The sequence below is a fragment of the Scyliorhinus torazame genome, chromosome 12, assembly GCF_047496885.1.
Source record: "Scyliorhinus torazame isolate Kashiwa2021f chromosome 12, sScyTor2.1, whole genome shotgun sequence".
NCBI lineage: Eukaryota > Metazoa > Chordata > Chondrichthyes > Carcharhiniformes > Scyliorhinidae > Scyliorhinus > Scyliorhinus torazame.
The window spans coordinates 118,789,055-118,861,143 of record NC_092718.1 but is presented as its reverse complement, the minus strand read 5'-3'; positions in this window follow the sequence as shown (position 1 = coordinate 118,861,143).

The window sequence follows — 72,089 nt, the reverse complement described above, 5'->3', positions numbered from 1 at the left end:
GGGGAGATTCATCTACGGCAGAAAAGATTATTTGAAAGATCTTCACAAAGGCATGGTAATGCAAATCTACAGATATAAAAGCTGCCTTCTTGCAGGGACATCAGCTTCAGAGCGACATTTTTCTCCGCCCTCCTGAAGCCCAAAGAGGCAGCTAACACAGAAGGTGTACTCTGAAAGTTGAACAAATGTGTAAATGGATTAACTGATGCGTCTAGATTCTGTTATTTTTTGGTATGGTCAGTTTTGTAAAAGTTAGGCTGTTGACATTGAACGCAAATCCGACAATCTTTTTGAACATAAAACATGGAACGTAGAACAGTACAGCACAGTGCAGGCCCTTCAGCCCACGATGTTGCGCCCACCATTTATCTTTATCTAAGTTCAACCTAACCTACACCCCTTCAATTTACTCCTGTCCACGTGCCTATCTAAGAGTCGCTTAAATGTCCCAAATGACTCTAACTCCACTACCTCTGCTGGCAGTGCATTCCACACACACACCACTTTCAGTGCAAGAACCTACCCCTGACATCTCCCCTATACATTCCTCGAATCACATCATTCCTATAAAGAGGCTGCCAGAACTGGACACTATATTCCAAGAATGGTCTACCTCGGGTATTATAAAGCTGCAGCAGAACCTTGCGGTTCTTGAACTGAATTCCCCTGTTAATGAAAGCCAACACAACATACGCCTTCTTAACAAACCTATCAACCTGGCTGGCAACATTGAGCGATCTAAGTCCGTGGACACAAAGTTCCCGCTGTTCCTCCACACTTCCAAGAATCCTACCTTTTATCCTGTATTCAGCACTCAAATTCGACCCTCCAGACTGAATCACTTCACATTTATCAAGGTTGAACTCCATCTGCCACGTCTCAGCCCAGCTCTGCATCCTGTCAATGTCCAGTTGTAACCTGCAACAACCCGCAACACTATCTACAACGCCCCCTACCTTTGTATCATCGACAAATTTGCTAATCCACTTCCTCATCCAAGTCATTTACAAAAACCATAAAGAGCAGAGGTCCCAGAACAGATCCTTGCGGGACACCTTGGTCACCAACCGCCAGGCGGAATGCTTTCCATTCACTGCCACTCGCTGTCTTCTTTTGACCAGCCAATTCTGTATCCAGACAGCCAAATTTCCCTCTAAACCATGCCCCCTAAATTTCTGAATGAACCTACCATGGGGAACCTGATCAAGTGCCTTACTGAAATCCATATAGACCACATCCACTGCCCGACCGATACCAATGTGTCTAGTTACATCTTTAACGAATTCAATGAGGCGTGTGAGGAATGACCTGTCCCTCACTGAGCCATGCTGACTATCTTTAATCAAACTATGTTTTTCGAAATAATCATAAATACTATCTCTCAGAATCCTTTCCAAAATTTTGTTCACCACGGACGTAAGAGTGATTTCCTTTCTTGAACACGGTAACACCATTCGCCTCCCTCCAATCATCCGGTACTAGTCCAGTGGAGAGTGAGGACGGAAAGATCATCGCCAACGGCGAAGAAATCTCCTCTCTCGCTTCCCGTAGTAACCTTGGGTATATCCCGTCAGGCCCAGGGGACTTGTCTATCATGATGCTTTTCAAAATGTCCAGCACGTCCTCCTTCTTAATATCAACCTGTTCGAGTCTGTTTACCTGGTGAACACTATTCTCATGAGCAATACGGTCCCCCTCTCTGGTGAATACTGAAGCAAAATATTCATTTGGGGCCTCCCCATCTCCTCAGACTCTCGGCACAAGTTGCCTCCACTATCCCTGATCGGCCCGACTCTCACTCTGATCACCCTCTTATTTCTCAGATAAGTGCAGAACGCCTTGGAGTTGTTCCTGATCCTTCCCGCCAGGTTGACCCCTTCTAACTTTCCTCAGTCCATTTTTGTGTTCCTTCCTGGCTACCTTGTCACCCTCCAGAGCCGAGTCAGATCCTTGCTTCCTCAACCTTACGTAAGCTCCACTTCTCTTGTCATCCAAGGCACCTTCACCTTACCATTCCTCCCTCGTCTCCGTGGGACAAAACTATCCAGCACTCGAAGTAAGTGTTCCTAAAACAACCCCCACATTACTGTTGTGCATTACTCCAAGAACAGTTGCTCCCACATTAAGCTCCTCAGCTCCTGCCTAATAGCAGTATACTTTCCCCTCCCAAAATTAAATACCTTCCCATTCTGTTTGTTCCTCTCCCTCTCCATGACTATGGTAAAGATCAAGGAGTGTTGGACACTGTTTGGTCACAGAAATGCTCTTCCACAGGGACATCTGACACCTGGTCTGGTTCGTTGGCGAGCACGAAGTCCAATATAGCCTCCCCCCTCGTCGGAGGATCTGCATATTGAGTCAGGGATCCTTCCTGTACACAGTTGAGAACATCTATCCATCCTAACCATTTGCACTGAAGAGGTTACAGTCGATCCTTGGGAAGATGAAGTCACCCATGACAGCAGCTATGTTACTTCTGCACGTTGCCAAGGTTTGCCGGCCAATTTGTTCCTCTATCTCTCTGCTGCTATTAGGTGGTATGTAGAAAACTCCCAATAAAGTGACCACCCATACTGACACAGGAGACAAACCCTCCGCAACTACCTCCTTTTCTGCAGCGGTGGTGCACCCCCTAATTATCAGTGCACTTCCATCCTCTTTTACCTCCCTCTCTATTCTTCTGAAAACAGCTAATCCCCGGTCATCTAACAATCATTCCTGCACCTGTGAAATAGATGTCTCCGTAATGGCCATAACATCGTAGTTCTCAATACTGATCTATACTCTAAGTTCATCTCCCTCATTCCTGACACTCCTTGCATTGAAACAGACACACTTTAACCCATTCCACTTGAGTGCAACTTTGCCCTATCAACTGTCTATCCTTCCTCACAGACTTGCTGAAAGCTATTTCTGCTTGTCCAATAGCTACATTATCCTCTGGTCCATAGCTCCGGTTCCCCCCCCCCCTCCAACCCCCACCCCCTGCCAAATTGGTTTAACCCCCCCCCACCCCCTCCCGAAGAGCTCCAGCAAACCTCCCACCCAGGATATCGGTGCCCCTCCAGGTTTGGTGCACTCCGTCCTGCATGTGCGGTTCCCAGCTTCCCCTAGAAGATATCCCAATGATCCACATATCTAAAGCCTTCAATCCTGCACCATCCCTGTAGCAACTTGTTCAGCAGCACTCTCTCTCTGTTCCTTGCCTCACTTGCACGTGGTACTGGTCTCAATCCTGAGATCACTGCTCTGCTTGCCCTGCTCTTCAGCTTCAATCCTAACTCACTAAAATTACCTTTCAGACCCTGATCCCTTTTCTTCGCAATGTCGTTGGTGCCTATGTGCACCACGACTTCTGGTTTCTCCCCCTCCCCCTTAAGAGTCCTGTAGACTCGATCAGAGACATCCCTGGCCCTGGAACCCGGGAGGCAACATACCTTCCCGGAGTCTAGCTCGCGAGCACAGAATCTCCTATCCATTCTCCGAACCATTGAGTCTCCTAACAATATTGCTTTTCTAATCTCCCCCTATCCCTTCTGAGCCACAGACGCAGGCTCAGTGACAAAGATCTGGCCGCTAGGGCCTTCCCACAGTAGGTCATACCCCACCCCCCCAACAGTATCCAAAACGGTATACTTGTTTGAAGGGGAACGGCCACGAGGGATCCCTGCACTGTCTGCCCGTTCGTTCGCCTTCCCCTGACTGTAACCCAGCTTCTCTTGTCCTGTGCCTTGGGCGAGGCTACATCCGTGTAACCCCTCTCTATCACCGCCTCTGTCTCCCTCACGCGGTCTGTGAGCAGCTGGAGATGGGTACACTTCCCGCAGGTTTAGCTAGCGGGCACACCGGTGGAATCCTTCACCACGCACATCCTGCAGGAGGAGCATGCAAAAGCCCTACGCTCCATACCCTCTGATCTGAATTCACAAAGACATTTAAAGGGACAGAAAGAAAAGGTTAAACACCCGTTAGGCCCTTTAAAAAAATATATATATACACTGTTGCAACTCTCCCAAATGAACCCCCTGAAATTGGTGATTATGCCCTCAAAAAACAAAAACAAACACAAAATTTTTTTTTTAAAGATTAAAAATTCAAAAACCCCAAAACGAATAAGTCTTACCTGACAGAATGTAGCTGCTCTGTGAACCAGCTGGAGTACCGCCCCCGACTCTCCTCCCCCTAAGCTCCACTCTCTGTGAGCTCCATTCACGTTCTTTGAGGAAGTGTAGGAAATGCAATGAAAGGAGCATCTTGCTCCCTCCTCACCTAAGTCCCTCAGTCACCAAAATCTCACGATAGCACTCAAATGCACCCAAATTCATCAATCAGTGCAAACAAGTTCAGCACTGTATGCTGGCTCACCTCTATACTTTATGACTCTAGCCTCTGAAAACTGACCTAATTCAATGAAAGAAGTAACAAGCTCCACTGCAAGTAGCTGCAAGTAGAACCTCTGTTCAAAGCTGATTAAAAATTCACCTTTTTCTAAACCTACAACTTTGAAGTGAATTAACCAAAATAAGAGCTTCAGCTTGGACTCAGTGATCAAAGATACTTTGCTTCCTGTTGTTTGTGCCTCCTCCCAAATCCCCAACACTTAACTGCCCCACGTTCTGTCCTCTCAGCCCTGTGCCTGAGGTGGGAGTGGGACCACCAGGGGCCTATTGCTGTCTCTCCCTGCCGGGGTGAAACCCCTGCTGCCTTTCCCTGTCCTCCCACCCATCTGCCTGAGGTGGGAATGGAACCATCCAGGGCTGCAGGTCCTGACTTCTGTCCCCCCACCCCTCTGCCTGATGTGGGAGTGGGACCAACTGGGGTCTATTGCTGCAGGCCTCCTCCTGGGATGACGGTCCTGCTACCTGAATTCTGTCCTCCCTCCCCTCTGCCTGAGGTGGGAGTGGGGCCACCTGGGGCCTGGTGCTGTGCTCCCTCAAGGAGTGAAGACCCTGTTGCCTGCGATCGGTCCTCCCACCCCTCTACCTGAGGTGGCAGTGGGACCTCTTGTGGCCTGGTGATGTGCCCCGTCCTGGGGTGACGATTCTAGAATATAAGAACATAAGAACTAGGAGCAGGAGTAGGCCATCTGGCCCCTCGAGCCTGCTCCGCCATTCAATGAGATCATGGCTAATCTTTTCTGGACTCAGCTCCACTTTGCGGCCTGAACACCATAACCCTTAATCCCTTTATTCTTCAAAAAACTATATATCTTTATCTTAAAAACATTTCATGAAGGAGCCTCAAGTCCTTCACTGGGCAAGGAATTCCATAGATTCACAACCCTTTCGGTGAAAAAGTTCCTCCTCAGCTCAGTCCTAAATCTACTGACCTATATTTTGAGGCTATGCCCCCGAGTTCTGCGTTCAGTGGCAGTGGAAACAACCTGCCCGCATCTATCCTGTCTATTCCCTTCACAATTTTATACGTTTCTATAAGATCCCTCCGCGTCTTTCTAAATGCCAAAGAGCACAGTCCCAGTCTACTCCACCACGCCTCGTAATCCAACCCCCTCAGCTCTGGGATTAACATAGTGAATCTCCTCTGCACACCATCCAGCGCTAATACGTCCTTTCTCAGGTAAGGAGACCAAAACTGAACACAATACTCCAGGTGTGGCCTCTCTTTCACCTTATACAATTGCAGCATTACCTCCCCAGTCTTAAACTCCTCCAGAAATGAAGGACAGAACTCCATTTGCTTTCTTAATCACCTGTTGCACCTGTAAACCAACCTTTTGCGACTCACGCACGAGCACAGCCAGGTATCTCTGCACAGCGGATTGGTTTAATTTTCTATTATTTAAATAATAATTCTTTTTTCTATTATTCCAACAAAATGGATAACCTCACGTTTGTCAAAATAGTATTCCATCTGCCGGAACCTTGCCCATACACTTAACCTATCCAATTCCCTCTGCAGAGTTCCGGTATCCTCCGCATGTTTTGCTTCACCCCTCATGTTAGTGTCGTCTGCAAACCTGAACACATTGCACTTGGTCCAACTCCAAGTCATCTATGTACATGGTGAACAATTGTAGGCCCAACAGTGAACCCTGAGGGACACCACTAGCGACTGATTGCCAACTAGAGAAACACTCATTAATCCCCTCTATTTGCTTTCTATTAATTAACCAATCCTCTATCCATGCTATTACTTTACCCTTAATGCCAAGCATCTTTATCTTATGCAACAATCTTTTGTGTGGCATCTTGCCAAAAGTTTTCTGGAAATCCATATATACCACATCCATTGGATCCCTATTATCTGCCGCACTGGTAATGCCCTCAAACAATTCCACTAAATTAGTTAGTCACGACCTGCCCTTTATGAACCCATGCTGCGTCTGCCCAATGGGACAATTTGCATCCAGATGCCTTGCTATTTCTTCCTTGATAATAGATTCCAGCATCTCCCCTATTACCGAAGTTAAGCTAACTGGCCTTCCAGCTTTCTGCCTACCTCCTTTTTTAAACAGTGGTGTCACGTTTGCTAATTTCCATTCCGGCGGGACCATCCCAGAGTCCAGTGAATTTTGATAAATTATCACGAGTGCATTTGCAATTTCCCTAGCCATCTCTTTTAGCATTCTGGGATGCATTCCGTCAGGGCCCGGAGACTGTTCTACCTTTAGTCCCATTAGCCTGCCCATCACTGCTTCCTTAGTGATAACAATCATCTCAACCTGTCATAGCATCATTCCCATCAGTCACTGGCATGTTATTTGTGTCTTTCACTGTGAAGACCGACCCAAAAAAACCTGTTCAGTTCCTCAGCAATTTCCTCATCTCCCATTATTAAATCTCCCTTCTCATCCTCTAAAGGTCCAATATTTACCTTAGCCCCTCTTTTTTTGTTTTATATATTTGTCGAAACTTTTGCTGTCTGTTTTTATATTCTGATCAAGTTTACTCTCAGAATCTATCTTACTGTCCTTTATCGCTTTTTCGTAGCTTTCTGTTGCACCCTAAAGATGTTCCAGTACTCTAGTCTCCCACTGATCTTTGCCACTTTGTATGCATTTTCCTTCAATTCGATACTCTCCCTTTTTTCCTTCGATATCCACGGTCGGTCCTCCCTCTTTCTACCATCCTTCCTTTTTGTTGATACAAACATTTGCTGACCACTGTGAAAAATCGCTTGGAAGGTTTTCCACTGTTCCTCAAATGTTTCACCATGAAGACGTTGCTCGCAGTCTACCATAGGTATCTCTTCTCTCACCCCATTTGATCCTCCTTTGTTTAAGCACAAAACATTAGTGCTTAATTTTACCTTCTCACCCTCCATCTGCATTTTAAATTCCACCAGATGATGATAGCTCCTTCCGAGAGGATCCCTAACTATGAGATCATTAATCAATCCTGTCTCACTTCACAGGAGCAGATCTAGGACCGTTTGTTCCCTCGAAGGTTCCATTACATACTGTGCTAGGAAACTATCGCCGACGCATTCTATAAACTCCTCCTCAAGGCGGACTTGACAGACCTCGTTAAACCAATCGACATGTAGATTAAAATCCCCCATGATAACTGCTGTACCATTTCTACATGCATCAGTTATTTCTTTGTTTTTTGCCTGCCCCACCATAATGTTATTATTTGGTTTGCTATAGAATACTCCTACCAATGACATCATCGCCTTACTATTCCTGAATTCCACCCAAATGGATTCAACTTTATCCTCCATTGCACCGATGTCATACCTTACAATTGCCCAGATGTCATCCTGAAATAACAGTGCTATACCACCTCCTTTACCATCCACTCTGTCCATCCGAATAGTTTGATACCCTTGCATCTTTAACTCCCAGTCGTGACCATCCTTTAACCATGTTTCAGTATTGGCCGCTAAATCATATTCATTCACGATGATTTGCACCATCAACTCGTTTATATTATTCCGAACACTACGAGCGTTCGGTAAACCACGCTTATGTTGTCTTTTATACCTCTGTTTTGAATCTAAACACCTTGATCAGTAACCTCTCCTAAATTGTTTTTCCTCTTAAAGTTTCTCCTAATTTTCCTTGTCGTTGAACCCATATCTTCATGTAACAACCTGCCCCGTCGCTTTCCATTTATGTTTTTAGTTCCCGTTTTATTCCTTTTAGTATTACAAGGCCTATTCACTGAGCTCCCCTCAGTCACTGTACCTTGTACTGTCGCACTTTTTGATTTTTGACTCTGGATTCTCTGCCTCATACGTGCCCCCTTACTGTCTTTTGTTTCTTCCCTTGTTTTACTACCGTCCTTTTTGCTGCATCGATTCCCCTCCCCCTGCCACATCATTTTAAACACTCCCCAACCGCTCTCGCAAATAGCCCCCCCTAGGATATCAGTTCCAGTCCTGCCCAGGTGAAACCCGGCCAGTTTGTACAGGTCCCACCTTCTCCAGAAGCGCCCCAATGCCCCAGGAATGTGAAACCCTCCCCCTGACACCATCCCTTCAGCCAAGTATTCATCCTATATATCCTGTCATTTCGACTCTGTCTAGCACATCCTCTAACCTGTCCTCTAACCACCGAAAAATCTGCCTGAGGTGTGAATGGGACCACCTGGGGCTGCTATGAAGACAAAGGACTTTGTTTCGGGCCCCCACAGTGCTGAAGAGCGTCGTCTGTATTCCTTTTCGCCACCTGTGGCGAGTGTCGGGCAGTTTGGGACATTGCTTTATGCCCCTCCAGAGCTGAAGAACGCTGCCCCGCTCTGCCTTTCCCTTGTGGCACCTAATTTTGTGGTGACACATCCACACACCCCCATCCCCCACTCCTACTAACAAGTGTGGGCATGGCCAGTAACCCAGGGGCATCCTCCCCTCTGCCGGGGGCAGGGCTGACAAGAACCTATGCGGAGGCAGCAACCTCTCGACCTTCCGCTGCCTCCGCGCCCCTCTCGCCCTCCACCTACTAACGCTGCAGCTGGGTTGACATGTTATGCCCACCCTACCATGAGTATCGAGGATGCAGTCGTGCGATGGTCTGGGTCGTCATCCCCTCGGCCATCGTATCTGCCCCAAAGATGTACGACAAGGCCGTGTTTTCCTGCGGTCCGAGCAGGCGGTCCACCGTGTCTTAGAAAGGTTGTTCACGGTGGGCGGGACACACATGGAGGTGGACCCGCTGCATGCGTCCCGCCCAAACTCCGCACACTGCTCCTCCTCCCGCATCTCAACCTACGGTTGGAGGACAGGTCCGGGGTGGCGCCGCTGACACTCGGAGTTCGGGACCCATGCCTCCGCGAAGTATCCTCCTTCCGGCGACAGGTTTTTTAACATAGAACATAGAACAATACAGCGCAGTACAGGCCCTTCGGCCCACGATGTTGCACCGAAACAAAAGCCATCTAACCTACACTATGCCATTATCATCCATATGTTTATCCAATAAACTTTTAAATGCCCTCAATATTGGCGAGTTCACTACTGTAGCATGTAGGGCATTCCACGGCCTCACTACTCTTTGCGTAAAGAACCTACCTCTGACCTCTGTCCTATACCTATTACCCCTCAGTTTAAAGTTATGTCCCCTCGTGCCAGCCATATCCATCCGTGGGAGAAGGCTCTCACTGTCCACCCTATCCAACCCCCTGATCATTTTGTATGCCTCGATTAAGTCTCCTCTTAACCTTCTTCTCTCCAACGAAAACAACCTCAAGTCCATCAGCCTTTCCTCATAAGATTTTCCCTCCATACCAGGCAACATCCTGGTAAATCTCCTCTGCACCCGCTCCAAAGCCTCCACGTCCTTCCTATAATGCGGTGACCAGAACTGTACGCAATACTCCAAATGCGGCCGTACAAGAGTTCTGTACAGCTGCAACATGACCTCCCGACTCCGGAACTCAATCCCTCTACCAATAAAGGCCAACACTCCATAGGCCTTCTTCACAATACTATCAACCTGGGTGGCAACTTTCAGGGATCTATGTACATGGACACCTAGATCCCTCTGCTCATCCACACTTCCAAGAACTTTACCAATCGCCAAATATTCCGCATTCCTGTTATTCCTTCCAAAATGAATCACCTCACACTTCTCTACATTAAACTCCATTTGCCACCTCTCAGCCCAGCTCTGCAGCTTATCTATATCCCTCTGTAACCTGCTACATCCTTCCACAATATCAACAACACCACCGACTTTAGTATCGTCTGCAAATTTACTCACCCGCCCTTCTGCGCCTTCCTCGAGGCCATTGATAAAAATGACAAACAGCAACGGCCCCAGAACAGATCCTTGTGGTACTCCACTTGTGACTGTACTCCATTCTGAACATTTCCCATCAACCACCACCCTCTGTCTTCTTTCAGCTAGCCAATTTCTGATCCACATCTCTAAATCACCCTCAATCCCCAGCCTCCGTATTTTTTGCAATAGCCTACCGTGGGGAACCTTATCAAACGCTTTGCTGAAATCCATATACACCACATCAACTGCTCTACCCTCGTCTACCTGTTCAGTCACCTTCTCAAAGAACTCAATAAGGTTTGTGAGGCATGACCTACCCTTCACAAAGCCATGCTGACTATCTCTGGTCATATTATTCCTATCTAGATGATTATAAATCTTGTCTCTTATAATCCCCTCCAAGACTTTACCCACTACAGACGTGAGGCTCACTGGTCTATAGTTGCCGGGGTTGTCTCTGCTCCCCTTTTTGAACAAAGGGACCACATATGCTGTCCTCCAGTCCTCTGGCACTATTCCTGTAGCCAATGATGACATGTAAATCAAAGCCAAAGGTCCAGCAATCTCTTCCCTGGCCTCCCAGAGAATCCTAGGATAAATCCCATCAGGTCCCGGGGACTTATCTATTTTCAGCCTGTCCAGAATTGCCAACACCTCTTCCCTACTTACCTCAATGCCATCTATTCTATTAGCCTGGGGCTCAGCATTCTCCTCCACAACATTACCTTTTCCCTGAGTGAATACTGACGAAAAATATTCATTTAGTATCTCGCCTATCTCTTCAGACTCCACACACAATTTCCCATCCCTGTCCTTGACTGGTCCTACTCTTTCCCTCGTCATTCGCTTATTCCTGACATACCTATAGAAAGCTTTTGGGTTTTGCTGGATCCTTCCTGCCAAATACTTCTCATGTCCCCTCCTTGCTCGTCTTAGCTCTCTCTTTAGATCCTTCCTCGCTTCCTTGTAACTATCCATCGCCCCAACCGAAACTTCACACTTCATCTTCACATAGGTCTCCTTCTTCCTCTTAACAAGAGATTCCACTTCCTTGGTAAACCACGGTTCCCTCGCTCGACGCCTCCCTCCCTGCCTGACCGGTGCATACTTATCAAGAACACGCAGTAGCTGATCCTTGAACAAGCCCCACTTATCCAGTGTGCCCAACACTTGCAGCCTACTTCTCCACCTTATCCCCCCCCCCCAAGTCACGTCTAATGGCATCATAATTGCCCTTCCCCCAGCTATAACTCTTGCCCTGCGGTGTATACTTATCCCTTCCCATCATTAACGTAAACGTCACCGAATTGTGGTCACTGACCCCAAAGTGCTCTCCTACCTCCAAATCCAACACCTGGCCTGGTTCATTACCCAAAACCAAATCCAACGTGGCCTCGCCTCTTGTTGGCCTGTCAACATATTGTTTCAGGAAAACCTCCTACACACACTGTACAAAAAACGACCCATCTATTGTACTCGAACTATATCTTTTCCAGTCAATATTTGGAAAGTTAAAGTCTCCCATAATAACTACCCTGTTACTTTCGCTCTTATCCAGAATCATCTTCGCCATCCTTTCCTCTACATCCCTAGAACTATTAGGAGGCCTATAAAAAACTCCCAACAGGGTGACCTCTCCTTTCCTGTTTCTAACTTCAGCCCATACTACCTCGGAAGAAGAGTCCCCATCTAGCATCCTCTCCGCCACCGTAATACTGCTCTTGACTAGCAGTGCCACACCTCCCCCTCTTTTGCCTCCTTCTCTGAGCTTACTAAAACACCTAAACCCCGGAACCTGCAACATCCATTCCTGTCCCTGCTCTGTCCATGTCTCCGAAATGGCCACAACATCGAAGTCCCAGGTACCAACCCATGCTGCCAGTTCCCCTACCTTGTTTCGTATACTCCTGGCATTGAAGTAGACACACTTCAAACCACCTACCTGAACACTGGCCCCCTCCTGCGACGTCAAATCTGTGCTCCTGGCCTCTATACTCTCATTCTCCCTTACCCTAAAACTACAATCCAGGTTCCCATGCCCCTGCTGCATTAGTTTAACCACCCCCCCTCCCCCGCAAAGAGCACTAACAAATCTCCCCCCCCCCCAGGATATCTGTGCCCCTCAGGTTCAGATGTAGACCATCCTGTCTGTAGAGGTCCCACCTTCCCCAGAAAGAGCCCCAGTTATCCAGAAATCTGAATCCCTCCCGCCTGCACCATCCCTGTAGCCACGTGTTTAAATACTCTCTCTCCCTATTCCTCATCTCACTATCACGTGGCACGGGCAACAACCTTGAGATAACAACTCTGTTTGTTCTAGTTCTGAGCTTCCATCCTAGCTCTCTGAAAGCCTGCCTGACATCCTTGTCCCCTTTCCTACCTATGTCGTTAGTGCCAATGTGGACCACGACTTGGGGCTGCTCCCCCTCCCCCCTAAGGACCCGGAAAACACGATCCGAGACATCACGTACCCTTGCACCTGGGAGGCAACATACCAAACGTAATTCTCTCACGCTCCCACAAAATCTCCTATCTGTGCCCCTGACTATAGAGTCCCCAATTACTAATGCTCTGCTCCTCGCCCCCCTTCCCTTCTGAGCAACAGGGACAGACTCCGTGCCAGAGGCCCGTACCCCATGGCTTACCCCTGGTAAGTCCGCCCCCCCCACAAGTATCCAAAGCGGTATACTTGTTTCTCAGGGGAACGACCTTCACTGACTGCTTTTTCCCAGTCCCTCTTACAGTTACCCACCTATCTCCAATCTTTGGTGTAACTAATTCCCTGAAGCTGCTATCTATGACCCCTTCTGCCTCCCGAATGATCCGAAGTTCTTCCAACTCCAGCTCCAGTTCCCTAACTCGGTCTTGGAGGAGCTGGAGATGGCAGCACTTCCTGCAGGTAAAATCAGCAGGGACACTAACTGCATCCCTCACCTCAAACATCCTGCAGGAGGAACATTGCACTCCCTTCCCTGCCATTCCTCTTACTTTCTACCAAGATCTGGCTAACAACTAAATTAAATTTTTGTAAAAAATAATAATATAATAAAATATGGTACTTACCTCAGACCAATGGGTTTTATTATTAGGTTAGAGGAGGAGGGCGGGTGGGAGACACTACACGTGTAGTGTCTCGGGTTTCCTCTCCACCAGAATTTATTGGTGAGGGTCTTCCCAGACGTCCGCGGGTCGACTTCCTGTTCCCGCCTGAAAAACTAATTAAAAAAAAAGAAAAATTCTCAGCTCCTGCTGAAATTGACTAACCAGCCAGCTCCACTCCCGCCGAAATCGACTGGCCTGCCCCTGCAAAGACAAGTGCTTTTAAAGGACAGACTTACCTCCCAGCAACCACTTCCGCAATGCTCCCGCTGAAACTGACTCACCAGCTGATTCTCCCGCCGAAATCGACTGGCCTGCCCCTGCAAAGTCAAGTGCTTTTAAAGGACAGACTTACCTCCCAGCAACCACTTCCGCAATGCTCCCGCTGAAACTGACTCACCAGCTGATTCTCCCGCCGAAATCGACTGGCCTGCCCCTGCAAAGTCAAGTGCTTTTAAAGGACAGACTTACCTCCCAGCAACCACTTCCGCAATGATCCCGCTGAAACTGACTCACCAGCTGTTCTCACGCCGAAATTTGTTCCCGCCTGACCTGGGAGGAGGTCACGGAGGGAGGTTTCGTTGACTCCTACGAAGGGGAGGACCATAACGTGTTCTGGTCGGCGTATGACATGCGGTGCCATGTCTGCAGAGAGCTGGGCATATCCGGCGTAACTGTCCGACCCTGATGGCCGCCGCCAATACCACCTCCAGCGCAGCCGCGGCTGGGACTGCCAACTCTCATTCACCACTTCTTCGTCTGCCCAGCAGCCGGCCCATGACAACACCACGGATGCTGTCGCGGGGGGCGGGGGGGGGGGAGGGGGGGATGCGGAGCCTCCTCTTGACCAGCGAAAGTCGAGAAAAGCAAAACGAGCGGCTGCACGGATGTCAGACCGGGCCTTCCAAGACCCAGACCTGGCACCGGCCGAACTCACCCAGTACAGCTCAGAACCGCGATAGGAGCCTGCGAGGGAGCGGCCTGAGGACGATCCTGGCGGTGGGATCGACTTGGGTCCATGGATATCCGGTGGGCCCGTGTTGCCCGCCACACTCCATGTGATGGTGGCCTTAATTCGGGTGGTGACCGCTCGCAGGACTAAGGCAGCTCGGTGACGGGTGAGGAGGTGGATTTAGAAGCTCTCTGCGTAGAAACAGAGGGCGCCCTTACACCCAGCACCGATTCTCTCAGCATCTCATCTGCAGAACCCCGAGTCTATTTTGAAAACGCATCACGGTCGCCAGGACAAGGATCGCCGTGGAATCCAGCGCAGCTCGACGGCGGTGGTGAAGCTGAGGGACCTGGTTAGGGCCTTCGACAACGTGTACATCTGGCGGACTCTCCGTCCTGAATTGCGGCTGTACGCCTTTGTGCGCCCTCCTTTTAGAAAGTCCAGAATCGACTGTCTTTACATTCCCAACACGTACTTGCTCAGCTTTCCGCCGGCCTCTGTGGAGCAGGTGCCGTGCTCGTATCACCACCTGGTGTGGGCGGTACTCGCCCAGTCCCACGATCAGACACTGTCCCCATACTGGCACTTTAACAACCTGCTGTTGGAGGACGAGCGGTTCCTGGACTCGTTTCGTCGTTTCTGGGCGGCTGGAGAAGAAAGAGGGTTGGCTTCCCCTCCTTAAGAATATGGTGGAACGTAGGCATGAATCTCGCTGCGCATTATGCCAGGGGTATACGAAGGGATCTACGGCGGGGCGGAACTCCACGATCGCCACTTTGGCTGAGGAATCTTCGATCTGGAGTCACGTCTTGCTCAGTCCGGTCAGGACCCGGCCCTGCTGCTGGTGCACAGAGAGAAGAAGGGCGCGCTGCGGGACCTGCAAATTGCCGGGTCCTGCTGCGCGTACATAAGGTCCCGGATCCCTCTCCTGATCGTCCTAGACCGTGCCTCCCCATTCTTCTACTCGCTGAGGACGCGGGGCCCATCGGCAGATTTGAACGCTGCTGGCCCACGATGTGATCCCTCGTCTCGGATCCGGAGGGAATCATGTCCCTGATTAGGGACTTTTATTCCGAACTCTTCGCTGGGGATCCGTCCACCGATGACCCTTGCAGAGTTCTGTGGGAGGACCTGATGCAGGTCGGCCCGGAGGGCGCCAGAAAGCTCGATCAAGCCATCAACCTCCAAGAGCTGACCGGCGCCCTGGACAGCTTGTCGTAGAAAATATCACTTCCACAGTGGATCAGGATGAATGAGTTGCGGGTATTGGGTGGAAGTGAGGGCTGAAGTAGGTCGGTGCAGACTCGATGGACCGAATGGCCTCCTTCTGCACTTTATGTTCTATGTTCTAATGTCAGGTCTTAACAGCAACGAACGCAAAGGGTGGTGTGTGCGAAAACATAAAGGGATCAAGCCCCTTAGTTCAGTGTTGGGGCTACAGCTGTTCTCTTTATATATTAACAATCAAGATGACGGGACTGGGGGCATTCTGGCTAAGTTGGCCGATGACACAAAGATAGGTGGAGGGGCAGGTAGTATGGAGGAGGTGGGGAGGCTGCAGAACGATTTAGACAGTTTTGGAGAGTGGTCCAAGAAATAGCTGATGGAATTCAAGGTGGGCAAGTGCGAGGTCTTGCACTTTGGAGAAAAGAATAGAGGCATGGACTATTTTCTAAACGGTGACAAAATTAATAATGCTGAAGTGCAAAGGGACTTGGGAGTCCTAGTTCAGGATTCTCTAAAGGTAAACTTGCAGGTTGAGTCCGTAATTAAGAAAGCAAATGCAATGTTGTCATTTATCTCTAAGAGGCTTGGAATGTAAAAGCAGGGATGTACTTCTGAAGCTTTATAAAGCATTACTTAGGCCCCATTTAGAATACCGTGAGCAATTTTGGGCCCACTCCTCGGGCAGGACATACTGGCACTGGAGCGGGTCCAGCTGAGATTCACATGGATGATCCCAGGAATGGTAGGCCTAACATACGACGAACGTCTGAGGATCCTGGGATTAAATTCATTGGCGTTTAGGAGGTTGAGGGGAGATCTAATAGAAACTTACATGATAATGAATGGCTTCGATAGGGTGGACGTAGGGAAGTTGTTTCCATTAGCAGCGGAGACTGGGACCCGGGGGCACAGCCTTAGAATAAAAGGGAGTCACTTTAGAACAGAGATGAGGAGAAATTTCTTCAACCAGATAGTGGTGGGTCTGTGGAATTCATTGCCGCAGAGGGCGGTGGAGTTTGAGACGTTCAGTGTCTTTAAGACAGAAGTTGATAAATTCTTGATTTCTCAAGGAATTACGGGCTATGGAGAGAGCGGGTAAATGGAGTTGAAATCAGCCATGATTGAATGGTGGAGTGAACTCGATGGGCCGAATGGCCTTACTTCCGCTCCTATGTCTTATGGTATTAAGCCCGGGGCATTAGGCCTTTTAAATAAATTGCCTTGCCAATGAAGGGAAATGATGATTTGAGAGGAATCAGCGATAGAGTATTTCCAGCAAAGTTTACCAAATGGAAATCAAACATCGAGATAAAGGACTACTCTTGGAGGTGAGTAGTTTATTTAAAAGCCTTACCTTTACAGGAGCAGCCCTTTGGATTTCGGCGGCAGCGGTGCGCAGGGGCCTTCTGGGAGGTGAGTACTTACTTTAAAAAGCCTTGCCTTTACAGGAGCAGCCCTTTGGATTTCGGCGGCAGCGGTGCGCAGGGGCCTTCTTGGAGGTGAGTAGTGTATTTAAAAGCCTTGCCTGGTCCCGTGTCTGTTCTTCTTTTCTGTTTTATTTGTTTTTATGTAAGGCGGGAACCGGAAGTTCGACCTCTGGCAAGTCCCCCCTTTCCCCCCCCCCCCCCCCAACCAATAAATTCTGGTGGAGAGGAAACTCGAGACACTACACGTGTAGTGTCTCCCACCCGCCCTCCTCCTCTAACCTAATAATAAGACCCATTGGTATAAGGTAAGTGCCATATTATATTATTATTATATTATTAGCATTGTGCAGGTCAAGGTTCGGAGGTGGAGGAGCAGTCTCTGTCAGCGAGAGAACCTGAGAACTTCTAAGACACTCAGAAGGTAAGTAAGTTATTTTTACTTTTATACCTTTTTTCAAATTGTGTGTGTCGGGGGGAAACTAATGTGACATCACAGAAAAGCTGTGGCCAGAGTGGCTGGTTGGGATTCTAACCTAAATTTTTTAAAAATTTGAGTATTTGGGAACTAATTAAAAATAATAACTTAATTATAATTTAGAGGATATCTAAGCCAGAGATCGGAGAGTATTATAGTTAGCTATCGCATTTCTATTAGAAATCTAGTGCTAGGAAACAGATAGTTGATAGTAACTTTGAAATTTAAAAAAAAAGTATTAAAAAAAAAGACAAATTTTAATTAATTGACGCAATGTCAGTTAGATGGGTGCTGTGCTCTGAATGTGAGATGTGGCAGGTCCGGGAGGCATCCAGCGTCCCGGGTGGCTTCATCTGCAGAAAGTGCACCCACCTGGAGCTCCTCACAGACCGCATGGTTCGGTTGGAGCAGCAATTGGATGCACTTAGGAGCATGCAGGTGGCGGAAAGCGTCATAGATCGCAGTTACGTAAATGTGGTCACACCCAAGGTGCAGGCAGAGAAATGGGTGACCACCAGAACGGGCAGGCAGTCAGTGCAGGAATCCCCTGTGTTTGTCCCCCTCTCGAACAGATATACCCCTTTGGATACTGTCGGGGGGGGATAGCCTATCAGGGGAAAACAGCAGCAGCCAGAGCAGTGGCATCACGGCTGGCTCTGATGTTCAGAAGGGAGGGTCAAAGCGCAGAAGAGTAATAGTAATAGGGGACTCTATAGTCAGGGGCACAGATAGGCGCTTCTGTGGACGTGAAAGAGACTCCAGGATGGTATGTTGCCTCCCTGGTGCCAGGGTCCAGGATGTCTCCGAACGGGTAGAGGGAATCCTGAAGGGGGAGGGCAAACAGGCAGAGGTCGTTGTACATATTGGTACTAACGACATAGGCAGGAAGGGGCATGAGGTCCTGCAGCAGGAGTTCAGGGAGCTAGGCAGAAAGTTAAAAGACAGAACCTCGAGGGTTGTAATCTCGCGATTACTCCCTGTGCCACGTGTCAGTGAGGCTAGAAATAGGAAGATAGAGCAGATAAACACGTGGCTAAACAGCTGGTGTAGGAGGGAGGGTTTCCATTATCTGGACCACTGGGAGCTCTTCCGGGGCAGGTGTGACCTGTATAAGAAGGACGGGTTGCATCTAAACCGGAGAGGCATAAATATCCTGGCCGCGAGGTTTGCTAGTGTCACACGGGAGGGTTTAAACTAGTATGGCAGGGGGGTGGGCACGGGAGCAATAGGTCAGAAGGTGAGAGCATTGAGGGAGAACTAGGGAATAGGGACAGTGTGGCTCTGAGGCAGAGCAGACGGGGAGAAGTTGCTGAACACAGCGGGTCTGGTGGCCTGAAGTGCATATGTTTTATGCAAGAAGTATTACAGGTAAGGCAGATGAGCGTAGAGCTTGGATTAGTACTTGGAACTATGATGTTGTTGCCATTACAGAGACCTGGTTGAGGGAAGGGCAGGATTGGCAGCTAAACGTTCCAGGATTTAGATGTTTCAGGTGGGATAGAGGGGGATGTAAAAGGGGAGGTGGAGTTGCGCTACTTGTTCGGGAGAATATCAAAGCTATACTGCGAGAGAACACCTCAGAGGGCAGTGAGGCTATATGGGTAGAGATCAGGAATAAGAAGGGTGCAGTCACAATGTTAGGGGTATACTACAGGCCGCCCAACAGCCAGCGGGAGATAGAGGAGCAGATAGGTAGACAGATTTTGGAAAAGAGTAAAAACAACAGGGTTGTGGTGATGGGAGACTTCAACTTCCCCAATATTGAATGGGACTCACTTCGTGCCAGGGGCTTAGACGGGGCGCAGTTTGTAAGGAGCATCCAGGAGGGCTTCTTAAAACAATATGTAAACAGTCCAACTAGGGAAGGGGCGGTACTGGACCTGGTATTGGGGAATGAGCCCGGCCAGGTGGTAGATGTTTCAGAGCATTTCGGTAACAGTGACCACAATTCAGTAAGTTTTAAAGTACTGGTGGACAAGGATAAGAGTGGTCCGAGGATGAATGTGCTAAATTGGGGGAAGGCTAATTATAACAATATTAGGCAGGAACTGAAGAACATAGATTGGGGGCGGATGTTTGAGGGCAAATCAACATCTGACATGTGGGAGGCTTTCAAGTGTCAGTTGAAAGGAATACAGGACCGGCATGTTCCTGTGAGGAAGAAAGATAAATACAGCAATTTTCGGGAACCTTGGATGACGAGTGATATTGTAGGCCTCGTCAAAAAGAAAAAGGAGGCATTTGTCAGGGCTAAAAGGCTGGGAACAGACGAAGCCTGTGTGGCATATAAGGAAAGTAGGAAGGAACGTAAGCAAGGAGTCAGGAGGGCTAGAAGGGGTCACGAAAAGTCATTAGCAAATAGGGTTAAGGAAAATCCCAAGGCTTTTTACACGTACATAAAAAGCAAGAGGGTAGCCAGGGAAAGGGTTGGCCCACTGAAGGATAGGCAAGGGAATCTATGTGTGGAGCCAGAGGAAATGGGCGAGGTACTAAATGAATACTTTGCATCAGTATTCACCAAAGAGAAGGAATTGGTAGATGTTGAGTCTGGAGAAGGGGGTGTTGATAGCCTGGGTCACATTGTGATCCAAAAAGACGAGGTGTTGGGTGTCTTAAAAAATATTAAGGTAGATAAGTCCCCAGGGCCTGATGGGATCTACCCCAGAATACTAAAGGAGGCTGGAGAGGAAATTGCTGAGGCCTTGACAGAAATCTTTGGATCCTCGCTGTCTTCAGGGGATGACCCGGAGGACTGGAGAATAGCCAATGGTGTTCCTCTGTTTAAGAAGGGTAGCAAGGATAATCCCGGGTACTACAGGCCGGTGAGCCTTACTTCAGTGGCAGGGAAATTACTGGAGAGAATTCTTAGAGACAGGATCTACTCCCATTTGGAAGCAAATGGACGTATTAGTGAGAGGCAGCACGGTTTTGTGAAGGGGAGGTCGTGTCTCACTAACTTGATAGAGTTTTTCGAGGAGGTCACTAAGATGATTGATGCAGGTAGGGCAGTAGATGTTGTCTATACGGACTTCAGTAAGGCCTTTGACAAGGTCCCTCATGGTAGACTAGTACAAAGGGTGAAGTCACACGGGATCAGGGGTGAGCTGGCAAGATGGATACAGAACTGGCTAGGTCATAGAAGGCAGAGAGTAGCAATGGAAGGATGCTTTTCTAATTGGAGGGCTGTGACCAGTGGTGTTCCACAGCGATCAGTGCTGGGACCTTTGCTCTTTGTAGTATATATAAATGATTTGGAGGAAAATGTAACTGGTCTGATTAGTAAGTTTGCAGACGACACAAAGGTTGGTGGAATTGCGGATAGCGATGAGGACTGTCTGAGGATACAGCAGGATTTAGATTCTCTGGAGACTTGGGCGGAGAGATGGCAGATGGAGTTTAATCCGGACAAATGTGAGTTAATGCATTTTGGGAGGTCTAATGCAGGTAGGGAATATACAGTGAATGGTAGAACCCTCAAGAGTATTGAAAGTCAAAGAGATCTTGGAGTACAGGTCCACAGGTCATTGAAAGGGGCAACACAGGTGGAGAAGGTAGTCAAGAAGGCATACGGCATGCTTGCCTTCATTGGCCGGGGCATTGAGTATAAGAATTGGCAAGTCATGTTGCAGCTGTATAGAACCTTAGTTAGGCCACACTTGGAGTATAGTGTTCAATTCTGGTCGCCACACTACCAGAAGGATGTGGAGGCTTTAGAGAGGGTGCAGAAGAGATTTACCAGAATGTTGCCTGGTATGGAGGGCATAAGCTATGAGGAGCGATTGAATAAACTCGGTTTGTTCTCACTGGAACGATGGAGGTTGAGGGGCGACCGGATAAAGGTATACAAAATTATGAGGGACATAGACAGAGTGGATAGTCAGAGGCTTTTCCCCAGGGTAGAGGGGTCAATTACTAGGGGGCATAGGTTTAAGGTGAGAGGGGCAAGGTTTAGAGTAGATGTACGAGGCAAGTGTTTTACGCAGAGGGTAGTGGGTACCTGGAACTCGCTACCGGAGGAGGTAGTGGAAGCAGGGACGATAGGGACATTTAAGGGGCATCTTGACAAATATATGAATAGGATGGGAATAGAAGGATACGGACCCAGGAAGTGTAGAAGATTGTAGTTTAGTCGGGCAGTATGGTCGGCACGGGCTTGGAGGGCCGAAGGGCCTGTTCCTGTGCTGTACATTTCTTTGTTCTTTGTTCTTTGTTCTTTTTGACAGTCTTGAGGACGGAAGATCGGTGATACAGATCCTAAATGGGAACCAGAATAATGTGCATAATTTGTCCTTTTGAATTGCCCAAACTCATGCCCATGGAAAGGTCTGAACAGCGAATTATCTCACGAACACTATCAACAGGTTCAGATTTTGATATCACGATTAAATATGTGTGTGTTGACGCAGAATGTCATAGGAAAATGCAGGACCACGCTTCAGGAATATGCCGACGTGGCCGATACGCGATCAAAATCGTGTTTCTAAAGGGTGACTGTTTTTCAGAAACAAACACTTCTCCCACACCCCGTATTAAAACATTTTTTTTACAGTACCCAATTTATTTTTTGTGCAACAAGGGGGCAATTTAGAATGGCCAATCCACCTATCCTGCACATCTTTGGGTTGTTGGTTTCGAACTCACGCAAACATGGGGAGAATGTGCAAACTCCACACGGACAGTCACCCAGAGCCTGGATCGAACCTGGGACCTCGCCGATGTAAGACAGCAGTGCTAACCACTGCGCCATTGTGCTGCCCTCGCAGCCCATATAATTGCATAAGCCTACACCCTACTGTCATGGGAATGCCACTTTCAGAAATGTTGTCTTCTCAAGTGGCTTCAGTGATGTCATTGTGTGGGTGGAGATAGGCTCTGGCTTTGTTTTTTACTTTCGTTTTGAGCTGGAAGCTGTTTTGGCTCAGATATTTAGTTTCTTTTTCAGTTGGAGATCTGCATTTAAACCAAGGAGTTGCATTTTGCTCTCTCTCTCTCTCTCTCTCTGCCAGCTAAAGACTGTTTAAAGATCACTTGATGATTTAAAATTAACACCTGTTTCTGTAAGGATTGCAAACCTACTGTCTTTGTTAAAAAGGGTCTTTGACGACTTCCGGTGGCGGCAATGAGTGAGTGAGCCGCACATTCGGGGGCTCTCTCTCCGACGGGATTTGAGGACCTGGTTCCCCGGTTTTGCGGGGCTGTGAAAGGACGGCCACGGGGGGGGGGGGGGGGAGGGGGGGGCTGCGAAGGAGCGAGCAAAGCTGCATGGTACTGCGGGAGAGCAGAAAGCAGCGCAAACGGGAGAGGAAGGGACAAATGCAAGGTGCAGGGGAAGCTGACCCGGGAGCAAAGGTGGCGGACCTACGGGTCTCGGACCCGGCGATCCAGCAGGCGCTGTAAAACATGCTGCAGGTGATTAAGAGCAGTTTTGAGTCGTTGAAGAGGGATAACTTGGACCCACTTCAGAAGGCAGTGGATCAGCTGAACCAGAGACTGGATGGCCAGGACGAAAAGTTAAGGAGCTGGGGAGGCGGTGGAGGAGCAGGCTGACGCGCAGACGATTGCTGCGCAAGACGTCGACGGGTTGAAGAACAGAAATAGAAGACTTTTGGACAGAGTAGAGGAGCTGGAAAATAGAGCCCGTAGACGAAATCTGAGGATCATCGGCCTCCCGGAGGGGCGGACGAAGCTGATGCCACAGCGTTCGTGGCGCACCTGTTGATGCAGCTGATGGGGGCTGAAGTCGGTCCGCGACCGCTGGAGCTGGAGGGGGTACACACAGTACAGGCGAGACAGGTGCTCCCCCCCCCCACCCCCCCCCCCCCCCCACACACACACATCCGATGGTGATTAGTTTTCAAGGTTTCTGGAGAAGGAGCGGGTGCTGCAGTGGGTAAAGAGCGCGAAGAGCAGCACGTGGAATAACAGTATCCTTCGTATTTACCAGTACCTAAGCCAGGAGGTGTCCAGGCGGCGAGCAGCCTTTAAACAAGTTAAGGAGGTGTTGTTCAAAAAACACGTGAAGTTTGGTCTGCTCTTGCCGGCCCTTCTTTGGATTACGCATCAGGGCCAACACCACTACTTCTGCGAGCCCGAAGAAGCGATGGACTTTGTGAGGGATCAGGGGCTGGTCTCGAAAAAAGGACCCATGGATGCAAGCTAGGGTCCGAGAATGTCTAGTTGAAGTGACGCCGACTGTGTCTGGACTGCAGGTCGACTGTTTATTGCTTTAAAGATGCCTTGTGGTGTATTTTGTGTGGGCAGCTTTTGCCTGTGGGGGATGTGGGGGGGGGGGGGTGAGGGTACCCCCTCCCCCGCCCCCTTTCGAATGGTCTTGTTGCTTTTTTTCTGTTGTGTTTTTTCTTCTCTCCTTTTTTTTTTCTTCTGTTGTGGTGGGTACCTTTTGTTGGGCTCTCTGAGTGCACTGGAGTCTGTATTGTTACAAAAGGGTGGCCGGTCAGCAATGGGGATTAAAGATGTTGGTTGGGGGATTTTGTTTCATTTATGTCTATGGTTTTTATGTTTGTTTCGGATGGGGGATGTACGGGTACTGGGCTATTGCGGTGTTATATATAATTTTTATTTTGTTTTATTTATTTCTTGGTGCACAGACACGGACGTGGGTTAAAACTTCTCTGTGTACACAGCTGGAACTGTATTGTACCTGGAGCAGCCACGCGTTGCTGTTTGATGCTTACATCTTGTTTGATCTTTCCCATCTTTGTGAGACTGCTCCAGTGGGTCGGAGTGGGGGATGATATGCTGGGGAGTGGGAAGATGAGGTCGGGGAAACAATGGAAGTGAGACAAGGGGCGCCGGAGCGACGAGTCACCGGCATAGCAGATTGGCTAGTCAAGGGAGTCAGGTGGTGGGGGGAGGAGCATACAGGCAGTGATTGGCAGGGTCGGGTTATCGGGGAATGTTGCTAGGGTCGGCGGGGGGGGGGGGGGGAAGTTATTTTGCTGACGTGGTGGGGAGGGGGGGTGGATCTGAAGTAGATAGTGGAAAGGAGGTCGCGGGTGGAGGCAGCCAAGAGGCGAGCCAGGAATGGCACAGCGCATGGGCCGGGGGCGGGCTCAAGAAAGGTTATGGCTTTGCGGCGGGGGGGGGGGGGGGGGGGGGGGGGGGCGGGGGAAGTGGGGGGGGGGGGGGGTTGTGCACCACAACCAGTCTGATCACCTGGAATATCAGGGGACTAAATGGGCCAGTTGAAAGGGCACTTGTGTTCGCGCATTTGCGGGCTCTAAAGGCGGAGACACATCTGAAAGTGTCTGCCAAGATTAGGCTAAGGACGAGATGGATCAGCCAGGTCTTCCACTCGGACTTGATTCTAAGTCCAGGGGGGAAGCAATTATGATTAATAAGCGGGTTCAATCTGAGGCAGAGGGCGTAGTCGCAGACGGCGGGGGCAGATTCTTAATGGTAAGGGGCAAGCTGGAGGGGAGAAGAGTGGTGCTGGTGAACATCTATGCGCCGAACTGGGACGATGCTGACATTATAAAAAGAGTGCTGGGAAAGATCCCGGACCTCGACTCACGTAAGTTGATAATGGGGAGGGGGTGGGGGACGTTAATACTGTCCTTGACCCGGGGCTGGACCGGTAGTGTCCCAGCACGGGCAGACTCCAGCAATGACAAGGGTTCATGGAGCAAATTGGGGCAGTGGACCCATGGAGAGCAAGGCAGCCGACGGGAAGGGGCTACTCGTTTTATTCGCATGTTCAAAAAGTATATTCTAGGATTGTTTTTTTTAATCATGAGCAGGGGACTGTGTAGGGGAGGTAAAGAATGCGGAATACTCGGCAATCAGTATCTCGGACCATGCCCCGCACTGGGTGGACTAACGCCAGCAATGGAGGTTAGACGTCGGACTGTTGTCCGAGGAGGGGATATGTGAGAGACTTCGGAAGTGTATTCAGAATTACTTGCAGGTGGATGATACTGGGGAGGTTTCAGCAACGACCTGGTGGGAGGCGCTGAAGGCAGCAGTGAGGGGGGGGGGGAGCTGATCTCAATTCGGCCTCACAGGGTCAGGGCGCACAGAGTAGAAATGGACAGATTGGTTGGGGAAATTTACCGGATAGACGAGGAGCATGCGGGGTCCCCGGGGAAGACCTACTCAGGGAAAGATGGAGATTGCAGGCGGAATTAGGGGTGCTATCCACGAGTAGGGCCGTGGAACAACTTAGGAAGGCGAGGGGAGTGGTGTATGAGCATGGGGTGAAGGCCAGTAGATTGCCAGCGCAGAAACCCAGGAAGAGGGTGGCGGCCAGGGAAATAAGTAGAGTGGTTGATGGGGAGGGGAGCAGAGTGGAGGACCCGGCAGAACTGAATAAGATATTCCGGGACTTCATAGTAAACTGTACACTCCAGAACCCCAGAAGAGCCCGATGACATGAATAGGTTTCTGAATGGTCTAACCTTCCCAAAAGTAGGCAGGGGACTAGTGGACAGGCTGGGAGCCCCGATTAGAGCGGAGGAGGTATTGGGGGGGGGGGGGGGCGAAAGGCCATGCAGTCGGGGAAAGCACCGGGTACGGACGGATACACAGTAGAGTTTTACAAGACGTCTGACAAGGGTTTTTAATGAGGCAAAGGAGAGAGGCACCCTGCAACCGACGATGTCGCAAGCCACCATCTCGCTGATACTGAAGCGGGACAAGGACCCGGAATCCTGCGGGTCATAAAGGCCTATCTCCCTGATCAACGTGGATGCCAAGGTCCTGGCGATTAGAATTGAGGGCTGCGTACCGGAGGTGATTGGGGACGATCACACAGGGTTTGTGAAAGGCAGGAAGCTGGCAGCTAACTTGAGAAGATTGCTCAATGTGAGCATGATGCGCCCCCCCCCCCCCCCCACCCCCCGACGGGCAAAGAGGTGGATGTAGACGTGGCAATGGACGCTGAGAAGGCCTTCGAACGGGTGGAGTGGGGTTATTTGTTGGAGGTGCTTGAACGGTTTGGGTTCGGGGAATCACTGGTTAATTGGGGTCAGACTATTGTACCAGGCCCCAAAAGCTAGCGTTAGGACGAATAGGATAATGTCAGATTATTTCAGACTGCACCGCGGGACCAGGCAGGGGTGCCCACTCTCCCCATTGCTTTTCCCGCTGGCCATAGAGCCGTTGGCAATGGCGTTGAGAGCTGCGAAGGGATGGAAGGGAATGACGGGGGGGTGGGGGGGGGGGGGGGGGTTGGGGGGCGGATATAGAATCTCTCTCTGTGCGGACGACCTGCTCTTGTACGTGTCGGACCCACTTGCTGGGAGGGAAACTCTACTGGAAACATTGAGTACGTTCGACCGGTTTTCAGGGTACAAATTAAATATGGCCAAGAGTGGTGCAGGCAAGGGGCCAGGAGAATAGGACTGAAGGAGCTGCCATTTAGGCTGCTGGAGTAAAGGTTCCGGTACTTGATACAGGTGGCCGAGACTGGGGCAGGTTGCGTAAATTAAATTTGACTAGGGTGGTGGAACGAATGAAGAGGGAGTTTCGGAGATGGGATGCACTCCCGCTGTCACTGGTGGGGAGGGTGCAGACTGTAAATATGACAATCCTCACAAGATTCCTGTTCATCTTCCAGTGCCTCCTGATCTTTATCCCACGGTCCTTCATCAAAAGGAATCGTAAAATCATCATGAGCTTTGTCTGGGCGGGAAGGTCCCCGCGGGTGAAGAACATAGAACATTGCAGTGCAGTTCAGGCCCTTCGGCCCTCGATGTTGCGCAGACCTGTAAAACCACTCTAAAGCCCATCTATACTATTCCCTTATCACCCAGATGTCTATCCAATGACCATTTGAATACCCTTAGTGTTCGCAAGTCCACTACTGTTGCAGGCCCTTACTACACTCTGAGTAAAGAACCTACCTGTGACATCTGTCTTATATCTATCGCCCCTCAATTCAAAGTTATATCCCCTCGTGCTAGACATCACAATAAGGAAAAAGTCTCTCACTGTCCACCCTATCCAATCCTCTGATCATCTGGTATGCCTCAATTAAGTCACCTCTTAACCGTCTTTTCTCTAACGAAAACAACCTGAAGTCCCTCAGCCTTTCCTCATAAGATTTTCCCTCCATACCAGGCAACATTCTGGTAAATCTCGTCTGCACCCTTTCCAATCCTTCCACATCCTTCCTATAATGCGGTGAACAGAATTGCACGCAATACTCCAAATGCGGCCGCACCAGAGGTTTGTACAGCTGCAACATGACCTCATGGCTCCGAAACTCAATCCCTCTACCAATAAAAGTTAACACACCGTACGCCTTCTTAACAACCCTCTCAACCTGGTTGGCAACTTTCAGGGATCTATGTACATGGACACCGAGATCTCTCTGCTCATCCACATTTCCAAGAATCTTACCATTAGCCCAGTACTCTGTCTTCCTGTTATTCCTTCCAAAATTAATCACTTCACACTTTTCTGCATTAAACTCCATTTGCCACCTCTCAGCCCAGCGCTGCAGCTTATCTATGTCCCTCTGTAACTTGTAACATCGTTCCGCACTGTCCACAACTCCACCGACTTTAGTGTCATCTGCAAATTTACTCACCCATCCTTCTACGCCCTCCTCCAGGTCATTTATAAAAATGACAAACAGCAGTGGCCCCAAAACAGATGCTAGTGTGGTACACCACTAGTAACTGGAATCCAGTCTGAACATTTCCCATCAACCACCACTCTTTGTCTTCTTCCAGCTCGCCAATTTCTGATCCAAACCGCTAAATCACCCTGAATCCCTTGCCTCCGATTATCTGCAGTAGCCTACCGCGGGGAACCTTATCAAACGCTTACTGAAATCCAGATACACCACATCAACTGCTTTACCCTCATTCACCTGTTTGGTAATCTTCTCAAGAACTCAATGAGGTTTGTGAGGCACGACCTACCCTTCACAAATCCGTGTTGACTATCGTGTAATCAAATTATTCGTTTCCAGATGATTATACATCCTATCTCTTATAAATCTTTCCAAGATTTTGCACACAACAGATGTAAGGCTCACTGGTCTATATGTACCGGAGTTCGTCTCTACTCCCCTTCTTGAACAAGGGGACAACATTTGCTGTCCTCCAGTCTCTTGGCACTAATCCTGTAGACAACGATGATTTAAAGATCAAAGCCAAAGGCTCAGCAATCTCCTCCCTAGCTGCCCAGAGAACCTTTGTATAAATCCCATCAGGCCGAGGGGATTTATCTATTTTCACACTTTCCAGAATTGCTAACACCTCCTCCTTATGAACCTCAAGCCCTTCTAGTCTTGTAGCCTGAATCTCAGTATTCTCCTCGACAACATTTTTTTCTTCCTGTGTGAATACTGACGAAAAATATTCATTTAGCACCTCTCCTATCTCCTCGGACTCCAAGCACAAGTTCCCACTACTGTCCTTGACTGGCCCAACTCTTCCCGAGTCATTCGTTTATTCCTGACATATCTAGAGTAAGCTTTAGGGTGATCCTTGATCCTTCCTGCCAAAGACTTCTCATGCCCCCTCCTGGCTCTTCTTCGCTCACTCTTTAGGTCCTTCCTAGCATACTTGTAACTGTTCGAACGCCCTAACCTGAACCTTCATGTCTCATCTTACATAAGCCTCCTTCTCCTCTTGACAAGTGTTTCGACTGCTTTAGGTAAACCACGGTTCCCTTGCTCCACCTCTTCCTCCCTGCCTGACAGGTACATACTTATCAAGGACACGCTGTAGCTGTTCCTTGAACAAGCTCCACGTTTCCATTGTGCCATCCCCTGCAGTTTTCCTCTCCCTCCGATGCAATCCAAAGTCATGCCTCATCGCATCATAATTGCCTTTCCCCCCGATATAACTCTTGCCCTGCGGTATATAGCTATCCTTGCCACCACTAATTAAACTGAATAGAATTGTGGTCACTATCACCAAAGTGCTCACCTACCTCCAAATCTCTCGTTGGCCTATCTACATACTGTTGTCGGGAAACCTCCTGCACACATTGGACAAAAACAGACCCATCTAAAGTACTCGAAGTATAGCATTTCCAGTCAATATTTGGAAAGTTAATGCCCCCCCATAAGAACTACCCTGTTGCCTTCGCTCCTATCCAGAATCATCTTTGCAATCCTTTCCTCTACATTTCTGGAACTATTCGGAGGCCTATGGAAAACCCCTAACAGGGTGACCTCTCCTTTCTTGCTTATAACCTCAGCCCATACTACTTCAGTAGACGAATGCTCATCAAATTTCCTTTCTCCCACCCGTAATATTGTCCTTGACTAACAATGCCACCCACTCCCCCTCTTTTACCACCTTCCCCTGTTCTTACTGAAATATCAAAACCCCGGCACCTGCAACAACCATTCTGTCCCTGCTCTATCCATGTCTCGAAGTGGCCACAGCATCGAAAGTCCCAGGTACCAACCCATGCCGCATGTGCACCCACCCTTATTACCGGATGCTCCTGGGATTGAAGAAGACATACTTTAAACCAGCTTCCTGCCTGCCGGTACACTCCTGCAACATTAAAACCTTACTCATGACCTCACTTCTCTAAACGTCCTGTATACTGGAGCTGCAGTTCAGGTTCCCAATGCCCTGCTGAACTACTTTAAACCCTCCCGAAGAGCATTAGCAAATCCCCCCCCCCCCAAAGGATATTGGTATCCCTCTGGTCCAGCTGTAGACCATCCCGTTTGTAGAGGTCCCACCGACCCCAGAATGAGCCCCGATTATCCAGAAATCTGCAACACTCCCTCCTGTACCATCCCTGTTGGCACGTGTTCGACTCCTCTCTCTCCCTATTCCTCGTCTCGCTATCATGTGGCACGGGTAACCACCTAGAAATAATTACTATGTTTGTCCTAGATCTAAGTTTCCACCCTTGCTCCCTGAATTCCTGCCTTACATCTCTATCCCTTTTCCTACCTATGACGTTGGTGCCTATGTGGACCAGGACTTAGGGCTGCTCCCCATCCCCCTTAAGGATCCCGAAAACACGATCCGATACATCACACACCCTTGCACCTGGGAGGCAACACACCAACCGCGAGTCTCTCTCATGCCCACGGAATCTCCTATCTATCCCCCTAACTATGGAGTCTCCAATGACTAATGCTCGACTCGTCTCCCCCTTCCCTTCTGAGCAACAGGGACGGACTCTGTGCCAGAGACCTGTACCCCATGGCTTACCCCTGGTAAGTCGTCCCGCCCAACTGTATCCAAAGCGGTATACTTGTTACTAAAGGGAACGACCACAGGGGATCCCTGTACTGACTGCTTCCTCCCAGCCCCTCTCACCGTCACCCATCTTTCTTTATTCTTCGGAGTAACTACATCCCTGAAGCTTCTATCTATGACCACCTCTGCCTCCCGAATGATCCGAAGTCCATCCAACTCCAGCTCCAGTTCCCTAACGCGGTTTCTGAGGAGCTGGAGATGGGTGCACTTCCCACAGATGAAATCAGCAGGGACACTGACAGGGACACTCACCTCAAATGTTCTGCAGGAGGAACATTGCACTACCTTCCCTGCCATCCCCTCTAGATAAAAAAAGAAAAAAAAAGAAAGAGCTTACCTGTTGTTCATTCCCCTTCTCAGCAAGCACTCACTCTGCAACCTCTGCGCCCCGCACGATAACACCTGAAGGAAAATAAAATAAAAACTACTTACCAGTCACCACCCAGTCACTTACCTGCAGGCTGTGACGTCACGGTTCAACTTCTTTCGACTTCTACCTGCCCTCTTGCCTTCCTCTTGATATTAACAGCGGTTGTTGTTTTTTGGTTAGAATAGGGGGCAGAGAGGGAAACACTCAAGAAGTGATTCGGGTTTAAGTGTCCCTTGACAACAGCTCCTCCACAAACCACATTCAAGTTAGGGTGAGCAGACGGACGTATGCAGATTTTCCACGCAACAGCCAATTAGCAGCTCCGCTCTAGTGCCCTCTGCTGGATGCTTGTCTTCACTTGTACAGCTAGGGTCTCGTGCTGAGGTACACCTTTAAGTTAGGGTGACCACACGGACGTATGAAAATCCCCCCCCCCCCCCGCAAAAGCCAATCAGCAGCTCCGCTCTACTGCCCTCTGCAAATTTCTGAAAATCTGTGAAAGTGAAGAAAATTGGTAACTTTCAGAAACCAACAAACGGATATAAAATAGGGGGAAATGCATCATATTGAGGAAGTAGTACAGAAATACATAACAAGTAGACAATGGAATTTTGACCAGTTTTGCCAAAAGGATAGAGTTGGGAAAGGATGTTCTTGTCTCTGTGATGTGATATAATAATACCAAATATGGCACCCACGATCAATTCAAACGTTCTCAACAATTGACTGTTGTCTTTCCACATACACAGGGGAACGAGGAAAACTCGAATCCGAAATATATTTTACGTTTCCTACGGTGTAAGCAGAAACCATCAAAAGCAAGTAATATGGTTTAAAATTGGCAGTTCTGCTGATTTTTTTCTCATAATCTGACACGTGCTTGCAGCTATCTTGGATGAATTACCTTATATCTTGCAATTGCCCCATGTATTCTGGAATTGTCGCAGTGGGCTGGAAAATACAAGAAAATTGAGAAAAATATGTTACACAATTTAAATCAAGGTGGTAATCAGAATTCGTAAAGATATTTGTCCTTTTATCTACCAGGTGTTTGTTATTAATATGTTAAAACCCATAATTAATGGACCCTCTGCATCATAATGCACACAGACAGTGTTAATATGCTGTTACAAAATATAAATTATGTTTGCAATTTAACTGAATTGTTGCAGTATATAACATGATGGATTGAGGAAGTAATACAGAAATACATAACAAATAGACAATGTAATATTGATCAGTTATGCCAAAAGGATAGAGTTGGAAAGGGGAAACTTGACTCAAGGAAGTTATATAAGAATACCAAATATGTTGATCTGGGTAACGAAGTAGATGGTGCGATACTCCTTATAACATGTGAGGTTATCAGAAAAGGTGGAATCTAATGCAATCTATTATAGTACATTAGCTGAGATGAAGTTACAGATGTTGGAAAAAAAATGATCATTTTCAGGTTAACAAGATGTAACCAAGGCACTTTAAATCTGCAGATACCTTTACTGACGATATGCAGGAATGCAGAAAATTGAGTTGGAATCAGGATACAAACAATTTTACAAAGGAGGTAACTATAACGAGTTGCAGAAACCCTTCCTTATGGCGTAATTTGTGGAAAATCTGATATTACCACGTGGACAGACATAATTGAAATTCAAACTCATATTTATATTGAAGGGAGAACGCACAAAGTTGCCATACAGGACGCCCCTTGTGTCCTTGTGCACAAACAAGAAAACATATATGCCGAACGCACTTCTGTCCCATTCGGTCCATTAATGCTCCAATAATCGCAAAAACGGCTTCGGTTTCCGGGCCTCGATTCTTGATTTGCGAATCACAAGCATTTAACCTTCTGGGCCACATTATTTTTATTGCGACAGATTTGTGCAAGGAAACGAAGTTATCATCAACTTCAGGCTCTTGACATAGTACGGATGCTTTTCAAATTCCGTTCAAACAAGCCTTCCTGAAATTCCGTGAAGTGCTTACCCACTTCGCTTGTAAACTATTCATGTGTTTTGTTTCGTATGCCTGATTAAACATTTTGGTGTCAACACAGAAAACATCTTCCAAAAGCTGAAAAGAAAACGTCTGCTGAAATTTCTACAAATTCCAGAAAATATCCAGGTTATCACTTTTCTACTTCTATTCGAATTATTCAGGCCTCTCTTTTTCCATGAAGCGACTGGGTATTTTGCACAATGCACCTTCAATCCATTTGGATCTTAAGGAGTCGGGGGTTCAATGTAACACTTCAGTGAACAATAATGTCGAGTGCGACCCGATTGCAGGTGTGTATAGAACTTTTATTAATGTATTGTTCCATCCCTCAGACCTGAAGAAAGAGAAACGCGGTAAGAGCTGTTTCAAAAGTGTTTAATTCCTTTATTAAATTGTATAATGCGATAAGAATAATGGTGATGCGAATAATCGTCTCCACTGCCATTTATTTAACTGTCAGCAAAAATCAAATGATCTTCGTCTAAATATATTGTTCAGAAATATAAGCTTGACTGTTTTACTATCATTCTTAACCATAAATCAAATGTTAAAGTCACAGCCACGGAGAAAATTAGAGCAAAAAATAATTGACGCAGTGAAGATGTACCATACTTCATTCTGAAGCAAAACCTGGGGAACGAGGAAGTGAGAGAGAGACAGAGCGAGCGAAAAGGACGGATAGAGTGAGTGAAAATGGATTTGTATTTCTGAAGCATTCGCCTCGCAAATTCTATCATTTTAAGCGAATTATGATTTCGTGTTCGCTGTCTTTACGATGTGCTAGAATTTCGTAAGGCGCTTGGAAGGTATCTTTACTTGTTTTCTGCTTCGCCCCTCAGATCATTTGCGTAGCCAGTCCGGTAAGCGCACTGGTCTGTGGGTTATTTTTCCAGGGGCAGTGGACCAGTGTATAAAGTCGCAGAGTTGATCCTGGAAGCGGTATCCTGCCAAGTACAATACAAGGTCTGGAGAGTGGCAAATTTCCGAAGAGACGTTGACGTAGATGGAAAGTCCTAATCCTTCCTTGAATTTCGTTCACGGAATAAGGGCATCGGCGATATCTGATGATAACCATGCTCATGGCTGAGTGATTCCTGGCTTGGGTAACTGTCTGGCGGAGACTGCACGTTCTCCACGCGTCTGCGTGGGATTCCTCCGGATGCTCCGGTATTCTCCCACTGCCCAAAGAGGTGCTGATTGGGTGGGTTGGCCATGATAAATTGCCCTTAATATTCAAAAAGGTTTGGTGTGATGACTGGGTCACGGGCATAGGGTGGAGGCATGTGCTTAAGTGGGTTGTTCTTTCCAAGGGTCGGTGCAAACTCGATGGGTCGAATAGCCTCCTTTTGCACTGTAAATTCTATGATTCTATAAATAACAAAGTAGTGAGCAGAATCACGTTCCAGTTCAAAATGATGAGGATAAGTTGGATTTAGTTTATTGTTTCGTCGGTATTTTATGTGCAGACAAGTTCTGAGTACAATGGAGTGTGGCTTTCCTTGTCACAAATAGCAAACATGTTACTTACTAATTTAGAAAGACTTATTTCGTTGTTGAGGCAACGATTAGGCTAGACCAGTTCAGACATCGACTTTACGGAGAAAAAAACTTTTTAAAACATCGAACATTTTTTATTTTATGTTTTGTTTCATTTTTGTTATCTGAGTGAAAACAAGATCAAGGAATATGAATAGAAAGGGAGCTTGTGAACTCAAGGTAGCTTGGAATAATTGTGGATTAAAGAGTTTTAGCACGGGGCATCTGTGATGCCGGCAGAGTTTTCAGAAAAGACTTAATAACTGGAGGAAGTGATACTCAAAGCATCATCTGTTTGCATCGAGGTGGACAGCTGACGAGTCAGATATGAAGCACGTGCAGTTCCGAGGTGAAGTGTTCCTTGGACGTGTGCTCAAATGGACTGAATGTGCGACTTAAATATTAGGTGAAGAATACAATTGGGAAGGATTTAGTGCAAAAGTAAATCAAAGAATATGAGCAACTCAAAATAAACACTGGAAACAAAACGGGACTCCTATCATGCTGTAGCTGTCCAATGCCTTCATCTGGGCCCGAGTGTTCTGCGATCGGTCAAACAATGCAGTAAGACGGACCTGCTAATTTTATGTTTCTATTTTTGAAGCAAATACTGAATATATCGTGTGCATGCCATCCCACGAATGAAGAGGTGCCAGTAAAATCGAATAGCAAACTATGTGTGATGACCAAAGTCATGAAACGTTAGATCAAAAGTATTTGGAACATTTTCAGAAACTCTGATCTTGAAAGTTGGATGTGAATGAATAGTGATAATGGTAGCAGAAGTAGAAATTGGGAAACACCGATAATTCTAAAGAACCTGACAATCCTTGATGTATTTGGGTGAGGGTGAAGTTCCAGTTAATTGAACATTTGTACCCCCCCCCCCCCACCACCACCACCAGCACCACCACTACCACCACCAAGAATACGTGAACATTGCACACGGTACAGGAATGCATGTTATTGGATCTGACGAGCTCTACCAGTCCTGTTCCAATGCCTGCTTCATATGCTGTGGGCTGCATAAGAACAGATATGGTCCTCTGTACTGTGACCTCGTGGCAGATATGGTGCCGGCTATTTGAAGCGGTATCCGAGAAAAAATTGCATAGATATGGATATTGGCCCTTGTATCTTTTTTGATTTGACTGGAAGCTCATTAATGCACCGGACGCTACGGCTTGTAACTAAAGGTTCGTCAAAGTAGGTGATGATTACAGACTGATTCCAGTGTTTGCATTTGATCAGGCAAATATGTTTTTAAAGGTATCACATAATTAGTTCCATTAGCAGTTATCGAAATGCACGGAGGTGATTTATGTTTCAATGCAATGTGGTCTGTGAGCTTCCGTAAGAGTGGTCAAGTAGATGATGCAATTTCGAACAAACATTTTACAGGAAAATGTAATGACTATTAGAACTGCTGGGCCTTTGTGAACGCATCGCCCACAGCAATAACTGGACATCTTTGGCAAGATTACGGAACAGTCATGGTGTGAAGAACGATGAAGCCAGAAGTGAGGAACGCATTGAAAAAATATTGTGTCCTGTATATTTACCCGTCCCAGTTGGATTATTGTATCAGCTCCTCTGACTCAATTCCATCCACTTTGAACTTAATGTGGTCCCTCTGACACACAAACACCAAAGAAGGCGATTATGGGTTAGAATGGACAAAAAAAATCTCCCATCTGACACAGAGACAGGCAAATATCTCTGCGAGCAGCGTGCTATTTTCATGCGAGTAATACATTTTCAAGTGTTGAAAGTGTGAAAATAATTCGAGTTGTGCCAAACCTTTCCAGGAATGACGCCATGTGTTCAACGACACACCTTCAAATGGCAGGCTTAATGGCTAAGTAAGATACTGTGTAAGGCTGATGAACATGGTTACAAAGTGAAGCAGAGCATAACACAACAAAGTGTTCACGGTTGTGCTAAAGTATTATCTTTGAGATGATTATAGGTTCTGCAACACATTTAACAATTAACATATGTGAATGGATTTTCGCAAAAACAATCCCATTCGCCGTGTTTCGTTAACGTCGCGAATATGCAGGTCACATTTTCACCTGTAAAAATAAGACATTTTAATGTCGAAACATATACTGCATTTTTAAAAATGACATTTATATCTGTAATTCGAACCCATGTAAAATTCAGATCTTGCCAGCTGTCAGAAAGATTTACACGAAAAAGGTGAGCTAATATATTATCTTTGGACTGGATTTTGTGCAACGAAAAATAAGTCATTGGCAATCTAGATGTGAGGGTTCAATGACAATGATAACATAGAATTCTTCATCTAGGTGAGCAGTAAAGAATTTGCTTCGCAGACCAAGGTCCTGAACCGTATTAAGGTAACTATGATGTTATGAGTCTGAGCTAGGTATGACGGACAGAGAAACATGACTGAAAGGAAAGACAGCGGACAGGCAATGACAGGCATTCAAGTAATGAACAGGTGGAGTTCAAAAGATGGTTACTCCTTTTTTTTAAATGAATTTAGAGTACCCAATTAATGTTTCCAATTAAGGGGCAACTTAGCGTGGCCAATCCACAGAGCCTGCACATCTTTGGGTTGTGGGGCGAAATCCACGCAAACACGGGGAGAATGTGCAAACTCCACAGGGAGAGTGTCCCAAAGCCGGATCGAACCTGGGACATCGGCGTCGTGAGGCATCAGGCATCACTCTGCCCCACCGTGCCGCTCGGTTACAACGTTTTGACGCAAGAGTAGGAAGGGAACTGTGGTCAAACCATGGGCATATCAGAGATTCAAAGTACATAAAAAAAGGAAAAGCAATATACCTGAGGACTGGGCACAGTTTTAAATTCAGAAAACGCAGACCAAGGGATTTATTAAGGAGGGGAATATACAATTTTAATGTATGCCAGTGGAGGACATGAAAACTGACTGTAAATGTTTCTATAGCTATGTGAAGAGAAAGGTTAAGAAACATTAACAGCCAGAAAGGGCGGAATGCATAGCAGAGAACAAAATAACTGAGGAACCAAGTTCGTACTTCGCTTCTGTCTTCAAAAGGGAGACAATAATAATGTAACTGTTGTTCTGAGAACCAGTTTTTTTCGTGAGGAACTGGAGAAAATTCGTTTTTGTAAAGAAATGTTTTGGGGAAATTCTTCGCATTGAATGCGGATTTAAGGAAGTGGCTGGCCAGATAGTCGATACATATGTAGTAACTTTCCAAAATTCTTTGGACTCTGCCATTATTTCTACAGATTGGAGAATAGCGAATGGAACCCGAATATACAACATTGGAGATAGAGCGAAGAAAGGGAACCATAGACCAGTGAGCCCAACTTCAGTAGGAGGGGAGCTGCTGGAGTCCAGTATCAAGGATTTCGTAGCATTACAAAACATTGGGGTATTCAGGCAATGCTAGCATGCGTTTACGAAAGGAAAATCAAGCTTGATAAACCTACAAGAATTATTTGAAGGAGTATCTGGTATAGTTGACCAGGGAGAACAGGCGGACGATGTTAAATTAAATTTTCAGAATGTTTTCGACAATATCTCACATAACAGATTAATATGGACATTTACAACGTGATGGATTATGGATAGCGTCTTGAGATGGATAGAGAACTGGTGAGAAGGCAGGAAGCAAACATTTGCAAAACATTTTGCCTTTTTGTGATTGGCAAACAGGGACTCGTGGCGTACCAAAGGCATCTATGCTCGTATCCAAACAATTCACATTGTATATGAATGATTTGTATGATGGAACTAAGTGTATTATCTCCAAATTAGCAGAGGATTCAAATTTCTGGAGGGAAGCTGAACTGTGAGGATGATGCACAGATGCTTCATCGGTATTTGGACAGGCTGAGTGAGACGGCACATACAAGGCAGATGCTGCATATTGTGGATAGATGTAAGGAATCCGCTTCAGCAGCAACAATAGGAAGGCAACCTGAATGGCTGTAAATTGATAGAGGTGGATAATCGGCGAGACCTCGGTTTCCTAGTGCGACAGTCATTGAAAGTGAGCACACTGGTACAGCAGGCAGTAAAGATGGCAAATGGTATGCTGGCATTCATAGAGAGGCCGTTTGAGTGTTAGAATAGATATGTTTTAGAGCAATTGTATCGGGATTTGATGAGGCCATCCCGAGAGTATTGTGTGCCGTTTTGTACAGCAAAGGTTTACCAGGTTGATTCCTCGGCTGTTAGGGCTGCCAATTTCAGTAGAGACCACGTCGATTCCGACTATATTTGTTGGAGTTTAGAAAAGGCAGAGAGATCTCTTTGAATCGTACACAGTTCAAGCAGGATTATTCAGAGAAGCTTCAGAAGAAATGTTCCCAACATTGTGGAGTTCAGAACTAGGTGCCATGGTTTGAGGATCAGGGGCTAACCTTTTTGTCCCGTGGTGAGGATCAATTTCTGCGCCCAGAGTGGTTAGTCTCTGGAATTCACCACCACGGACATATATTGAGGCCACAACATTGTATAGATTCAAGAAGTAATTGTATATACCTCTTGGGGCGAAAGGGATCAATGGATATGTGCTTGTTTGTGTGTGTGTGTGTGTGGGGGGGGGGGGGGTGGGGGGGTGTTTGGATTAGGGTCTTAAAATTGTTGATCAGCCATGATCATAATGAATGCCGGAGCAGGCTCCATGGACACAATGGAGTCCCCCTGCTTCCTTTTCTATATTTCCACGTTTGCATGTTCGATTACGCAGCCGTGATATTCCGTGCAGAGATATCAAATGCAGAGATGTCAAAGGAAAATGGGAAAACGCTTTTTAAATTGTTTATGTGTGTACCCACTTCATCTTTCTTCTGATTACACTGCAAAAACGTGAAAGCAGCGTAACAGTAAATATTTAGTCAAGACATTTAGAATAATTATAATAATGATATTAATACCAATTACAACAGCATAGGTGATAATCATATTAGTAAGCTATATTATCACTCACCTGATAAAGAAGCTGCGATCCGAAAGGTAGTGATTCGAAACAAATCTGTTAGACTTTAACCTGGTGTCATCAGACATCTTGTTGAAACGAAGAAGAGTATGAGAATGGTGGTGTTAATAATTATAATTCAGTGCATTCACACTCTGTGGGAGAAAATAAATAAGATAGGGATGGTACGCTGGCATAATGTTGAACACTGCTGCGTCACAGCGCAAGGGAGCCGGGTTCAATTGCGGCCTTGCGTGTCTGTATGTGTGGAGGTTGAACTTCCTCCTAGCGTCTGCGTGTGGTTGTCCGCGAGTACTCCGGTTACCTCCGATAGTTCAAACGTGGTCACGTTAGATAAATTGGCCATACCAAATTGTCCCGCGATTCCAGTACGTTAGGTGGGGTTTAGGCGGGGTTTAGGGGCGGGGAGCATGGGGGGAGGGGCCTATGTAGAGTGATAATTCGGAGGGTCGATGCAGAATCCATTATTTAATTCTCCATTGTAAAATTTGTATGATTCTCTGTTAATATAAAGTCATATGGAGCAGAATCTTCTGAAAGCACAAAAGCGCCCGTGAAAATAACAAAGAGTGCAGAAGGACCTCGGCTGAGAACAAATATTACAAAATACAGCAACTTTGAGGCACATATTAACTCCTTTGTCTCGGAAATCAGTCCCAGGAACAATGTTTTTTCTGCATCAAACGCAACCGAATTGACCTGCACATTGCGTTGGAATATTAAAGAATTTGAATTGAGATTGTTTTTAAACTATGGTGCACTCCTATTGACGGACGGCAAATTAATATTTCATTGATTGTATTGTACCACAGATGTTCAACGGAGTTTTTCCACTATTTTGTAATAAAAAGGCGTTGCTGCAAGACGTGAATCAAACTGTCAACGAGTGTGTTTAATAATGTGTACGTTTTCGCATTTTTAACAGCTAGTGGATTTCTTATCAGCGTTTCTAACATAATTCAAAGCAAATTACACCAATTAAAATTACGAGACATGCATCTTCATGTCATCTTTGTTGAGATTATTTAGATATCTCCTGCGTACAATAAATTTTTTCCCACACTCTTCCATTCCAAAATTGCAGAGGAAGGTACGTGTTTACATTTGTTATTGCACACGAATTACACGAGCTCTTAAAACATTTGAATCTGCCTTGTATTATTTGACATGCAATGCCCCTATTACTCAGCAAACATATGTACGCTACACAAACGTTCGTACCTATTAGATTTATATAGAGAATCAACAGAGTCAAATGAGCTAAAGTAATTCAGAGGAGAGGTGATCAAAGAGTTTTGTGAACAGACCCTGAAAAGAAATATGAGGGCCAGCGGCCAAAATAATAGTTGAGGCTTTTGACACATTCTTATAAAAGCATAGAATGTTCTGCTGTAGTTGCTATTGTAGTAGATCATTTTAAATTTCTAGACATTGAAAACGAACGTGCAGTGACGAGTAGTGCACGGTCGAAAAGAGGTGAACTCCAAATAGTCAGAATTGGAGCAGTGAAGGTATTTTTCCCGGTCCCAAACCTTTCGACGACCACTCTATAGAATAAAATGGATTGTCGGATGAATTTATATACCAAATTCAATGAAAACCACAATGGAAAAGTAGTTTTAATTTACGTCATATCAGATGAATTGGGAGAGAATTCCCCCCCCCCCCCCCCCCAAATTGAAGCACTCAAAAATGTAAAGGGAAAAGTACACGATGATGGGTCTCACACGTTTTTGTACAGCGGAAGATAGGCCAAACGAGCATGAGGTGGCATGTAGCCGGACAGACTGGTCCGCCGTTCAAATATTTCATGGGTTCTGTTTTCGTCATCTAAAACCAACTTTGCCATCGGCTGCAACGGCTTCTCCAAATACCATCAGTGCCCACCGCACATTTCTTGTACTGCCTTGAATCTACTTTTGATGATCGCGAACGAGAATGATTGCACATATAAAATCACCGCATAATGGCCACAGGATTCTATTAATCCATGTGTGGCTGCTAAGTATGATCCAGTTCTACCTGTCCGACCGTACACATACCAAATGATTATGGAATGTGCAATTAATTCTCGGATGGATCCAAGGTGGCTGACATTCCATTCACTGGCTAGTTTTCCTGACCTCCTTTTAGAAATTGTGACTTTTTCGAGCAGGAGATCCCTGCAGGTGGGCTTATTCTGAGCAAGGGCCTCGAAGGTGTTCACATCTATGTTGTATTTCTTGTGAGAAGCCAGCAGCGTTGTTCTTGAAGCTTTGTATTCGTCCCCCTTTTGTACCCATGCCTTGTTTCTGCTTGGCAAACAAATATTTTCCTCAGCCTTGCATTTTAAGTACATTGCCAGGCCAACGGATGTGGTTAAGCCTGATCATGGAATCGATGGTGGTGCTTTGGTCCATCGAGAACACTACGGTTAGTACCGTGTTATTCCAGCGGTTATGGAGAATCTCTCCCAGACAATGTTGGAATTCTTACGTTGTCCAAATTTCTGTGCCTTATAGAAGAGTTTACAGGATCTTATTATCAGCATTGCTTACCGAGGGGAGGTGGGGATCGGCCTCCTGGATGCGATGTTGGATCTCATAGACGATGTCATAGAATCATAGAATATACAGTGTAGAAGGAGGCCACTCAGCCCATCGAGTCTGCACCGGCTCTTGGAAAGACCATCCCACCCAAGCCCACACCTCTACCCCAACCCCATAACCCAGTATCCCCACCCAACACTAAGGGCAATTTTGGACACGAAGGGCAATTTAGCATGGCCAAGCCACCTTATCTGCACATCTTGGGACTGTGGGAGGAAACCAGAGCAGCAGGAGGAAACCCACGCAGACACTGGGAGAACGTGAAGACTCCGCACAGAGAGTGACCCAAGCCGGGAATGCAACCTGGGACCCTGGAGCTGTCAAGCAATTGTGCTAACCACTGTTACACCGTGCTCCCCTTCAGCGTTAGATAAGAGGTGGCTCCACAGGTAGTTGGAATATTCTATGGTTGGATGGAGAGACATGATCTTGCGCGGTGGGGGACAGGGACGGGGTGCAGGAGGAGCTGCTGTTCTCGAAAAATTAACTGAGGATTATTGATGTTAGGGATGAGCCAATGCATGAAGCAAGGCTTAGATGTTCGCCTCTAAGCGACTGGAAATTGCGTTTTATCAGCATAATGCGGTTGTCAATGGCATTTTCAGTGTCGTTGTCCTCTTGTATTCTAAGTGGCTGAGGTGAAAAGATTTCACTTCATCTGGATGATCTCCTCTCCACTAACGTTTGAACGATGCTTAAAATGCGGGCGTGTGGGCAGTGAGATTTCACTGCTCGATTCTAGTCTTGACATTGAATTCTTCTGTTACATTTGATCATAGAATTTACATACATGTAATGGTGATTAGGGCTGTCTCAGACATCTTATCATGGGGAGGCGGAGGCTGTTGCTGAATCTCACCGGTCACATCTGCAGATCTTCCATTCTTCATTTATTTAACGTCAGCGTCAACTTCATCCTAGTTTTGCTGGGATCTCATGATCATCGTTGTTAGGGAGTTGGTGGATTTTCTGGTCCATGTCGTGGGCGGCACGGTGGCACAGTGGTTAGCACAGTTTATTCACGGCTCCAGTGGCCGAGGTTCGATTCCCGGTGTGGGTCACTGTCTGTGCGGAGTCTGCACTTTCTCCCCGTGTCTGCGTGGCTTTCTTGCGGGTTTTCCAGTTTCATCCCACAGTCCAAAGATGCGCAGGTTCGATTGATTGGCTATGCTAAATTTATCTTTATGTCCAAGGTGGTTGGGTGGAGACACTGGGTTACGGGGATAGGATTGAGGTGTGGGCTTGTGTGCGGTGCTCTTTCCAAGAGCCGCTGCAATTAAACGTGCAGAATGGCCTCTTCTGTACTGTAAATTCTATGATTCGCTGTCCTCATCCACGAATTTCTTAAGTTTTAGAAGGTCTTTGATGTTTTCCCACGATGGAGGGCTGATGTTTACAGTTCGACTCAACATGATTGCACCCTTTCTCTTCACAGGGTTCAGGCTTGGGTGTTCGACCAATAAATCGTTTCGTGGCACTGAATCCCCCCCCCCCCCCCCCCCGGATGCCATGCTTTCTGGCAAAGAGTTGCAGCTCTTTAGCTTTCTCACCTAACATTACCAATTGCTTTGTTTCCTCTTTGTATCAAAACCTTTGTTCGTTCTCCTCTTTGCCTCACGGTATTATTGGTTTTCTTGAGGGGGAGTCATTTCGTCTTTTCTCCAATGAGGTCTTCCAGGATGTGATCGTTACTGGCGAAGACACTTCTTCTGGGTTTGTTACCGAATGTTTCCTCACAGTTTCAGATGTTGTCTATCTGCAGCCCTTTCCAGTGATATTCTATTCCATCAGATTGAACGCTTGGATATTTTCTTGAAGACCTTGCTCGATAATCCGAAGCGTGGTTCGCTCCTGAAGCACTCAACGTTGATATTTTTTTCTGAACTGTTTCTTCATTTCCTGCTGCTGCTCATGGAAGATGGTGGATGTCGGCAAACAGATGAAGCAGCAGGCTGAGCAAAAGTCATCTGCAGTGGTCAGCTATTTGTTAATCAACATCTCTTTGTTATGGGGATCGGATGACGACTTAATTTATCATGTGCCGGAGCTTTGATCATGGATGTCCTGAGGCAGTATTGCAACTCTCTATTTTGGTGGAACAATGTTGAATGATGACAAGCTGGTTCCCCAGGAATCTTCCGAGCACGTGCACCCTATTGGTGCTGCATATCCCAATACCTTCATTTCCAATGAATTAGTTCCGAACTGGAAAACCTTTATGACCCTGGCGTTGAAGTCCTCAAGGCGGATGGTCTTATCTTCCTCAGTAATATTCGAGAGTATGGTGTTCAGGGGAGAGTTGAAGCCTTCTTGCGACGCCACCGGCATCAATAATTTGGGTGCAGGATTTCAAGTCCGTTTCCTGCTGGCTCTTTGCAAGTTGCAGATAGAGTGACATGAAACGTTAGTTGATGATGACAGGGAGCGCCCAGAGTCGGTTGTCCAGTTGGTTCATTGTGGCGAATCCAATTGCATGTGTTCGGAGCTGATCCTCGGGTTTCCATCTGCAGCATAAGGTATAACCACTGCCTTTTTCCCTTAATGCCATTCGGCCTCGGTCTGCACTTTGGACCTCTTGAAGGGCTGCGATGTCGATGTTGAAGTTCCTTAGTTTACTGGCAACAAGGGCAGTTATCTGTTCCGGTTGAATGCCTTGCTCATTAGCCATCAGTGTTATTACATGGAAAGTTTCGACATTGAACTTATTATCGTTTTTCTGACAGCAAATTGATGAGCACGCAGGAGAGACATGAGTGCCCATCTACTCCGGCTTGCTGCCGCATATTACTGACAGCTTCGCCCATGGCGATACCGTCAACAGGGAGGAATCAGAAAAAACACAATTCAATATAAATCCGCAATCGCTATAATGCTTACCTATCAACAATCTCCAACATTGATGCCATGGACAGGAGTGAGTATAAATGGAGCTACCAGGATTTCTCCGCTCGCTATCCATCCATAAACTTAAATATATACAGATAATTCGGATGTCCCCTTTTCTGAATAATGGCCTTTCCCCCTGAACACTTTAATTTGAAATATTCCTGTCCTCTGTGAATTACTCGCATCACAACCCCGAAGTAAGATCAATTGTAACTGGTTGGTTAATATTTAACACAGGCACGCACTTAGACAGACAAGCCTGCACAATAAACAGAAAAACACACACACACAAGACCACAACACAAACGAGAGAGAAATTGAAGAACTCTTGTTTAGGACACAACCACAGTTAAATCCGAGTAGCGTTTTCAGTTGACTGAGTCCGAAATCAAATGGCTAACAGAAGTGCCCTTTTCAAGGAAAATTGGCATATCATCAGCCAGAAACCAGTCTTCCACAATGGAAATAGGCACAGGATTTAGTTCATGCAGGAGGCATGATTCTCAACTGTTCTGCATTTTGCAGTGCATTGAGGGGCAAGATTCTATAATCTGCCAGCTGTTTGATGGTGGACAGAACTGTTTGTGGCTGTGAATACGTGTCCTCGTCAGACGTCAAACACCGGAACAATCAGGTCACAAGTCTGTACAGTTAGTAATTTAAAAAGATGAAGTGGAGATGCCGGCGTGTGACTGGGGTGAGCAAAGTAACAAGTCTTACAACACAAAGTGAAATCACTAGCTTGCGGAGCACTGCTCTTTCCTCAGGTGAATACAGAGGTAGGTTCCAGAACCATATATATAGACAAAGTCAGAGACACAGGACGATACTTTGAATGCGAGTGTTTGCAGGTAATTAAGTCATTACAGATCCAGCGAGAGGGGTAATCCCAGGTTAAATAGGTGTGTATTGTCTCAAGCCAGGACAAGTGGGAGGATTTCGCAAGCCATGGTCAGATAGAGGGGGTGAATGTAATGTGACATGAATCCAAGATCCCCGTTGAGGCCATACTCATGTGTGCAGAAGTTGGCTATAAGTTTCTGTTCGGCGATTCTGCCATATCGCGCTTCCTGAAGGAGGCCTTGGAGAACGCTTTACCGAAGATCAGAGGCTGATGCCCTTGACTGCTGAAGTGTTCCCCAACTGGAAGGGAACATGCCTACCTGGCGATTGTGGCATGATGTCCGTTCATCTATTGTCGCAGCGTCTGCATGGTCTCGCCAACGTATCATGCTTCGAGACATCCTTTCGTGCAGCATATGAGGTGGGCAACTTTGGCCAAGTCGCACGGGTATGCACCGCATACCTGTTGGGCAGTTTTCTCACGTGTAATGATGACACCCGTGTCGATTATCTGTAACGTGTTGCAGAGATTGCCATGGCAGGGTCGTGTGGTGTCGACGTCACTGCCCTGTAGGCTGGGTAGTTTGCTGCAAACAGTGGTTTGTTTGAGGTTGTGCGGTTGTTTGCAGACAAGTAGTGGGGTGTGGGGATGATCTTGGCAAGATGTTCGTCTTCATCGATGACGTGTTGAAGGCTGCCAGGAACATGTCATTGTTTCTCCGCTCCGGGAAGTACGGGACGACGAAGGGTGCTCTGTCTGTTGTGTCCCGTGTTTGTTTTCTATCATAGAATTTACAGTGTAGAAGGAGGCCATTCGGCCCATCGAGTCTGCACTGGCTCTTGGAAAGAGCACCCTACCCAACGTCAACACCTCCACCCAATCCCCACAACCTAGTAACCCCACCCAACACTAAGGGCAATTTTGGACACTAAGGGCAATTTATCATGGCCAATCCACCGAACCTGCACATCTTTGGACTGTGGGAGGAAACCGGAGTACCCGGAGGAAACCCACGCACACACGGGGAGGATGTGCAGACTCCACCCAGGCAGTGACCCAAGCCAGAATCGAACCTGGGACCCTGGAGCTGTGAAGCAATTGTGCTATCCACAATGCTACCGTGCTGCCCACTGCCCACGAGGATGTCAGTGTGGCTGTTTGTTGCGGCGCGTTGAAACTGTCGATCGGTGAGTCGACCGCTATATCCCGTTCGTACGAGTGCATTTTTCAGCGTCTGTAGATGTCTGTTATGATCTTCCTCGTTTGATCTTTTGGGTAAGCGTTCTCCAAGGCAATCTTCCGGACGCGCGACAACGCAGAATCCATGAACAGAAACCTTGGCTGAGGTTTAGTTAACTTTTAAACGCATTTGGGACCCGGAAGCCTGCATGCAACCAGGTGGTGCCTGTCAGCTGTGCGATTTTCCATTTTGGAGAGCAGAAAAATAACTTGATAAATTACTTAATTTGACGTCTTTACTGCCCCATCAAATAGATACAAACTATTCACCACTGTCTTAATCGTAGACCTGATAAACAGTTACAATGTCCATCAGTTATAATCTCCTCCACAAATCCAATCGTCGTTCCATTATCGACATACCAAATCGTCTGTGCTTCACGGATGTGTCAATAAAGTTAAGCCTCCGGCGTCAAAACACCAATGGGAGTAGGCCCAATCTGTTCAACCGTTTTTTTTTCAATAGGGAAGCTGCTCATACCTAGTCTGAATTGAGTGAAACTTATATGTTCATCTTCTAAAGCAAATATTTTTTTAATATAGCTTACTAAAAACGAGGAGCCCACTCTGTTCAAAACATTCCACATATATTCTCATCAAATCCCCAGTTGGATGCCGTTTCGATTTTTATATGCAATACGTTTTGTAACACAAGAGCATGTCATGTGCTGCATTAATCATTTGTTGTACCTGCATGAGCGTTCTGTGACTGATGTGCCACAGCTTTCAGACCGAACTCCACCGTTGACTTTGTATTCTCACAAAATTAAAATAATTTGCGTTTTTCGATCCTTCCTGCCAATACAGAGTAATCCGCAATATATCGTATTTTATCCGCTCTGCCATGCCTCTTCAACTATTCTCATCGATATATTTGTCTTCTGAAGACGGATGAATGGGCGTACAGAAACAAAATTCATATTTGCAGCCTTCTGTCCGTAATCCTTGTATACAAGGAGCTGATATGTTATAGGTGGGAGGCAGTATGCAAGAATCATGTTAGTGTCAGATCAAACAATATGTTATTAAATGGCACAGCTACCCGAGGTCCAAATGGCCCACTTCTGCTCCTTGTGCTGTGTCCAAATGTTCATCTTCAATAGGATAAACACAAGAGAAGTGGATGGGCTAGAACCACAGTTGGCGTACAAGATCATACAATGTCAATGTGCCAATTGTGTCATGGATAGCAGGAAATGTTAATCTATTGACTTCTTATTCTGCTTGAAAAACTGTTTTCCTACCCATGTTTGTGTTCGTGTAGCTACCGTGCAAGAATTCCTTCATCCACATTTTCATTACATATTCAATACATGACAGATATGCAAAGAACAAGCACCGAGCAATATGCTTACCCGCTGATGCAAGTAGCCAACTTCGGATAGATCCGTTTATTCTGATGTCTTGCTCATGTTACCTCGCCAGTCCTTTACAAGGGTAATATTGTCTTAGCTAAGCCGTTCAATTTGATCGTGTGGAGAAACAGTTGTTGTGACAGCTGTCAGATAGCTTCGGAACATCCAGGAAAACCCGATCTACACAATTCCACTGATACAGCTTGCACGTGCCGTGAAAAAAATCATATGGCGAAGCAGGAAATTTCTTTAAAAAGCTCATGTTGACCCTTCCTTATCATATTCAGACATCGATGTGTGGTGTTATACCCTCCGTGTCCCTGGGTTCCAGAAATTCTCCTCTGATGGATGGTTGCCTCACAGGCATGTCGCTTCCTATTCTCTTTTTCTCACTTCCAAAAGGAAGCTGTCGTTTTGGTCACGTATATACGTTTTGGAACTCTTCCAGGATCCAAGGCATTGTTGAATAGTGTGAGCATTCGGTCCACCATCGGTCGTCGCGTCTTTCCTTCAGACCCTGGGAGGTTATTCAGCTTGTCCTGTGTATGTGTCAATCTTTACCGCACTGTTTGCATCGGAACCTTTCGTTGTTACGGTGATCTTATCCAGTTCCTCAGATCCGTTGTCGTTTTAATTTTAAAGTTTCACTGTTTTGCAATACCAGTGCACAACAGCAAGGAGTGATGCACGAACATAACTTTGCAGCTCGTGCGTTGCCCTACTTTTAATTTTGAATTGCCCAGAGGCACTTTCTCGATGACCAACATAATATGTTATTTTCCTGTATATCCTTCATGCTTTATTTTTCTGTTTGTCTGCATAATTATTTGCTGTTTCGCACAGGATTATATATCTCTCAACCAAAGTGACAACATTATAATAATTGTGCACATGATTCCAGCTCGATGGGAAGACATGGGCGATGAGGGGGATTACATTTGCCGTACCACGTATCTAGCACAGTGGAATAAACACCTGGCTTATAATGCAGAATAAGCTCAGCAGCGCGGGTCCTATTCCAATACCGGTCTCCCCAAGCATGCGCTGGAATGTGACGAATAGGGGCTTTTCACAGGAACTTCACTGAAGCCTACTTGTGACAGTAAGCTTTTATTATGTTTATTATCATCTTGTTGCCTTGAAAATGCAGCAGGGGCGCTTTGTGAAAAACTCCTAAAAGGAAAAGGTGAGGAAACGTATTCCGTCTTTCACTGATACATTTGCGTAATCTTTTGTGATGGGACGTAATTTACCCATGGACGAGAAATGGAACAAAAAAAAAACTAAGCACCTTCGTTATTGTGCATCATTGTCACAGCTGAGCAAATTAATGCGCGTATTCGAGCTTGGCATTTTAACTAGAGAGCATGCTACATTTGTCATCCAACTACTGAGCCTGTAAACGTTTCTGTCCATGGTTTTACAATTCATAGTAAATATTACATTTTTGTGGATATATTTAAATTTGGGATATCATTAGTTGCAGTATCACAGTGAGAACTATTCTGGTATGGACCATTTTTAAAAAATAGAATGTGCAGCAAAAAATTGAGCGCAGCTGTCTGATAGCATCGTGTTTAACCTGTCCTACTTGCGATCCTTCCCGTTGTGACTGCAACGGAAATTTGGAACAGCGTTTCAATTATTCCCAATCCAATACACTTGCAGAGGCAGTCACTTTCACTTCCACTTCATTGACGTAAAATAACATTTTTTTTTGTCCAGTGAAATCATTTCTGTCGCAGCCTTTAAATGTGATTGAAACGTTTTGTTTATCCATGCTTAAATTGAACGTTAAAGAAGAGAAAAGCTAAGCGCCCCCCTGTTCTCCACATTCAAAAATTCACAAAGGAAACAAGCAGTCGATGCACCATACATCATTCAGTTGGTGTGAAATTTTCTTTCCTTTTGCTGTACCAGGTTACGATGCAAGCAAATATCTGATCAGTTGTAACAAAATTAATCGTCACTTTATTAGAAACATAGAAATATCGAAAATGGAAGCAGGCGGAGGCCGTTCGGCTCTTTGATCCTGCTTCACCATTCATCATGGTCATGGATGACCATCACGTTCAATACCTTGATCCCACCTTAGCCTCATATCCCTTGATTCCTTTCGCCCCAAGAGCAATATCTAATTCCTCGTTGAAATTACACAACGTTTTGGCCTCAATTACGTTCTGTGGTAGCGGCCTCCACAGATTCGTCACTCCCTGGATGAAGTCATTCATCCTGACATCCGTCCAAATATGTTTACCCCTTATCCTCAAACAATCACCGCTAGTTCCGGACCCCCACTATCCCTCGGAACATTTTTTTGAATCTATCCTCTATAATCCTGTTCGAATTTTGTAAGATTTTATGAGATCTCCTCTCATTCTTCTGAACTCCACTGAATAAATTCCTAACCAGTTGAGTCTGTCCTCATATAACAGTCCCGGCATCCTAGGAAACAGCCTGGTAAACCTTTGCTGCACCCCCTCCATAGCAAACACGTCCTTCCTCAGATAATGACACCAACACAGTACATAATCCTCCAGGTACGGTCTCCTCAGTGCCCCGTATAATTGCACTGAAACATGTCTATTCCTGTACTAAATCCCCATGATTTGCCTTATTTACTGCCTGCTGTATATGCGCGCTTACTTTCAATAACTAATGCACGAGGACACCACTGAGTACCCATGTCATTTTAATTTATACCCATTCAAATAATAAACTGCCTTCCTATTTTTCTACCAAAGTGGACAACACAACTTTACATTTATTGACATAATACTGCGTGTGCCATGTATGTACCAACTCGCTCAGCCTGTCCAAATAACGCTGATGCATCTTTGCACAGTCCTTACAGCTCACACTGCCACTCAACATTGTATCAGCAGAAAAATTGGATATAATGCATTTATATTACATTTATATACATTAATATTATTTAGTTCCCTCGTCCAAATCGTTCATACATAATGTGAACAATTGGGGTCCTGGCACAATTCTCTGCGGTATCCCTTCAGTTACTGCCTGCCACTCCGAAAACTACCCATTTATTCCAACGTTTTGATTCCTGTCTGCTAACCGCCTTTCTCTCCAATTCAAGACACTACCCATCATCCCATGCGCTTTAACATTGCATATTAATCTGCTGTGTGAAAACTTGACGAAAGCATTCTGAAAGTGTAAATATTTCATAGCCACTGGTTCTCCAAGGCGAACTCTACCAGTTGTACCTTCAACGAATTCTGGTAGATTTGTCAAGAGCGAGTTTCCTTTCGTAAATCCATGCTGACTCTGTCTGATTACACCGCTGCTTTCCAAATGCTATGCTATGAAATCCTTGATAAAGGACTGCAGCGAGTTCCTTACTCCCCAAGTAAAGTTCACTGGCGAGATATCTCAGTTTTCCCTCTTTCTCTATTTTTCAATAATTGGATTACATTCGCTACCCTCCAATATGTCGGACCATTCCAGATTGCAAAGAATTTGAAAAATTACCACCAGTCGATCTACAATTTCTGGGGCCACTTCGTTGAGTAATCTGGGGTGAAGATTGTTGTGCCCTGGATATTTGCCTGCCTTCCATCCCATTAATTTCCTCAATCCATGTTCCTGCTGCTACTAATTTTCGTCAGCTCCTCACTAAAACTTGGGCTTCTCAAATCTCCCAGCATATTATTCATGTCTTCCTTTGTAAAGGCAGAACCAAGTACAAATTTAGTTATCTGCCATTTCTTTGTTCCCTTTTTTGCATACCCCGGTTTCTGACTGTAAGGGGCCTACATTAGTTTGTATTTATTTTTTGCTCTTTGCACACCTATGGAAACGTTTGCAATCAGTTTTTATGTTCCCCGCTAATTCACTTCCACGGTATATTTCTGCCATTTTACTCACTCTTGTCGTCTGCCTTTGCTGCATTTAGAGTGTTCCGAAATCCCGGTTGTATTTCTTTTTCTTGCTAATTTGTGTGTCTGTTCTTTTAATCAAATACTATCTCCAATTTCCCTGGTCACCATTGTTTGGTCATAATTCCATTGTTACACTTGCACCAACTACGAAAAACAACTTTTGAAATTTACCTATTATATCTTTGCATGCCAGCCCTTTATGTCCGCTATACTTCCGTTGAGTCATATTTCCCAGTCCGTCATAGCCAGCTCATACAACACATCATCAAAAGTACCTTCATGTGGTTTCAAGACCTTGGTGCCAGAAGATGCTAACTCAATGAACCATATTATGGTCGAACATAGCCAAGGGTTCTCTCACAATTAAATTGTCAACTAATAATATCTCATTGCACAACACCCCTGCCAAGACATGTTTAATTCCCTTGCTGGTTCCTCAACATACGGGTACAGAAAACCGTCCCCTCGAGGATCCAGAAATTCCTCCTCCATTGAACTGTGATTGATTGGAGTCATCCAATCTATGTTCAGATTAAAGCAAGCCATAATCACAGATGCTTCTGAGTGACATGCATCTCTGATTTCCTGTATAATGCTATTCCCACCATTACCACTGGAGTCTGTTGGTCTGTGTACCAACTCCACGAATGTGGTTTGCCCGTTGATGTTGCATAACTCCACCCAGACAGATTCTATATCACCTGTACCAGTAGTAACGTATCTCGTCAATATTGTATCATTGTCTTATTTCATCAACAATGCAACTCCACCACCGTTTCCTCCAGTCTGTTCTTCCTAAAAACTGAATGTCCACAATGTTTAGATTCCACACTTGGCCAATTGTAACCATGTTTCCGTAATCCCAACTATATCATATCATTTTACATCTGGCTGAGCAACCAATTGATTCATTTTATTTCGAATGCTCCACATCTCGTTAATACGAGTCATTTTGACGTAGCTGGCCCCGTCCCTACTATTGTTTATATTGTTGTTATCTGATACAGTCCCTTGATTTCTCTACCGATCACTTTTTTTATTCTCCTTTCTGTCTTTATCTCTTTTTCTTGACTTCCCGGCACTGAATCCATGTATTGGTTCCCACTCCCTTCCATTTAAGTGTAAGCCTTCCCCAACCACTCTCGCAAGTAACCGCCCCGCTCCCAAGGATATCAGTCCCTGTCCTGCCCAAGTGTAGCCCGACTAATTTGTATAGGTCCCAACTTCCCCAGAACCTGTCCCATTGACCCAGGGATCTGAAAACCTGTCCCTCACACCATATCGTCAGCACATATCCGTATGAAACATCATACTATTTCTACTCTGACGACCACATGGCACTAATAATAATCCTGAGATCACTGCTTTTGACGTTCGACTTCTCAACTTTCTTCCTAACTCCCTATGTTCTGCATTCAGGTTTTCAACTTTTTACACCTATGTTTTTGGTTCCAATGTGCACCACAACCACAGATTGTTCACCCTTCCTCTCCAGAATATCCTGTAACCACTCCGAGCCATCCTACATCCTTGTACCAGGAAGGCAACATATCATCCTAGCTTGTCGTTTGCGGCAACATAAATGCCAATCTATTCACCTAGCAATCGAATCCCCGACAACTATTGAACACGCACACATTGTACTCCTCCCCACTTCAGAAGAACGAACCGTGGTACAACGAAATTGGCTGTTGCCATTTTCCCCTGAGAGCTCACCCCCCTAAACAATACCAAAAACGGTATACCTGTTTTGTAGGGGCAGCTCTTTGTTAACGCTTATTAACCTTAAACTACACAACGAAACTTGTGTAAAAAGAATAGACTTGCCAATTCAATCCCCATTCTGCTTCACGTTTCCGAGATTAAAGCTGAAATCTCACCCTTCCTGTGGCCTCAATGCAGATGGGGCCTATCTACCACCATGAGTAATTTCAAACGTCCATATTAGCATTTGCAGCGAATCATATGGAGGTCGCATAACCTTTTCTTTTTAGCTGGGCATGTATTTGGTCTGATTATTTTTTAACATAAGTTTAGAGTACCCAATTCATTTTTTCCAATTTCTTGAATTCAAATTTCACCACATGCCGTGTTGGGATTCAAACCCAGGTCCGCAGAGCATTACTCTTGGTGTCTGGAATAATAGTCCACTACCTTCCCCAGTAATGTAATCACAACAGAGTTGAAGCTGCCAATTTGCGAACTGCAAAACAAAGTTATCGAAAGATAAAAGCTAAAACGAAAATCTACGTCGGTACAATAGAATTGCAAATACACAAACACACATCTATGTACCGAAGATTATTATCATTTAAGTTTATCTGTATCATTGTCGCCATGAAACTCATGGCATTGTATCACTCATCAAACCAAACTATTCAACAATAGCTTAATTTCTGAACCACGTCTTTGGGAAATGTAAGTTTGAGATGACTGCTGGTTCTTCAAGATAATAATGTTGCAGCGCAATCTCGATGTCATTATGTGAAGGGTAGTCATAATGCAGTTCAGCTAAACGTTGTTTAATGTTCTATTTGAGTAATTCTGACTATAATAATACAGGAACAAGTGGATGTAAAGATGTTATAAAACTAAAAGGTGAGACGAAGGATGCACTCTTTATTCCACACATTTTTGGAATCACCGGCCCCTGACAAACATGAAACACCTCAAGGCCTTTCAAATCTAGCACTAAAAAGATAGCAATGTAAAGTATGCGTTATTGCTGCATCTGGAAAGAATTGTATTGTTGATCCACAATATGAAACGTTTTTTGTGAACATGCAAGTGACATGTTGAATTAACTGAGTTATTTTGTTACATATAGGGAAGATAGACGATGCTCTGATTTTCGCTGCCTTATTCGCACGTCGGAGAATCTCCTTGGCTGACGATCAGCAGCACCGCCCACAGCTGCAGGCTGGCTGGCAGACCAATGGAATTTCGCCACCTGGAGAGGATCAACTGTACCATCCGAGGGTCAACAAAGAAAAAAGAACAAAGAAATGGACAGCACAGGAACAGGCCCTTCGGTCCTCCAAGCCCGTGCCGACCATGCTGCCCGACTAAACTACAATCTTCTGCACTTCCTGGGTCCGTATCCTTCTATTCTCATTCTATTCATATATTTGTCAAGATGCCCCTTAAATGTCCCTATCGTCCCTGCTTCCACTACCTCCTCCGGTAGCGAGTTCCAGGCACCCACTACACTGTGCGTAAAAAACCTGCCTCGTACATCTACTCTAAACCTTGCCCCTCTCACCTTAAACCTATGCCCCCTAGTAATTGACCCCTCTACCCTGGGGAAAAGCCTCTGACTATCCACTCTGTCTATGCCCCTCATAATTTTGTATACCTCTATCAGGTCTCCCCTCAACCTCCTTCGTTCCAGTGAGAACAATCCGAGTTTATTCAATCGCTCCTCATAGCTAATGACCTCCATACCAGGCAACATTCTGGTAAATCTCTTCTGCACCCTCTCTAAAGCCTCCACATCCTTCTGGTAGTGTGGCGACCAGAATTGAACACTATACTCCAAGTGTGGCCTAACGAAGGTTCGAAACAGCTGCAACATGACTTGCCAATTCTTATACTCAATGACCCGGCCAATGAAGGCAAGCATGCCGTATGCCTTCTTGACTACCTTCTCCACCTGTGTTGCCCCTTTCAATGACCTGTGGACCTGTACTCCTAGATCTCTTTGACTTTCAATACTCTTGAGGGTTCTACCATTCACTGTATATTCCTACCTGCATTAGACCTTCCAAAATGCATTACCTCACATTTGTCCGGATTAAACTCCATCTGCCATCGCTCCGCCCACGTCTCCAGACAATCTAAATCCTGCTGTATCCTCCGACAGTCCTCATCGCTATCCACAATTCCACCAACCTTTGTGTCGTCTGCAAACTTACTAATCAGACCAGTTACATTTTCCTCCAAATCATTTATATATACTACAAAGAGCAAAGGTCTCAGCACTGATCCCTGTGGAACACCACTGGTCACAGCCCTCCAATTAGAAAAGCATCCCTCCATTGCTACTCTCTGCCTTCTAAGGCCTAGAAAGTTCTGTATCCACCTTGCCAGCTCACCCCTGATCCCGTGTGACTTCACCTTTTGTACTAGTCTACCATGAGGGACCTTGTCAAAGGCCTTACTGAAGTCCATATAGACATCATCTACTGCCCTACCTGCATCAATCATCTTAGTGACCTCCTCGAAAAACTATATCAAGTTAGTGAGACACGACCTCCCCTTCACAAAACCGTGCTGCCTCTCACTAATACGTCCATTTGCTTCCAAATGGGAGTAGATCCTGTCTCGAAGAATTCTCTCCAGTAATTTCCCTACCACTGAAGTAAGGCTCACCGGCCTGTTGTTCCCGGGATTATCCTTGCTACCCTTCTTAAACAGAGGAACAACATTGGCTATTCTCCAGTCCTCCGGGACATCCCCTGAAGACAGCGAGGATCCAAAGATTTCTGTCAAGGCCTCAGCAATTTCCTCTCCAGCCTCCTTCCGTATTCTTGGGTAGATCCCATCAGGCCCCGGGGACTTATCTACCTTAATATTTTTTAAGACACCGAACACCTCGTCTTTTTGGATCACAATGTGACCCAGGCTATCTACACCCCCTTCTCCAGACTCAACATCTACCAATTCCTTCTCTTTGGTGAATACTGATGCAAAGTATTCATTTAGTACCTCGCCCATTTCCTCTGGCTCCACACATAGATTCCCTTGCCTATCCTTCAGTGGGCCAACCCTTTCCCTGGCTACCCTCTTGCTTTTTATGTACGTGTACATAAAACGGTCGGAAGAGACCGTCCACGAAGCGCGGGTGCTATTCATCAGCCTGTTCCAAAAATTGCTCAAAGCCAATAGTGATTCTGACGAAAAGGGGTAGGGGTGGGGACCGAGGAGAGCAAAGAGGAGCAGACAAAACAGAAAGGAGCAGAGGCGGAGGAAGGAAGGACTCACGGGGAGTAACAGAGATAGACATAGGAAAAAGAGAGATACGGGGAGAAGCAGGGGAAACCCGACCCCATTCGAACCAACAAAGGCAACGAACGGAACTGCAAAGGAAAAGAGCAAATTACAACAGTACGCCACCGAGGGCCTGTATGAGCACCAGGAAAGAGTGCCATACTCAACGGGGAGGAGGGGGCGGGTGAACAGGGAGGAGGGAGGGCCGATAGAAGGCGTGTGTGTCAACTGTGTGCATAAAAATCATCATCCATTGTAAATATGATGTGCTCTATAAGGTAAACTGTTCTCGTGTTAAACTTGGAAAATTCGTTTAAGAATGAGGCGTACATATGGTTTGCATTAAATTATAGAACCCCATTCATGCGAATTACATAAGAGCTCAAAAACAATTTAAAGCTGTTTTTGAAAAAGGAAGCAGTTCTTTTGTCGGCAAGAATGAACAATATATCTTGATCTATCCGGAATAAGTTTAATTTTTATGTGTTTTCTTGTTACGGTAATCGCAATCAAACAGAGGAAGGTAAACAAATGTAATCTCCCATTTATTTTCTATTCTGTATCTCCCTTTGGCATTTTACCTTCGAGCCAAAATTCTTCTGTGATGTTCTGTGATCTGTATGGCTGTTGAAGATAAACTCTGGTGGAATCATAAGATCTCGGACATTGCCTATTCGACCAACACTGCCTCTTATGTAACTTGTAAATAGGTTTTGATTTCATATCTCCAGAATAAATTGTTACTTTTGTATCAAATTAACCATCTTTCTTAATCAGACAACTGGTCAGACTAATCTCGGATCCGTCGGCACTCTACATGGAATTGCATACATTTTTTCGTAACCAAATTATTTTGTTAGAATATGTGGGAGAATACACTACAATAGTCATCGTGGGGGTTTCACCAACGAGGTTGTAATTTACTATAAGCAAAGGTAAAATGCGAATTTAAACTGCTGAGAAGTAAAACAAAACAAATGATGTTTTCTGGAAATGATATACATAATAGTTCTCCTATAATGATTTGCTTCTTCGGCATGGTTCTGTGAAAGAGGTTCCTGTGAGAATGCAGTTGGACGAATGCTCGTGTTGGGTACAATCTAACAAAAATAAATAGAACAGATTAGCCATAGAGTTGTTCTCTATGCTGTCTCTGTACCTAACATTAGCCTGTTAATGTGCTCATTCTACATAATCTACATTGCATTCAAACGCTGATGGCACAATATGCTGGCGAGTACTGGGAACTTCATTTCATCAAGGAGGTAAACGCAGCGCAAATACTACTGGAAGAGATTTTTGAAATGCTACCAAATACAATATGTTTGAGTTCTTGAAGAAAACTAGAAGGACTTGAATAGATTAGTGCGAAGGTATGTGAATGGAAGATTTAATCGGGGCACTCAAAATCTAAGCAAACGTATTCGCCTGAAAATATCTTCACAAGAAAAAATAGAGCTGTAAAGCAAATAATCAAGATTTAATGCAAATTCTATAATGGCACAATTAACTGTATTTGGCGCATGAAAATATACTTGAACCTGACATAACTTTAAACATGGGGAGCAGAAACGGATTCGATCAGGGCAGTAAACAAAACAAACAAACGCAATCATTGTCTATAGGTTGAGATATAAGGGCAAATGTTTACGCAAATCTTTGACACCAGTACTTCAGTGTCAGATATTTCTAATAGCCATAAGGAAGACATTTGAAACGCACACATGTGCGCCATTGTCCTTCTGCATGGAGATAGATAAATAGCCGTTATGATATAATGGCAGTATTGCTACAGCACCCTATAAAGTTGGCGCCATCTCTTTGAATGTGTAATGCACTAATTTTACTTGCTCTCCCTAACAACCATCCCCCAGCCCACCCCGCCACCCTCGACACCAAAACAAGCACTCCTCCCTCAAAATTCCGGATGTCCAATTGCGTTTTGAACACGTTTTTTGGGATTGCATGGTAATTAGTTGGATACTGATGTGAAGACCATAAGACCATAAGACATAGGAGTGGAAGTAAGGCCATTCGGCCCATCGAGTCCACTACACCATTCAATCATGGCTGATTTCAACTCCATTTACACGCGCTCTCCATAGCCCTTAATTCCTCGAGAAATCAAGAATTTATCAACTTCTGTCTTAAAGACACTCAACGTCCCGGCCTCCACCGCCCTCTGTGGCAATGGATTCCACAGACTCACCACTCTCTGGCTGAAGAAATTTCTCCTCATCTCTGTTCTAAAGTGACTCCCTTTTATTCTAAGGCTGTGCCCCCGTGTCCTAGTCTCCCCTGCTAATGAAACCAACTTCCCTACGTCCACCCTATCAAAGCCATTCATTATCTTGTAAATTTATGTTAGATCTCTGCTCAACAATCGAAACTCCAATGAATATAATCCCAGGATCCTCAGACGTTCATCGTATGTTATGCCTACCATTCCTGGGATCATCCGTGTGAATCTCCGCTGGACCCGCTCCAGTGGCAGTATGTCCTCCCTGAGGTGTGGGGCCCAGAATTGCTCACAGTATTCTAAATGGGGCCTAAACAATGCTTTTTAACGCTTCAGAAGTACATCCCTGCCACTCGTCAACGGTTGCCATTCCGAAAAAGAACCTTTTATCCCAACTTTCTGCCTTCTGCCTGACAGCAATCGTCAATCCATGTTAGTACCTTGCCTGGAATACCATGGGCCCTTATTTTACTCAGCAGTCTCCCGTGAAGCACCTTATCAAAGGACTTTTGGAAGTCAAGATATATAACATCCATTGGCTTTCCTTGGTCTAACCTATTTGTTATCTCTTAAAGAACTCTAACAGGTTTGTCAGTCACGACCTCCCCTTAGTAAATCCACGCTGACTTGTCCTAATCCGACCCTGCACTTCCAAGAATTTAGAAATCTCATCCTGAACAATGGATTCTAGAATCTTGCCAACAACGGAGGTTAGGCTAATTGGCCTATAAGTTTCCATCTCTTTCCTTGTTCCCTTCTTGAACAGGGGGGTTACAGCAGCGACCTTCGAATCCTCTGGGACTTTCCCTGACTCCAGTGACTTTTGAAAGATCATAACTAACGCCTCCACTATTTCTTCAGCTATCACCCTTAGAACGCTTGGATGTCGCCCATCTGGGCCTGGAAATTTATCAATTTTTAGACCTCTTAGTTTCTCTAGCACATTCTCCTTTGTGATGGCTACCATATTCAAATCTGCCCCCTGACTCTCCTGAATTGTTGGGATATTACTTATGTCTGCTAATGTGAAGAATGACGCAAAGTACTTATTTAGTTCCTCAGCTATTTCCTTGTCTCCCATCACTAGATTACCAGCGTCATTTTGGAACTTCCCAATGTCTACTTTTGCCTCCCGTTTGTTTTTAATGTATTTAAAGAAACCTTTACTATCATTCCTAATGTTATTGGCTAGCCTACCTTCATAATTGATCCTCTCTTTCCTTATTTCTCTCTTTGTTATGCTCTGTTTGTTTTTGTAGCCTTCCCAATCTTCTGACTTCCCACTACTCTTTGCCACATTATAGGCTTTCTCTTTTGCTTTGATGCATTCCCGAACTTCCTTTGTCAGCCATGGCTGCCTAATCCCCCCCTCTGATAACCTTTCTTTCCTTTGGGATGAACTTCTGTACTGTGTCGTCAATTACTACCAGAAACTCCTGCCATTGCTGTTCTACTGTCTTTCCCACTAGGCTCTGCTCTCAGTCGATTTTCGTCAGTTCCTTCCTCATGCCCCTGTTGTTACCTTTATGTAACTGTAACACCTTTACATCTGATTCTACCTTCTTTCTTTCAAATTGGAGATTGAATTCTACCATATTATGATCACTGCCTCCTAAGTGTTCCCTTACTTTAAGATCTTTAATCAAGTCTGGCTCATTACAGACCACTAAGTCCAGAATGGCCTGTTCCCTCGTGGGCTCCATCACAAGCTGTTCCAAAAAGCCCTCCTGTAAACATTCAATGAATTCCCTTTCCTTGGGTCACTGGCAGCATTATTTACCCAGTCCACCTGCATATTGAAGTTCCCCATGAGCACTGTGACCTTGCCTTTCTGACATGCACTTTCTATTTCGTGGTGCATTTTGGCCCCTGGTCCTGACCACTGTTAGGAGGCCTGTACATAACTCCCATTATGTTTTTTTTGCCTTTGTGGTTCCTCAACTCTACCCACACAGACTCCACATCATCTGACCCTATGTCGTTTAGTGCAATTGATTTAATTTAATTCCTAATTAACAAGGCAACCCCGCCCCCTCTGCCCACCTCTCTGCCTTTTCGATAGGTTGTGAATTCCTGGATGTTTAAGTGCCAGTCCTGAACCCCCTGCAACCACGTCTCTGTGATGCTTACCACATCATACCTGCCAGTCACAATCTTGGCCACAAGCTCATCTACCTTGTTCCGTACACTGCGCGCATTTAAATATAGCACCTTTAATTCTCTATTGACCGTCCCTTTTTGTTTTCTTAGTGTGGTGGGCCTTGGTTTACTGAGCCTTTCCATACACTCTGTCATATTTTGTGGGATGTGGACTATGTAACCTCTCCTGAGTTCTGTGTTTTCGTGCTTTTTTGTATTCCTAAGCAGCTACGCTTCCCACTGATTACTTCACCTCTTGGTTCCCTGACTTTTCCTTCCCCCAATCTCTAGTTTAAAGTCTTATTGACCACTCTATTTACTCTTTTCGCCAGAACACTGGTCCCAGCTCGGTACAGGTGGAGACCATCCCAACGGTATTGGTCCCCCCGTCCCAAAACTGGTTCCAGTGTCCCATGAAAAGGAACCCCTCTTTCCCACACCACTCTTTCAGCCACGTGTTAACTCCCCATATTCTTGCCTCCCTATGCCAATTTGCACGTGGCTCGGGCAGTAATTCGGACATTATTACCCTTGAGGACCTGTTTTTAAATTTGAATCCTTGCTCTTTCTAATGTCTAAACAGGTCCTATTTTCTAGACTTGCTAATGTTGTTGGTACCGACATGGACCACAACAACTGGATCCTCCGCCTCCATCTCCAGGATCCTTTCAAGCCAGTCAGAGATGTCCCGCACCCTAGCACCGGGCGGCAACATACCATGCGGGACTCTTTATCCTGCTCACAAAGGATACTATCTATCCCCCTAATAGTAGAATCCCGTACAACTACAACTTGCCTATTTACTCCCTCCCCTTGAATGGCCTGCTGAACCATGGTGCCTTGGTCAGCTGACACATCCTTCCTGCAGCCCTGTTCGCCATCCACACAGGGAGCAAGTGCCTCATACCTGTTGGACAGGGTCAAGGGCTGAGGCTCCTGAGTTCCGGACTGCTTTTCCCTTTACCTGCCTGACTTGCAGTCACACCCTCTTTTCCGTGGCCACTGGCAGGATTTAAACTACTTACTCTGACAGGAGAAGCTTTAGTTACATGGAGACGATCCTTCATATAGGATGTGTTGCTTAATGGAGAGGAAAAGTGGATCGTTGAATGATGCTTACTTCACTGTGAAACTAAAATATAATTCACACTGTCGTTCTTACTTGTATCTAACTGTCATGCTATTCATGAATGTTTGCATACAATTCTGGTCAACAATATTCAGAACCAGAATGAGAATAAAACGTTTCAGAAACTAAAGTGATACAAGGATAAGTGTTTGTAAAAATGCTGGTAAACGTCGGGCAGATCAAACTAGCGTTTCAACTAATGGATTGAAAGAGGTAGTTGTATTCCAGGAAAGGTATTTGAATATGATTCAGTTCACTGAGCCTGAAGTTCAGAGATGATATGTCGATTCTTTGGAGCACGTTGATAATATTTTCGGTTTGCCCTAGCGTTAGTGAGCTCATATGAGGCAAACTGTTTCGTTAGACATGGCACGGACAGTGACCTGAGGGTGGGATCACACCTGGGTCCTCGGCGCAGTGAGGCAACAGTGCTAACCACTGTGACACCCTTCCGCCCATGCAATTTAACTTCAGCAAAATGTTCTGGGGGAAACTGATACAGTGGGTTTGTTACGTTTTGTAAGAAGAATGCAATCATAAAACATGCCCATAAAAACGGGGAGCAAGTATAGAACTGGTTAGCAATGCTGTGTCACTGGGTCTCGATCACAGGTTCGATTCCTGGATTGGGTCGCTGCCTGTGCAGTGCCTGCATGTTCGCACTGTGTATGCGTGGGTTTCCTCCGGGTGCTCCAGTTTCCTCTCACAAGTCCCACAAGACGTGCTGTTCGGTAATTTGGACATTCTAAATTCTCCTTCTGTGTCCCAGAATAGGCGCTGGAATGTGGCGACTGGTGTTTTTTCACACTAACCTCATTGCAGCGTTAATGTAATCCTATTGTGACAATAAAGAGTATTAGTATTGTAATTATCATTATCAGATCTTTGCAACAAATTGGAATTTAGGTGTATTCGAGTATGAAGGACAAACAAAGCGAAAATCAAGACAGAGCAAATAATGAAAAACACAATTGTGATGTTCGTCTGTTGATAAGGTAATAAAGTTTAGAATTATTTATACAACCGTTCATGAAGCAACGCTTACAGTGCGAGATATTATGTTGGTCTCATCATTAAAGCTGGAATTGTATCCTGCTCATCAAACGTTCTCTTGTTTGATTCCTGGATTATATAAGATGGCTTGGACAGGAAAATTGCGCGAATTGGGCAGAGGTACTGTGTTTTTTCTGCAAGTAATATATCGTCGAATTGAAGTGGATAAGATGCTGAGACGCTTGGAATGTTAGTTGTTGATAACACCGATCGTGGAGAAGTTATGAACCAGGAGACACCCTTTCAGAGTAAAGATTGTCTCAAACATATGTTAAACTTTCACTGTATGTGGAACATTAATCTTTGGACTTGTCCAGCGAGACGGCATTGGACCCTGTTATGCTGAATATGCTGAAGCCAGATTTAAACATTTTAAAATTCAATGGTCGCATTCTTGCGAGTCTGTGGGGATCTAAAATACATGTGTGGAGATCAGGCAACGAAAAATATGTGCAACATTTTATTACATTTGGGAGAAGAATAGAGAGGCCCAATTTTCTACTGCTGCTTATCATGTTTTATTGTCTTTTGATCTTATTCATTAATTCGTGTAATCTATAAATCGTTTATATCCTGTGAATGCAGTCTCTGCAGCGATGCCAAACATGCATGTTTAAGTTATTTTAATAACAGAAATCTAGTGAGTATCTAACGAAATTAAAATAAACCCGCTGTTTGTTCTGATGGAATAGAATCTTGGAATCCCTACAATGCAGAGTGAGGCAATTCAGCTGGTCGATTCTGCATCGACTCGTGTAAAGAGCTCTCAACTTAAGCCTGCAGCTCCACCCTATCCCTATAACATTGTAACCCCAGCTAACCTTTTTTGACACGAAGGCGCAATTTAGCCTGGTCAATCCTCTTTAACCTGCAGACCTTTAGACTGTGGGAGGAAACCGGAGCACCTGAAGGAAATCCACGCAGACACATGGAGAAAGTTCAAACTCCCCACGGACGGTTCCCCGAGGCCGATATTGAATCACGGGTCCCTGGATCCATGAGCCTACAGTGCTAACCACTGTGCCACCATTTCGCTCACCAGTACACATTTTTAAAATGTATTTTTGCAAGATTTTCACATCTTTTATACCACAATTGCGACGTTACAGATTGCATAACCGCGCAAAAATGGAAAATAAAAATGGCAAACAGGGAGCAGCATATACTTTTTACAGCCGGTTGCCCTCCCTCGCGCTGTGGCCGTGGTCCTTCTATAGTCGGTATATATCAATTACAGTACCCAGTGTGCTCAGAGAACGTATTTGAAACTGTCCATTTACAGGTTAATTTGGACTTAAACATGCCCGCAGACCAGTCCCCTGCTGCTTCGTTGCCTCCCTCGTTTTCTTTACGTGACTTCGCTCTCTTTGCACCCTTTCCCGTCCCTCTCCGCTCTCTCCTTCTCATTTTTGTCGCGTTGCTCGTTTGTGTCATTCCTCCTCTCCCCCACCCACCTCATCTCCCACATCTTACTCTACTGGCTGCTAAGAATGAAGAGATTTTGGAACAAGTTGTAAACGGCGTCCACGTTCTGTGAAATCCCTCTTCCGATCCACGGATTCTCTCCAGTCTGATAAGTACAGCCAGGTCGGACAGCAAGTCAGCAGCTTTGCTGGTGTTGCCGATCACCAACTGAGCAGTGTTCTCCGGTGACTGATCAGGGAGGCAATGGCACTGGTCCTCCGCATAAAGAGTTCTGGCTCATATGATAGCCCGGAGACCACTTCTTTTGGGCATGGCTCCAGCATCACTCACAAAACCCTGGACACATACTCAAGGACGGTCGTTCAGTATCTGACAACTCTTGGCTGGCCTAGAACGTGTTCACTGGGCCGCCCTGTCACCATTCGCATTCGTCGTCCTACTCAAAAAAGAATTAGATTATACGTGTTCTGGTTCGATGCGCTCTGTGCACAAACTTTAGCTGTGTTAGGCTCAGCCCTGTGCCTGTGCAGGTGATGTTCTCCCTGTGCAGTGCTTTGATCCAGATTCCTCCCCCTACATGTATGTCTTGTTCTTACTCCCCTGTCTTCTCCTGGGAGTGGGGAAATACCTCCTCCAATAGTCGTCCTCACAGCCCGAACGGTTTCCCACCCAGATGTTCCCCGCGATCAGCAGTTCCTCAATTAGCGAATGTCGTGGCATCGGCGAGTTTTTGTCATTTCCTTACGGAGGGATATTTCGCCATGTATGTGTCTTTGTTAGTTTCCTTTTGATTAACGGAACCACTTCGTGAGGTCCCACAGGGTCGCTATTCTCCTCTCTGCTTATTAGATCCTTGCCGTCTGTGTCCCCTAGCCTTGTCTCCACATTTTGAAGATGGCGTTCATTGTTGCAGGAGTGCATCTGTGGTTAATTTATATGGGGAACAAAGTGGAAATTTCGGTTTGTCCGAACTGTTGTGTCATTTGGTACCACGTCGGGAGCGTGGGCTTGTCGAGCACTTGGTCTGGCTGGGCAAGGGGTTCTGATTAGGGCTCTGAGGGATGACCCTATGCAGGAACTATCCTCGATTTTCGCCCATTCTGCACCACGTTTCTTCACCTACCTCACTCATTCTGCTGAGGCCGCCCAGTGGCAGCTCTGTGGGTTTGGTAGGACCAAGTCTCTCATGTTTATGTTCCTTTATAGGCCTTTTTTTTCACCTCCGCACCCGCCCGCCCCCCACCACACCCCCCCCCCCCCCACACCCACCCCGGCGCAGTACACGCAAACAAACGCACGTCATGATTAGCTTTTCTATCGTGTTCAATAACACCTTGGGGAGTAGATTTGGAATTATCTGGACAGGAAGAGGAACCTCCTCAGTACGTTCATGTTCTTCGTTTCTCGGGTAGCACGTACCCCAAGTGGATATCACTGTGGCTTCACAGCGCCAGTGTCCCAGGTTTGATTCCCCGTCGGGTCACTGTCTGTGCGGAGGCTCCACGTTCTCCCCGTGTCTGTGTGGGTTTCCTCCGGGTGCTCCGATTTCCTCCCACAGTCCAAAGACGTGCAGGTTAGGTGGATTGGCCATGCTAAATTGCACTTAGAGTGTTTAGCACACAGGGCTAAATCGCTGGCTTTGAAAGCAGACCACAGCAGGCCAGCAGCACGGTTCAATTTCCATACTAACCTCCCCGAACAGGTGCGGGAATGTGGCGACTAGGGGCGTTTCACAGAACCTTCATTTGAAGCCTACTTGTGACAAGAAGCGATTTTCATTTCATTTTCATTCCATTTCAAAACAATTAGGAGGGGTTATTGGGTTACGGGGATAAGGTGCAAGTGAGGGCTTAAGTGGGTCGTTGCAGACTCGATGGTCCGAATGGCCTCCTTCTGCACTGTATGTTCTATATTCTCAGTACTATATCTGCGAGGTCCCTTTTGACGTCTTCCACCAGACTCGTCTGGTTCCATTTGAGCATTCCTGCGCAAACGTGGGTTACGTGGATCACCAGGTAGTGGAATGTAGTCAGGACCTTCCAGCTCTATCCTTCGCACCCCGCGGATCCCCAGGAATATCTCACTTTTGCTCAGATCAGGTTTGTAGCCCGACTAAGCTCCAAACCTCCCGTAACAGCCTCCCCGAACAGGCGTCGGAACGTGGCGACTAGGGGCGTTTCACATTAACTTCATTTGAAGCCTACTTGTGACAATAAGCGATTTTCATTTGTATAGGGGCTGTTTAGCACAGGGCTAAATCGCTGGCTTTAAAACCAGACCAAGGCAGGCAAGCAGCACGGTTCGATTCCTGTAACAGCCTCCCCGAACAGGCGCCGGAATGTGGCGACTAGAGGCTTTATACTGTAACTTCATTTGAAGACTTCTTGTGACAATCAGCGATTTTCATTCCATTTCATTTTTCTTGAAGGGTTGCATTATCCCTTGCATACCGAACCAGGGGTTTGAGATGTGGAGGATCAGATTATCAGCATAGAGTGAAACTCGATTCTCTCTAACCGCCTCTGGAGGCCTGTCTAGGCCTCCAGCACTCTGAGGGCGATCACGAAAGTATCTATTTCCAGAGCACACAGCACGGGAGCAGATACGTATGATCGCTACGGGAGAGCTGCACTGTCGTTTCCCCCAGCAGGTGACACCTCGTCCGAACCCAAACCGGTCCCGTACCACTGTGAGGTACTTCTGCTCGACTGTGTCGATCATTTGTGCATTCAGCGCGATGAGCATTTCTAGAATTGTCTCACTGAATTAGGTCATTAGCACGTTCAGCAGGCGACTGATATTCGATGTTTGTTGTCTGCCCTTAACAAAGCCCATCAGGTGTATCGTGTTGACCTTTGGCACGAAACTATTCAGCCGTATTGCCAGGGTTTTTGCCAGGACCTTTGCATCGACATTCAAAAGCGAGATAACCCTGTAGGACGCGCATTCACTCGGATCTGCTTCCTTTTACTCATCAGACATATTGAGGGTCGTGCCAGAGCAGTTGGAAAGAAGATAACTAGCGAGTATCTCTGCAAATGCGGGTATGAGCTGACGCATATTTTTTGTAGAGATTCGCCGGGAATCCATGTGGCCCCATTGCTTTCCCGGTCTGCGTGGAATTGGTACTCTCCATGAATTGCCCCAGTTGTGATGTTGCTTCCAAGCCCCCTAGCCACTCTTGGCGCACGACCGGTGTGTCCAGTTCATCGAGGAACTGCTTCATGGCCCAGTCCACTTCGGGGCTCTGAGGTCGCAGGCATTTGTAGAGGGTGGTGACGCTTCTTTGATCCTTTCCAAAGTGGCAACATACCTGCTGTTCCTGCTCCTAACCTGATGTATTTCCTTCGTGGCTTCCTGCTGTCTCAATTGGTGTGCCAGTAGGCTTTGTGTCCGTGTTCCGAGGAGGTCTTGCGCGACTGCAGGAGCGTTCTTCATGGAGAGCCGGAATTTGATGCATTCTCTGTTTTATCCTTTGGCACTTGTGTGCTTCCTTCCTTATTTTGCGCAGTAGTTTTCTCTAGTATTTTGTTTGCCTCCTGGATTGATGTACTACGGACTGCTCCAAACAATTTCAGCACCTGAGGGAATATATCCGCACGTGAAACCACATGGAGCCATTCTTTCAAAAACTGCTTGGCTACGGTGCAGAAGGAGGCAATTCGGCCCATCGAGTCTGAACCGACCCACTTAAACCCCCACTTCCACCCTATCCCCATAACCCAATACTCCCTCCTAATCTTTTTGGACACTAAGGGCAATTTTGCATGGCCAATGCGCCTAATACACGGTCCTTGGACTGTGGGAGGAAACCGGAGCACCCGGAGGAAGCCCGCGCAGACACGAGGAGAATGTGCAGGCTCCACACAGACAGTGACCCAGCCAGGAATCGAACCTGGCGCTGTGAAGCCACAATGCTATCCACTGTGCTACCGTGCTACCCCAACAATTCAGCATGGTCAATCTACCTAACCTGCATATCTTTGGGTTGTGGGGGTGAAACCCAAGCAAACCTTGGGGAGAATGTGCAAACTCCACACAGTGACCCAGAGCCGGGATTTGAACCCGGGTCCTCAGTACCACAGTCCCAATGCTATGCACTGCGCCACACGCCGCCCTAACAGTTGTTGTTTTTTTTTTCCTTCAACTTTTACTTTCAACATGCATTAGGAATTGGAGACGTTTTTGCTGTTTATATTTATGAACTGGAATACGCAGTAATGGAAAATAGGTAAAACACTTCTCTCCCGCAATTTACGACCGGAATAATATTGACTCAGGATCCGGAAGATTGCCAGATTTCCCGGCTGTGTCATGTACAGGAATTTTCAGAATGAATCATATATTTCATTATGCCCTGCAGAACTGAAACATCGTGAAGATGGTAAGGACAGATACAGAACCCGTACGTGTCTTGGTGATTCTGGATTGTGTAATCATAGGAAAAAGAAGACATAAGATTTGCGTGGAGTCAACGCACTTGACATAAGGATAAAGTCACAAATGTTCATGCAATGTAAATGGGTCCTTGTTTTCGTTTTCCCCAAAACTGTGTCGCGCAGGACCACTAATATTGCCGCTTTCCCCAGGGACGTTCCATGCATTATGATCACTATTAATGACCTTAAATTGCGTTGTTCATTAGCCCAGTGTTGAAACGTTGCAAACCATTAGTTTACAGACCCTGATTTGCAGAAGGTAAAGTCACGAAAGTCCCAGCAGTTTATAAACTCTTTACCCTTTGAGGGACAGAGTTGACTGGTGATGATTTGACCTGAGGATTAACACATTTTAGGCGAGGGGCAAGATTGACAGGGCGTGCCTTCGTGAATAAATTCAGCTGGTATCGCAATTGAACACACGCTGTTGGCCTCACGCTGCGTTACAAAACCACCGACTGAGGTAAACTGCCCCACCGCCCACTGAAAGTATGTTGATTACAGGCGGAGCACAGAGCTGTTAAATCATCAAATAGTCCGGCGATTTCCATCGACGAACTTTATCTTTGTACTATTTATTCCACATGGGCACAGTGATAAGCCCTGCAGGCTCATCGCGCCAGGGACCCCTGTTCAAGTTCTGCCTTGGTTGACTATATGTGTACAATTTGTACGTTCTTCCCTTATCTGCGTGGGTTATCTGCGGGTGCTCTGCGTTACACCCACAGTCCAAAGATGATGGCTTATTTGCTCCATAGTTTTCAAAGGTTAAGTCGGTTTATGGTGATAGGCCGTGTGAGTGGGCAGAGATAGGATGTTCCTTTGAATGCTACGTGCAGAGACGGTGGGATGAATAGCCTCCTTCTGCACTACAGGAATTCTATGTTTTAAATGAACCAGTACCCGTTCTTCTCTGTCGTTTCATGCTTTATTTGTGTTCATAACGTGACCGCAATTTCTCATTCCATTGAATTGAGATGGGTACAAATTGGCTAAATCTGATTTATTACATGCGTTTGCTGTTATCGCGCTTTTGTCTGTTTTTATATATATCTACTTTACAGAACTGATCAGCTTATTTTATTTTGACCGGCAGACATAACAAAACTAAAAAAAGGTGCGTTCAGGGGCAAGTGTGTACATGTATGTGGAGACCTGTACGAGACTGGCTGAATGTTAAATTAATGAGGCTACAGCTATGGATCGATGGTAATAAAATAAATTAATGCTAAAAAAAAACAATTATCTACACTGCTGCCACTCAATGACCCCATGCTGTTTTGTTACTGTCACATTGCGAAACAAATATGAGCAGATACCACTCAGCCAATTACTGGTCCGACCGTCCTCGAAAAACACGTCATAAGATTATGTTCCTCAGTGAGAACACATTATTCAGCAACAAACTAAATGAAGAAACTCAGTTTCAGTTCTGTCCAGATGCCATGACGAGTTAGATTTAGCATTGCTCGAAAAATTGACAAAAACAAACATTGTCTCAGGTAAGTTCGTAGTGACTGGTATCGGGTTAAGTAATAATGCGAGGATGTATTACACTTAGTAATCCAAACAACAATGAATATAATTGTGTTCGCTTAAATATCTCCAAGTTTTGAGTAATTAGAATAGCAAACGATAGTTGGGGTTACTGGAAATGGCTGATGTCAGGATCTGCCCAATGCTGCTATAATTCCTCAGTTTTGCATTTTGAGATGCATCATAGATGTGCGATGTATAATGAGAAGGTAGACATGAAGTTGTGCGTGTATAGTCGCAGAATGTTCAATATTTCGGGTCCTTTAACGAAACAAAGTGTTTTTAAAAAGGGGTTAGGGAGGCTCTTGCAAATATTCAGGGTCTGCACCTCATGTTTAGCGATGATAAAAGCCAGGGCAGATATTTCAGGAACTTCTGAAAAATCACAATCCGAAATGCCTCATAAGATGATCTGCAAACTGTATTGGGAGCCCACTCTTTCACCATCTTGGTTGCAACTGCAACGATGTTCGTCAAAATTTCAAGATGTTAGTTTTGAATGTTTCCTGGAATGATAACAAATTTTAGTTCGGAAATTGACGGAAGGGAGCTGTAAGAGAAACAGATAGTTTTTGTCAACGTGCGTTCGTATCTGAGTATGTTTGTCATCAGCTATGTCATGGGAATGTCACTTTAGGAAATGCGTGTCTTCTCAAGTGGCTGCAGTGTTGTCAGTCTGTCGATGGAGCTGCGCTCTGGCTCTGCTGTTCATTTTCGTTTTGAGCTGGAAGCTGTTTTTAGCTCTGGGTTTTTGTTTCGCTTTCAGTTGGAGATCTGCATTCAAACCATCTCTCTCTGCATGCTAAAGAATGAGTCCAGGTCATTTGATGATTTCAAAGTAATATCTATTTCTGTAAGGAGTGCAAGCCTACAGCCTTTGTTGAAAA